The sequence below is a fragment of the Vitis vinifera genome, chromosome 6 (genome assembly GCF_030704535.1).
Source record: "Vitis vinifera cultivar Pinot Noir 40024 chromosome 6, ASM3070453v1".
In the NCBI taxonomy this organism is placed as follows: domain Eukaryota; kingdom Viridiplantae; phylum Streptophyta; class Magnoliopsida; order Vitales; family Vitaceae; genus Vitis; species Vitis vinifera.
The window spans coordinates 16,320,805-16,392,893 of NC_081810.1; the positions used below are offsets into that span (position 1 = coordinate 16,320,805).

Sequence of the window (72,089 nt, forward strand, 5' to 3'; positions counted from 1 at the left end):
GAACCGATGTCTAGAGACTCTCTCCAGCACTTGGTCAATAAATGGCAATGGAAAATGATCTTTCCTGGTTACAACATTCAACTTTCTATAATCAATACACACCCTCCAACCTGAAGTGAGACGTGTAGTAATTTCTTCTCCTTTTTCATTCTGAACCACTGTGATCCCTGACTTCTTTGGTACCACTTGAGTAGGACTCACCCAAGGGCTATCAGATATAGGGTAAATGATTCCTGCTTGAAGTAGCTTCAGCACCTCAGCTCACACCACCTCTTGTAGATGAGGATTCAATCTTCTTTGAAGTTGACGAATTGGCTTTGCTTCCTCCTCCATATATATATGATGAGTACAAACTAAAAGACTAATGCCTTTCAAGTCGGATATTTGCCGTCCTATTGCCTTCTTACACCTCTTGAGAACTTCCATTAAACAATTCTCTTGATGATTGGTCAGAGATGAAGATGTCACAACAGGACATTGATTATTTTCTTCAAGATATGTATATTTCAGCTCCACAGGTAAAGGCTTCAAATTGAGTTTTGGAGTTTCTTTTTCAACAACTGCCTCTTCTTCTTTATTGAACAAAGGTAGAATTTCTTCTATCTTTCTCCAACTTTGTAGAGTAGCAAGCACAGTAGGAGATTTAGACAAACCTTTCTCAAAATCCACAAGACTTTCATTCAACTTGTCTTGCATATTTTGATTACAATGCTCTTCCACCAAAGTATCAATAATGCACAGCTCTTTTGGACCTTCTTCTTCTTTCGGAGTGATTTGCTTTTTAGACATATAGAAAATATTGAGATCCAGTGTCATGTTGCCAAAAGTGAGTTGCATCAGCCCATTCTTGCAATTGATGATTGCATTTGAGGTAGCAAGAAATGGCCTTCCAAGGATGATAGGAACTAAATTAGCTTCCTTTACAGTAGGATCTGTATCAAGAACAATAAAATCTACTGGATAGTAGAAATTATCCACTTGAACCAAGACATCCTCAATTACCCCCCTTGGGATTTTACTGATCTATCTGCTAGAGATAGAGTGATTGCTGTTGGCTTCAATTCCCCAAGTCCCAATTGCTTATAGGCGGAATATGGAAGCAAATTCACACTTGCTCCCAAATCTAACAAGGCTTTTTCCACTATCTTTCCTCCAATCATAACTGAAATGGTAGGACTTCCCGGATCTTTGTACTTCAAAGGAGACTTACATTGTAAGATTGCACTTACTTGCTCAGTCAAGAAGGCTTTCTTGTTTACAGTCAACCCTCTTTTGATAGTACATAAGTCCTTAAGGAATTTTGCATACGTTGGAACTTGTTTAATCATATCCAGCAGTGGAATATTGACTTTCACTTGTCTCAATATTTCAAGGATTTTAGCTGCATTTCTAATCCCTTTTTTCCCATGTAATGCTTGAGGAAAAGGTGGAGAAGTTGATTTCTTCAGCATTTCTTCCTTCATAAGTTCCTTCTCTGGAATTGCATTCATTGTTGAATCAGAGTCCTTCGTTTCTTCACTGATCTCACTCTCTTTATCTTCCATTTCCTTCCCTTTCTTTATCTCTTCTTCTTTCTCCACATATGGCTCGGGTGTTGGCTTCTCAATTTTTTTACCACTCCTTAGAGTGATCAAGGCTTTGACATCTTTCGTCTGCGATAATTCTCCCTCTTGGCTTTCCACTTCATGGACACCTTTGGGGTTCTGGTGGGGTTGAGAAGGAAATCTTCCCTTTTCTTGCAGTGTATTCAAATTTGTAAGCCTTGAAATTGAATATTGGATGTTATCAAACTTTTGGTTCATATCATTTTGCATTCCATCCATCATTTTATTCAACATACTCTTCACTCTGTCAATTCTTTGATTGATTTGAGCATTGGTGGCTTCTTGGTTTCCAACAAAATCTCCCACTACTTTGCTGAGATTAGCCATTGCTTGTTCAAGACTTGAAGATTGTTGAGATGGTGGATTCGGCTGTTGGTATTGAGTTGCTCTGGCCTTCCATGAGAAATTTGGATGATTCCTCCAACTTGAGTTGTAGGTATTTCCATAAGGCGCATTGTTATTGGGCTTAAATTGTCCAACAACATTTGCTTGATCTCTAAACATTTCCCTTTCAGCTGAAATTGTAGGGCATTCCTCCACCAAATGTTCATATGATTGACAATTAGGACACAACTTCACTTGCACTGGTGCTTCAGCAACAGCTTGCACTTCATGTATTCTTTTTAGCTCCAACTCCTCCAATCTTCTTGTCATAGCTGCCAACTTTGCTTTCATATCATCATCTTCTTTCAAGGTATACATCCCAGCCTTTGCATTGAAAGCATTCAGTTGAGACTTCATCTTACCCACTTCTCCTTTGGTTGGTTCATCCCATCCCCTTGAAACTTCAGCTACATAGCTCAAGAAATCCATAGCTTCCTCTGGATTTTTACTCATGAAATCTCCTCCACACATTGTCTCGAGGAGTTGCTTCATTGAGGAGGACATACCATCATAAAAATAACTCACCAATAGCCAAGTATCAAAGCCATGGTGAGGGCAAGCATTTATAGCTTCCATATATCTTTCCCAACACTCATAGAATTTTTCATTCTCTTTAGCTGAGAAGTTTGAAATTTGCCTTTTCAAGCCATTTGTTCTATGAGTGGGAAAAAATTTCTTGAGGAATTCAGCTTGTAAGTCAGTCCAAGAACGGATACTCCTTGGCCTTAAAGAATTAAGCCAAATTTTGGCCTTATCCTTTAAAGTAAAAGGAAATAATTTAAGCCTCATCAAATCAATTGAAGCTCCTCCCTCTTGGAATGTATTACAAACATCTTCAAATTCCTTGATGTGTGCATACGGATTCTCACTTTCCATCCCATGGAAAGTTGGTAGAAGTGGAACAAGATACGGTTTGATCACTAGCTGCTCTGTAGGGGCACTATACATGATGGTGCACTCATACGAGGTGGATGCATGTGGTCCCTCATTGATCTGAATTCATTAAGGTTGTCTTGACGACCATGGTGACTATGCTGATCTTCAGGTGTAGCTTCCATGATATTCAAGCTGAATTCGAATTCTTTGTTCTGAGGTGTATCACACTTAACAAGCCTTCCTCCTCTGTCTAGTATCCACTTTGGCATACACAACTAGTATCTATTTGCAACTTAAATGAAAATAAAGGACAACAACAAAAACATGGCTACAACAACAAAATTAAACTAGGCTAAATTTTAAAAGATAAACTTGGATTATAAATAAATAAAGAAAGAATGAGAATTAGTAAAGTGAAATAAACGTTACCAACTTGTGATGAAAATCACAAGTGCTCAAAAATGGTATCACTATAAAATTGACACCTTCCCCAGCAACGACGCCATTTGATTCATGCCTAATTGGTGTGCCAGTTGATTCGTGTCCAGCTAGTGCTCCTTGTTTGAGGGAGTAATCAACAAAATTTATAACCTATAACACCATATACTAGGGTAGCAAAGAAAAAGCTACTATAGTATAGTGGCTCTAGGATCGTTCACTGGGAAGGATTAACAAGCTATCAATGATACCAATTCAAAGTGAATTGGTCTTGTTTCATTTCAAGGTTAGCTTAAGAAATAAAACACAAACTTTGATTGGTAAAGATTTAGACTTAAACTAACTAACACAACAAGTAATGGGAATAACTTAGGAAGAAAAACATTCCTTGGAGAGTTAGGTTCACTGGGGTGGTTCCTCATACAAAAGACATAGCTCCGGTCAGATGGTTCATTTCCTTGCGTTAGAGATTCAACATATAGTCAATTCTCTAACCAGTTTTGTACAGATACATCCTTTAATTAGATTTCAACTTTAATTCTCTCACTGATGCAACTTGCAATGGTTCAAGCCTCTCACTAAGCCTTAACCATTCAAGGTGATCTTTAACCTTGGACTTTCCTTCGCAAACTCGCAAGAGATAACTAATGGATGTCTCCTTGGAGTCCAAAAGCTTACCAAGTGTTGGAAATTCCAGAAAATCCTACCTTAAAGTCACCTCCCAGAGGCTCGCAAGGGGTAAACTAGTGCATTTCCATGGTTGGAAATCACTTGCCTTACCAAGTGTTGGCCCAGGTGACTCTAAGGTGTTTTAAGTTAACTAAAAACATAGAAATCACTAAAGGATTTCACTTCCTCTTCATTACTGGCTGAAACCACAAAGCTTTGCATTCTTGAACTTGGAACCTTCCCCGACAACCTTAGCTCCAAGGAATTAGCGGTTTAGTTACTCATTCTCTGGGAAAAACTCCTCAGAGAGTTCATAACTTAGTAAGAAAATAAAAATACAAAGTGAGAAGGTAAGGCAATACAAAGAACTGAACTTTACTTGCTTATCCAAAACTTTACAAAAAGGATCTCCTCTCTGAGAACAGGCTCACGATAGGTACTTATATGAACATAATATAAAACTAATTATTACATAGATATTTTCTCTTTTTACTAACTTAAAAGCTAAGGAATCTTGTAATTGGTGGCTTACAAGGAGTATTTTGGGATTTAGACAACAAAAATCTAATAGAAAATATCTCCAAATGTCGATAGCAAATATCGGGATGCTCCAGGAACTATTTCGCAAGAGAAAATGGTGTCTGCGAGATTTCGCAGACACTCAAGAAGGGCTGCGAAATCACTTTGCAACAAAAAGCTATTCTTGCAGGGCTGCGAAGTTGGCTCCCAGCTTGCGGCATATATCGGGCAACTTCAGAAGGAAATACACCCTACTGTACAAAAAGGCTGCGAAATCACTTCGCAACAAAAGGGTGATTTCGCAGCACTTTGCAAAATGCTTCCTTCAGCTTGGAGTGATTGGCTTGCACTGGCTGCAACTTCTTCGTTTCAACTCCGAATTGCACACCGTTTAAAGCATTGGATTGTTGACTTCTTGATCTTTGAAATGGTATATAGCATGCATCAATTGGACTCCAGAAAGTGCTCCAAAAGTGGCTTCTACTACTGTCATCAAGAATATGCTTCATGGCCGATTCTCTTTACTTTTTCTCCTTGCATTCCAGATTTACTCTTGGCAAATGACTTCCAAGCTTTGCCCAAGATTCCTCAAAATTATCCTCAAACTTGAATTGCTTTGGTGATCAAAATACTAACAAAAACACGAAAACTTACACAAAGTGATTAAAATTGCTTTCAAGGGTCCTTAACATGCCAATTGAGTTAAAAGGCCAAAACTACTACTCAAAAGTGTTTAAAAGGATTAATTATAAGCTATCAAATAGCACTTTTTGAGTAGTAATCAGTTTGTTTGAATCTCCTACTGGGCTTGCTACTCTACAAAGTTGGAGAAAGATAGAAGAGATTCTACCTTTGTTCAATAAAGAAGAAGAGGTAGCTGTTGAAAAAGAAATTCCAAAACTCAATCTGAAACCTCTACCTGTGGAGCTAAAATATACATATCTTGAAGAAAATAATCAATGTCCTGTTGTGATATCTTCATCTCTGACCAGTCATCAAGAGAATTGTTTAATAGAAGTTCTCAAGAGGTGTAAGAAGGCAATAGGATGGCAAATATCCGACTTGAAAGGAATTAGTCCTTTAGTTTGTACTTATCATATATATATGGAGGAGGAAGCAAAGCCAATTCGTCAACTTCAAAGAAGATTGAATCCTCATTTACAAGAGGTGGTGCGAGCTGAGGTGTTGAAGCTACTTCAAGTAGGAATCATTTACCCTATATCTGATAGCCCTTGGGTGAGTCCTACTCAAGTGGTACCAAAGAAGTCAAGGATCACAGTGGTTCAGAATGAAAAAGGAGAAGAAATTACTACACGTCTCACTTCAGGTTGGAGGGTGTGTATTGATTATAGAAAGTTGAATGCTTTAACCAGGAAAGATCATTTTCCATTGCCATTTATTAACCAAGTGTTGGAGAGAGTCTCTGGACATCCGTTCTATTACTTCTTGGATGGGTATTCAGGGTATTTTCAGATTGAAATTGATGTGGCAGATCAGGAAAATACCACTTTTACATGTCCATTTGGAACATATGCTTACAGGAGAATGCCTTTTGGTTTATGCAATGCACCTGCTACATTTCAAAGATGTATGTTAAGTATTTTCAATGATATGGTGGAGCGAATTATGGAGGTTTTCATGGATGACATCACCGTATATGGAGGTACATTTGAGGAATGCTTAGTTAATTTGGAAGCAGTTCTTCACAGATGCATTGAAAAAGACCTGGTGCTCAACTGGGAGAAATGCCATTTTGTGGTACGTCAAGGAATTGTCCTTGGCCATATCATCTCTGAAAAAGGCATTGAAGTTGATAAAGCAAAGGTGGAGCTTATTGTCAAATTGCCATCCCCAACAACTGTAAAAGGAGTAAGGCAGTTCCTTGGCCATGCAGGGTTCTATAGGAGGTTTATAAAAGGTTTTTCAAGTCTTTCAAAACCTCTTTGTGAGCTGTTAGCTAAGGATGCTAAGTTTATATGGGATGAAAGATGTCAAAATAGCTTTGATCAACTGAAAAAAATTTTAACAACAACTCCAATAGTGGGAGCCCCTAACTGGCAACTACTTTTTGAACTGATGTGTGATGCCAGTGACTTTGCTATAGGAGCTGTGCTTGGCCAAAGAGAATATGGGAAGCCCTATGTGATTTACTATGCAAGCAAAACACTGAATGAAGCTCAAATGAACTACACAACTACAGAGAAAGAATTGTTAGCTCTGGTATTTGCTTTGGACAAATTTTGTGCTTATTTAGTGGGGTCTTTCATCATTGTCTTCACTGACCATTCAGCCTTGAAGTATTTATTGACAAAGCAAGATGCAAAAGCAAGGTTGATTAGATGGATTCTTCTGTTACAAGAATTCGATTTCCAAATTAAAGATAAGAAAGGAGTGGAAAATGTGGTAGCTGACCACCTTTCAAGGTTAGTTATAGCACATAATTCCCATCCCTTGCCTATTAATGATGATTTTCCTGAAGAATCACTCATGTTCCTAGTGAAAACTCCTTGGTATGCTCATATTGCTAATTATTTAGTAACTGGTGAAATTCCAAGTGAGTGGAATGCACAGGACAGGAAGCACTTCTTTGCCAAAATTCATGCTTATTATTGGGAAGAGCCCTTTCTTTTTAAGTATTGTGCATATCAGATCATAAGGAAATGTGTCCCTGAAGATAAGCAGCAAGGGATTCTATCTCATTGTCATGAGAATGCATGTGGAGGCCACTTTGCCTCTCAGAAAACAGCTATGAAGGTGTTGCAATCAGGGTTTACCTGACCATCTCTTTTCAAAGATGCCCACATCATGTGTAGGAGTTGTGATAGATGCCAAAGGCTTGGAAAGTTAACAAAAAGAAATCAAATGCCTATGAACCCCATTCTAATAGTTGAGTTATTTGATGTATGGGGCATTGACTTCATGGGACCTTTCCCAATGTCTTTTGGTAATTCTTACATCTTGGTGAGGGTGGATTATGTTTCTAAATGGGTTGAGGCAATCCCCTGTAAACAAAATGATCATAGGGTGGTTCTCAAGTTTCTTAAAGAGAACATTTTCTCGAGATTTGGGGTACCCAAAGCCATAATTAGTGATGGAGGTGCTCATTTTTGCAACAAACCTTTTGAAGCTCTGTTATCCAAGTATGGAGTGAAGCATAAGGTGGCTACACCTTATCATCCTCAAACTTCCGGGCAAGTTGAGCTAGCTAACAGGGAAATAAAGAATATATTGATGAAAGTAGTGAATTCCAGCAGAAAGGATTGGTCTATTAAGCTTCATGATTCATTGTGGGCATATAGAACAACTTATAAGACTATTCTTGGCATGTCTCCCTATCGTCTTGTCTATGGCAAAGCATGCCATCTCCCTGTGGAAGTTGAATACAAAGCTTGGTGGGCAATAAAAAAGCTGAACGTGGACTTGATCAGAGCCGGAGAAAAGAGATATCTAGACCTTAATGAGATGGAGGAATTAAGAAATAATGCTTATATCAATTCCAAAGTTGCAAAACAGAGGATGAAGAAGTGGCATGATCAACTAATCTCCAACAAGGAATTTCAGGAAGGGCAAAGAGTTTTACTGTATGACACAAGACTCCATATCTTTCCTGGGAAGCTCAAGTCAAGGTGGATAGGCCCGTTTATTATTCACCGAGTATATTCCAATGGAGTGGTGGAATTATTGAATTCCAATGGCAAGGACAGTTTTAGAGTCAATGGATATCGTCTCAAGCCATTCATGGAGCCATTCAAACCAGAAAAGGAGGAAATCAACCTCCTTGAGCCTCAAAAAGCTTAAGCAAAGAAAGGTTTGCTGGACGTGGTTTTACCACAGTCCAAAATTTTTTGTAAATTTTGTAAATTTTCAAGTTTTTTCCATACTTTTAATCTTAGTTTTTGATCGTAAATCATGTTTTTATGTGTGTTTTAATCTTTTTGAATGATCCCAGGTGGAAGAAATTGCAAAGAAATGGAAAGAAAAAAAATCGGATCGAAAACAAAGTGAAAACAGAGCAAAAACAGAGCTCTGCGAGATTTCGTAGCCTAAAGAAAAACTTCTACGAAATGAGCATTTTGTTGCCAAACCATTCCGCAAGACTTTGGACTTCTCTGCGAGAATTTTCGCAGCTACGAAGGCGAGTTTGGCACACGAGTACCACTTCGCAACATAGGAGCCCCCATTTCGCAGCTGCGAAACGTCTGCGAAGCGGTAAAGCCCTGATTTCGCAATAAAAGTCCCATTCCGCAAGGTATTTCGCAATTGCGAAAGCGATTTTGGCACACGTGTGCCACTTCGCAGCACAGTGACACTCAATTCGCAGCTGCGAAACGCATTGCGAAGTGGCTGCGAAAATGGCGTTTTGCTGCGAAATTGGCATTTTTCTACAAAACTCAATTTGACTCTTAGTCTTCTGTTATTTTGATATATACTGGTCATTTGAGCTGCGAAAAGGGTTTCAAAATAGAGCGCGTCATTCTCGCAGACTGTTCATCTCATTCCTTGAGCCTCACCGCGCAAGTCTCCGGTCATCCTCTCCGATCATCCGTTCCGGCCAAATTTCGGCAACCCGAAATGGCGCGAACCAGAGGGGCTAAGTCTTCCTCTCCTTCAAGCCACAAGAAAAGCCTGCGAAATGAGCCAGTTCCAGATCCCATCTCTGAGCCTCCGCAGTCGAAAGCAATTTCTCCTCCGGTGAAGACTGCGCCACAAAAGCCTCCGACGAGGCGTTACCTTACCAGGTCAGGGGGTCGACCACTGCAAAAGAGACCCAGGGTTGAAAGCTCAGAACCCATTGACTTGACTGAACAATCTCCAGAGCCTTCGCTGGTTTCATCTCCGGTATTCTCTCCAGTATTCTCGCCAGTTCCATCTCTGGTGCCATCTCCGGCGCCGCCAGCAGAGCCTAAAGAGCCTCAGCCACCGCTTCCCGAGCCCCAAATTCCATCTGAAATAGCTCCGGAAGAAATAATCAGGCGGCCGATGCTAACTCAACCCCCAATTGAGGGAAATTTGGACTGTAGAGTACGACCATTCCACTTCGAGCTATGCTTTGACATAGCCGCATTCCGATTGTAGCCGGAGCTGGCACAGTCATTCAACCTGTTGAGAAGATACCACATGGAGCACCTGCTGACTCCGAGAGATTTTTTCTACCCCAGGATAGCCATGGATTTCTATCAATCCATGACTACCAAACAGGTCAGGAATCCAATTTTAATTCATTTCACTATTGATGGGAGGCATGACATATTGGGAGCACGCCATATAGCTGAAGCCTTGCAAATTCCCTATGAGCCAAGCCATTTCGATGATTTTAGAGCTTGGACCAGTCATACTGAGCTGGAGATGGTGTACACCCTATCCAGAGGAGCTGCCACGCGATCACATTTGTTGAGGGGGGAGCTTCCTCCAATCATGTTTCTGATTGATGCATTTTTGTGTCATAACCTCTACCCATTGTAGCATTAGACTCAAAGGAGAGGAGTTCTGTTAGAAGCCCTGTACAAGATGTGTGAGGGATTTTTCTTCGGCCCTCATCATCTAATTTTGGCAGCCCTTTTTTATTTCGAAGAGAAAGTACACAAAAAGAAGCTTCAGAGAGCTGATACCATTCCTCTTCTCTTTCCAAGGCTGTTATGCCAAATTCTGGAGCACTTGGGGTATCCTTCTGAGCCTCAGCTGGAACGCAAACGCATTTGCCGTGAGCTATTTACTCTCGACAAATGGAACAACATGACAACTTATAAAGTTGACCAGTCTGAGCGCCCACAGCTAGCTACTAGGAGAGCATCCCCACGACACATACCTGAGGGTATAACAGTTGCTGCTCCTGCCATTCCTAGAGCTCCATAAGTTGCTCCAGCTTCATCTCAGCCATCCACTTCAGCTGAGCCGAGGATGGCCATTCCCATTTCTGAATACAGAGAGTTGTGTCGTTGTAGACCCCCATTCTGGGCTTACTTTTATGTAGCCATTTTTGACAGGTGTGGCCATCTAGGGTGGCCACGTGTCAATCTCTAATTGGCTGTTGGGGCACCAGAGTGGTGTTTTTTATGGCCAACTAGAGGTCGACACGTGTCCAAAGAATCTGCAAAAAGCTGCAGACGGTTAGAGGAGCGGGTGGCCAACTGCTTGGTCTGGCTCTTTCCTGGACGTTGGAAGATATTTTTTTGAAAAAAAAAAAAGAGAAAAAAGGGGTTGCAGGTGAGAGTGAGGGGGAGGCTGGCAGCTGCAGAGGGAGGTGGTGTCGTCTGGCCGTTGAGGATACTTTTAGCTGGCAATTGTAGCAAAGGAGGAGGGATCCCATTGACGACTGTGAGAGATTTTGGAGAGCTTGGGCAGGGAGCTTCCTAGAAGGGGCTTTTCATCTTTCTGAGACTGAGTTTTTGAGGAAGAGAGGAGGCAGTTGCATTGAGGAGAGGAACATCTGTCTCAGGCGAGGAAGAAAAGAGCGGTGAGAGAGAGATATTTGGAGAAAGGCTTTTCATGCTGGTCTAAGAGATATTTTGGAGGGTGCGTTTGGAGGCCACAGGAGGAGGATGGAGTTTTCTGGAGAAAGGTGAAAGGATTCTAGGAAGCTAGAAAGGAGTTTTCTGAGGGCGGGAGGAGAGTTCAGAGAAAAAGCCAGGGGGAGCTTGCTGGTAAGAATAGGAGGAAAAATCTTTTGGCTGAGAGAGCAAGCTGCAGAGGGAGGTTTTTCATGGCTTTTTAACAGAGATTTTGAGGCATTTGAAGCTGAACAGAACCTTACCAGAGAAGGGCACTCTCAGGTATGAATGCAGCAGGTATATTGTTTGATTTTGGATCCTTGCTATCCTTTTGCATTTCTTGTTGATATCTGGATATTCATTGATTTGCTTGGGGTGGATATTGGAGGCCACCGGTTTGTTTGTTGAGAGATAATCCTGCCTTTATGTTTGTCATTATTGATTTTAACTTGCTTTGCCTCCATTTGTGATGATGAGATGCTCAAGATTCATGTCTGTGTCTACATTTGATGTGGCTTACTCACCTGCTCGGAAGATCCATGGATGATTCATGAAGTGGATTTTATGAGATTTTCTTTATTTACTTGTTTTCTTTTATGTTCTATTTCCCCATCTTCCTCTGTTTTCTGGTACTCATCCTTCACATGCACCTGGTTTCTCATCCCGACCTGAAGAAGCTATGTGAGGGCTTTCAGTGAGTTTTTCTTAGTTCATTCAGACTCAAGATGATCTGGTTGTTGAGAATCTCCAACTTTTGGTTCGTTTGATGGCATTTGAACAATCAGCAGGGTTGACGTGACCGTTGTGGTATGGAAGAGCAGTTTGATGATAAGAGATGTAAGTTTTGTGGAAGAGATATCACTCGTCTGAGACAGAAAAATATATGCCAAGCAGGGAAGGTATCTAATGGATGCAACAAAGAGAGAGTAAACTATGGGGATTAATTTGATAAGGACGGTAGATGATTGCTCAGAAATCATGAGGGAAGACAATGCCTGCAGGCCGCATGTGTTACTCAGTGACACATCCCAGGCGGGTGACTCCTCATGAACTCCTTGCTGGGCATGTAATTCTGATCATCATGGTTTTATTTTTCATCAAGCTGATTTTACTGCCAGCTCACTAATCTCATACCTACTTCCAACATCCCGTTTCATCACATTGTTACCCACATTTTTAAAGCCCACCATGCACCTACATCCCCATCTGTTATTTCATCACCTTATTCATTGTCATCTTTCCTAAGCCTCATCATAATAATACCATCTCATCACCTTCATCTCATTACTTTCCCAGTTTTTGTACTTCATCACCCATACCATTAACCCTATGCCTGCATCCTTCAACACCTCCTATCCTTCATGCCCCTTTCCTAACCTTCATACCCCCAATACCCTCATCACCATGCCAACTTGCTTACTTCCTACCAACTCACCATTACACCCATCCTTCTCACCTTTAACCACATACTGAATATATGGAAACAAGTAGACAGAGTTGACAAAATTCTTGCCGGGAAGGATGGACAATGCCATAAAGAACCACTGGAGTAGTTCTGTGAAGAAGAAGTTAGGCTCTCATATAGCATCAGTGACCTAAAAAAAGCTCGATGTTACTACTGTTTTGGGGTTGCATCTCCTGTTCCAACTAGGGTCGCTGATGTATGCTGAGAGTAGTTCTTTGCTGAGAATCCTGGTTCATCAGCAGAGGAAGTTCAGTTAGAAAGAAAGGATGTTGAAAGTAGGGAGATCAAAGGGAAATGGGCTCTATAGAAAATTACTGTCTGTCGTGCTATGAATCCATGCAGTCACGTGAATTTGGTGTGCTGCCGGTTTGCGCCCATCTCGGTGCATTTGATCTGGAGAAGTGAATCAATTGACTTGTCAGTCAGAGAAGGAACCAGTCAATAAAGGGAAGAGGAAGCTGAGTGCACGCAAAGAATGAATGATTGTCATGCAAATGTTGCGCCATCTCACTACCTGCAAAACCACAGTGGTGGAAAAGCTGACATCTACAAACTTGGGGATTATGATGCAGGTTTGAGATGCTTGAAAAACTCCAAGGGCATTGAATTTGAAGGGATATCTTGAGAAACTTTCAATGTTGTTGAGATACTTTCACGTTCCTTTGAATTAGAACAGTGGATGCCATGCATGCCGGGACATTTTTCTGATGATAAGGTTGGCGAATTGATGGAGAAGCTGTTAGGCGTCAGATTGATCCCACTGCTGCTTGTTTTGAAAGAGGCGGAGCACCCCGAGCCATCCCAAGAGAAATGGATGAGTTAGATAGTAAAATTGAGCCACTGCTTGCACTACAATGCCCTCAGCCAAAGAAAATGAAGAGGAGTCCTCTATAGATCCTAAATTGGACTTCACCCTGCGTCTTGGCAACGAGAAATCTCGGTGCTGAATCCCTTTGCAGATGTGACATCCCCTTCGGGTCCTTGTGGTTCTTCACCTACGTCGGGATCTGTCGTTTCCTTGTCCCCTTCATCAGTATTATGACTGGTCACACCTAGGTTTCATGTCTCCCGGCTGCTTCGATTTTGAGTTTCTTCAGCACAGTGGCATTTTGACAAGAAGAAGCAAGTGGCTGCTATCTCTCTAGTTGTTCAAAAGCAACATCCGATCCTTATGACTCAGTTTCTTTGCAATGTTGCATCCCATAGAGGCCCTCCCATTATACCTGAATGAGCTTTTCAATCCATTTGCTGCTATTGTACCTTCTGTTACTTTCATCTTAGCTTTTGGAGAGGTTATTCCATAAGCAATGTGCAGCAGATTTGGACTTTTTGAAGGCGCAAATTTTATATTGCTAGCCCGTATTTTAATGATGACTTGCCATCCAATTGGGAAGATCCTAGACTTGGTACTTAGTCATAATGAATCAGTATTCAAACGGGCTCAATTGAAAGCACTTGTCTCCATCCTTGGCCAAGAGGCTAGCAAAGATGTCAATTCAAAATGAATATGGGAATATGGGTACAAAAGAAACTAGCAGATTAATGGGTGGCGTTCTTTCACTAGGTGACATTTATATCCAGAAATTCTTATTCTTCTGTGGGAGGGCTACGATCTCAAAGTCAGGTCCAAGCAGTGAATAATCATTCAAATTCCATGGCATCATTAAAGGATTTGAGTGTCCATGAGAATGTTCCTTTTGACACAGATGATTTTCCCCAACTGACCGCTCACCTTAATTCTGCTGGTAGCTTTCAAGGATAGTTGGGTTCTCTGTGGAAGCGAAGCATTGGAGTTGTCCATCAAAACTGAGAATTCAGTATCCAGAATGAAGATTTTCTTGTATTACCAGGATTTAAGGGTAGAAATACTGATTTTCCTATGGACCCTCACCGGAAAGAATAACTTTGTGATAGTGCTGTGTCTATGATGCAATTTCAGCATTTTCCTATGGGACGACTTGATGGATTTAACTTAGGGGCCCTTCACTCATCTCATCTTCGGCAGCAACTACATCAAGCCATCCATAACCAGTTTAGCATGGGCTCCAGTGGCAGTACAGGACTTCACATGCTGTAAAGCGAGGCGAGTGATGCAAGAAGCAATGGATTCACAGGAAGCAACAAATAATACTAAGGCAAACATTTTAAACCCATATGATGAGGGAATGGGATAAAACATGAACCCGAGACTGAAAAGGTTGTTTGTGGCAGTCCAGGTGAATCGACTATTGAATCAGATGATGTAAAGAAGGAGATGACTGAAGGGAAACGGGTTCCTTTGAATATTACTAAATTTGATCATGAATGTTTGAGAAAGACCGCTGACAATCAAGCATATTAAGGGGATCCATATAAAGAATTGTGGGTTTCCTTTGTTGACCGAGTTGGTCTTAGTCACAGATATTCTCATCCATGGCTGCTGATATATCTCCAAATTCTTCTTGATGCTGCGGAAGATATTGTTGAAATAGGAAAAACTGGTTGGAGAGATCAATTGTTACTCTGATTTGATTTTGATTGAAAAGGAATGGGTTCATTCATGGAGCATGTTCTGCCAGGAACGCTGTTTCCAGCAGTGAGTTTGTGGCACATATGCAGCGCAATAGTGAGATTTGTGATGAACCCAAAGGGGTTTCAAGTTCGGGTTTTGAACCCAGTGTCTGGTTTTGATGGAAGACTTAGATACTTGGAGCTTTATGTGGTGGCAATCAGAGCTTTTATTGATATGTGCATAGAGTTTTTGTATTCAACTCATCTCAAGTTCTTTGTGAATGGGGTCTTGAACCCATCTCACACAAATGACTTTGAGCACTCTGGGATGCTTCTCATGTTCTTTATTTTCGGGGTCGTCGCCTTGTTCTCTCAGCAAACCGGGCTTGTTCAAAACTAAATAACCAATGCTCAATAGCCTTCACATAGCTTCGTTCTGCCCTCACATACTTCCGACGCATGACTTGTTTGAATGAGAGCGACTTTCATTGCCAAACAGTTACTTGGGGAACCGGTGACGTTACTCCTATTGCAGGATTGCTTGGCAAATCTCAATTCCAGATTCACTTAGGAGGGATCCTTGGCTGCTAATTAGAAGGCTTCAAGACAGAAGGAAGCGAAGAGTGATGACACCAGGGAAGTGACTCAATTATCTACTCTACACTTGCCTGCTCATGGCCCCAAAATTTCAGAAGTGGTCAAGAAGCTGGAAGACTGCAAGTTCTGAAATTGACCTAGCCTTTCAAATTGGGTTCCCCACATTGAAATAAGAGGCAGTAGCATGAGTTATCCTCCAGAATGGCTCTATTCTCTGCATGGTGCATGGCCACCTTTGGGCCATAGTGCCATTTCCCATTTCACCTTCTCTAATTTTGAAAATATTCTTTTAAATCCCTTTCTTCAAATAATTTTCTAGATCTTAGTTTGTTTTAAAATAATCTCAAACTCATCCATTTTTCATCCTTAGTTTTTTTCTTAGATTCCAAAAATCCATTCTTCAAAAAAAAAAAATTTTGCTGCCACTCTTCTTCTTAGCAAGCCATTTTCACATCTCTTTTGTTTTTTTTTTAAATGTTTTAAAATAAGCAAGAATCAAATTTTGTAATTCCTAATGATGGAATTTACGGATTTGGTTCATGCAAAATAAACAAGCTTTGGTGGGGGCCCTACATCAAATAAATTTGCTTTAAAATAAAAATGAATTTTGAATGAAATATCATGCGTGCTATTGGTGCTTCTTTATCTGTTTTGGTGACATGAGTGACATACTTTATGTTCATTACTATGCACTAATCTCATTTTGTGATAGCGCGTTGCCGTTTGCTGATCAGGTACGCATCCACTTCCACTTCAGTTATCCTCTATTGCATATCCTGATACTCATATGTGCATGATTTGATTTGAGTATTCATTGATTTTCTCTTTGATTGCCATGTCAGCTTCATTTTAGTAGTAGAGACCCGACTTTAGGGACTTAGAGGGGTGCTACGGTCTTTACCGTACCTTCTCGATAAGTAACCTAACCCCCGAACCCGATCCGATTTTCACAGACCGCCTTTTCCAAAATAAGGAGTCACACTTAGGGTTTTTCTTTCTTATTTTGTTTACCCTTTAAAAATAAAACAAAAATAAGTGGCGACTCCATGTCATTTTCAAATAATCAATAAAAACCAAATTTTCAAATAAAAATCGAGCTCGCCATCGAGTGGGAAACGCATTGAGCTGAAATGCGGGGTCCACAGCCGTTCATTGGAGACCATCACAGCATCTTAGAGCAGCCTTGCTCAAGAGATGACAGCCATTAGAGCATGCCAAGAGCAGATGTTGGCCACTCAGACTCAACACACTGCCATCTTAAGGCAACTCCAGCTTCATTTCGACCTGCCACCAGCTGTTGAACCCTCCACATCTACCACAGTAGTGCCACATTCTCATCCAATAGAGCCTCAGGCCCCAGCTGAAGCACCAGCTGAAGAAGCAGACCCATCTGCCTAGCCCCAGCACCACCCACTCATCAGATCAATATATTTATATCTACTGCTTTTGTTTTATGTATTTCATTTTTTTTTAGTTTGAAAGAAATCCCATTATTTTGGTACAATATTTGGGATTGCTTGTATTGCTTTTCTTTTGCATTGTACTCAAATGGATTCAAAGTAATACAAGTCTAATATTTCTTGTTAACAGTTAGCATTAATTTATCCTTATTTCCTTTTCTCACATATTCTATTCTTTTTTAAACATGTGGTTTCTCCAATCAGTATGCGAAATTGATATCACTCAGGAGGTACCACTTCCTCCCTTTAATTACAATCACTCATATCACATTGAGGACAATGCTTAGTTCAGTTGGGGGGGAATGAGGAAGGAAGTATGCTAAGTTAAAGGAAGTATGTTAAGTCATTTTGGTAATGCAATTATGTTGATAAATTAGTTGTAGTTTTTGCTTTTTATTTTTTTTACTCTATTCTCCATGAATTTTGAGGAAAAATTTTCAAATTAAAACAAGAGAAATTGAACTGTTGTTTTTCACTTAACTTAGACTATGGATTATGCTCACTAAAGTGGTTCAATTGTTGAAACTTCTATTGAAATTGAATTGAGTTCTTCCACTTTAAGCTATTCACACACTGTGCACATTAGATTCCGATTATAACATGAAAAGCTATTTCCCTCTTGACTTAGGATAATTTTGGGACTTGGTACATTTGACCTCATTTGATAAAATTGAAACACCCTGCAAAAGGCCAATGAGCCTTTGAAATAAAGAAAGTTGTTTGCTTGCCTTAAAACCCGAGCAAGGTCTGAGGGGTATATGGTGAAAATCTTTGAAGTCTGGTGCCCTAAGCCTTAATTGGTTGGGAGTCACCGACCTTAATGCTTGTTACAAGGGTGGATAGGTGGAGTTAGCATATGGTAGGTGTTTGGGTATTAGAAATTCATTCACAAAAGTCCGGGGAAAAATCCGAGTTAGTGGTTGAAAGATCCTTAAAACTTGATGCCCTAAACCTTAATTGGTTGGGAGTCATCGATGGACCCCCATTACATGGACAATTCAGAAAGAGTACCCCATAAAGTCTCTCTAAAAAAAAAAAAAAAGAGAAAGTGTGTTCTTTCTTTATTGATTTTGGTTAGTTTGCTAAGTGTTGAAAAGAGATAGGTTAGGGGGAGAGATTAGTTTACCATATTATTCTCGGAAGCTAAGGAACCAATACACATAGATTTTTGAGGAATAATAAAGTTTGGTTCTTTGAAAGTGGAAATGATTTTAAAACTTCAGTTTGCATAATGCATTCCCTTGATTGACAGTGTTTAGCATAGTTTGTTATAACTCTTGTTGAAATTTGGGTTTGTATTTCTTTAATGTTTCATGAGAGAATTAGATCATCATGCCACTTGAGAATTGTTTTTTATCAGCATGATGTTGTAAATTTTAGTATAAGTTACTTTTTATTTTCATTTTTCTCTCCTTTATTGCTAAGAGACTAGCAATATGTCGGTTGGGGGGAGTGATTACTACTCAAAAAGTGCTATTTGATAGCTTATAATTAATCCTTTTAAACACTTTTGAGTAGTAGTTTTGGCCTTTTAACTCAATTGGCATGTTAAGGACCCTTGAAAGCAATTTTAATCACTTTGTGTAAGTTTTGGTGTTTTTGTTAGTAATTTGATCACCAAAGCAATTCAAGATTGAGGAGAAGTATGAGGAATCTTGGGCAAAGCTTGGAATTCATTTGCCAAGAGTGAATCCGGAATGCAAGGAGAAAAAGTAAAGAGAATCTGCCATGAAGCATATTCTTGATGATAGTCGTAGCAACCACTTTTGGAGCACTTTCTGGAGTCCAATTGATGTATGTTATATACCATTTCAGAGCTCAGGAAGTCAACAATCCAATGCTTCAAACGGTGCGCAATTCGGAGTTGAAACGAAGAAGTTGCAGCCATTGCAAGCCAATCACTCCAAGCTGAAGGAAGCATTTTACAAAGTGTTGCGAAATCACCCTTTTGTTGCGAAGTGATTTCGCAGCCTTTTTGTACAGTAGGGTGTATTTCCTTCTGAAGTTGCCCGATATATGCCGCAAGCTGGAAGCTGAGAACATCAAGGTGGAAGCCAACTTCGCAGTCCTGCGAAAATAGCTTTTTGCTGCGAAGTGATTTCGCAGCCCTTCTTGAGTGTCTGCGAAATCTCGCAGACACCATTTTCTCTTGCGAAATGGTTCCTGGAGCATCCCGATATTTGCTACCGACATTGGGAGATATTTTGCATCAGATTTTTGTTGTCTAAATCCCAAAATACTCCTTGTAAGCCACCAATTACAAGATTCCTTAGCTTTTAAGTTAGTAAAAAGAGAAAATATCCATATAATAATTAGTTTTATATTATGTTCATATAAATCCCTCTCGGGAGCCTGTTCTCGAGAGGGAATCCTTTTGAAAAGTTTTGGGAAAGCAAGTAAAGTTCAGGCCCTTTGTTTTGCCTTACCTTCTCACTTTGTATTTTTATTTTCTTACTAAGTTATGAACTCTCTGAGGAGTTTTCCCCAGAGAATGAGTAACTAAACCTCTAATTCCTTGGAGCTAAGGTTGTCGGGGAAGGTTCCAAGTGCAAGAATGCAAAGCTTTGTGGTTTTAGCAAGTAATGAAGAGGAAGTGAAATCCTTAGTGATTTCTATGTTTTTAGTTAACTTAAAACACCTTAGAGTCACCTGGGCCAACACTTGGTAAGACAAGTGATTTCCAACCATGGAGATGCACTAGTTTACCCCTTGCGAGCCTCTGGGAGGTGACTTTAAGGTAGGATTTTCTGGAATTGCCAACACTTGGTAAGCTTTTGGACTCCAAGGAGACATCCATTAGTTATCTCTTGCGAGCTTGAGAAGGGAAGTCCAAGGTTAAAGATCACCTTGAATGGTTAAGGCTTAGTGAGAGGCTTAAACCATTGCAAGTTGCATCAGTGAGAGAATTAAAGTTGAAATCTAATTAAAGGATGTATCTGTACAACGCCGGTTAGAGAATTGACTATATGTTGAATCTCTAATGCGAGGAAATGAACCATCTGATCGAAGCTATGTCTTTTGCATGAGGAACCACCCCAGTGAACCTGACTCTCCAAGGAATGCTTTTCTTCCTAAGTTATTCCCATTACTTGTTTTGTTAGTTAGTTTAAATCTAAATCTTTGCTAATCAAAGTTTGTATTTTATTTCTTGAGCTAACCTTGAAATGAAACACTAGCAATTCACTTTGAATTGATATCATTGATAATTTGGAAACCCTTCCCAGTGAACGATCCTAAAGCCGTTATACTATAGTGGCTTTTTCTTTGCTACCCTAGTATATGGTGTAATAGGTTATAAATTTTGTTGATTACTCCCTCAATCAAGGAGCACCAGTTGGACACGAATCAGCTGAGACACCAAGTGGGCACGAATCAATAACATATACCTATTGTGATAATAATCTAATGTTTATTATTAAAACATCTTATTTTCATACAAAGATTTAATAAAACCCATATTAATTATCGTTAATAATATAACTAAAAATAAAAAAATTATATTAATGAGGGTAAGAGATAAAAAGAAATGAAATAAGAAAATAAAATTTAAATTACAAATAAATTGAAATTTCATAAAATGCTAGATTTGGGTTGGACTTAAAAAATATAAAATTATAACTATTCTATTTTTTTTTCATTTTTCTAGAAAGATAGATAAAAATATTTTTACTTTTTTGTTATTTAAAATTTGAAATATATATATATATATATTGTGGATGGATTTTGAATCATATAACTCAATTAAGTTAACCAATCTAAGTCTAAATTGATCGACCTAAACTCAACCTGTGCATAGAAAAATAAGATTAGGTTGAGTTAAGTTAAATATTTTTGGTTAGAGGATGACATGGGTTTGAGTTGGGTTGATTGTTTCTTAATTCAAGTTAGGCTCGGGTTGGCTATCAACCTGACCCAATCTGTCCAAGGTCCTAGATTTTACGAAAAACTTGTCTTCTTGTAAATTGATAACAAAATATGAAAATAAAGTCATAATTGAAAAAAAAATCAAAAAAGGAAGAAAATATTGGTTTCCATTCAAAATTCATTGTTATGTAAATAGTTTCATATGGAAATAAAATGACATAGAGAAATAATGAAAGAAGAGAGAATAAGTTAGTTGTTTGGCCCCTTTTATTTGCTCATAAATCCTTATTTGTAAATTAAGAGCAATATAAATATGGTAATAGTGTAAACATGGTAATAGGATTATCATCCATAAAGTACCATAAATGTTTATAACATTTTTTGGATGATAACAATTTTTTAGAATATATCTCAATAAAATCTTACAAGGAAAAATTGTTGTGAAGGGAAAAGTGTATGATATCCTTTTAATGCTTTTGGACTATTAAGATTGTCTCGTCAAAAACATTGCAAATAAAGCCAATAGGACAAAACTTAGATGAAGAGAAAAAATAGTACAATGTGGTAAAATTTGCGAAAACTAGCTCCAGAGCTTGAACCACAAGTCTTCAATTAGTTAAATTTGGATTCTAAGGTTCCAATAGATCTTTACAAACACTTCAAGTAATCAAGGGTAGCTCAAAAACTTTTTCTCATGAGAATAAATGAGGATGAATTTTTGAACTCTAATCTTAGTTGCAAGTGAGCCTCTCAATACAAATGAAAACTAAGGACTTGAAGGTGCATAAAAGATATAATAGCAAGTTTAGAATTGAAAGCATTTGAAAAAGAGCTTTAAATGAGAGAAAATTGTTTTTCAATTGAATGTTGTAAGTCTCATATCCATAAATACTCTTAAACACTTCAATTTATAGTTTTCTAACTCAGGATTCCCAAAAACCAATAAAAATGGCTTGATTAGTTGAGCAAATGGTTTGACTGGTTCACTAGCTGTTGTACATTTAATGCACAAATAGGTGATTGTTGGGATTCAAACCCTTAATTGGTTTGACCGATCCTTGATTGGTTGAGGTTTTGCCTCAATTGTTGAACACATTTATTGGAAAAAAAAAAAGAGAGACTACAAAATGCACCTTGAGTGATTGAGCCCAACTAGTTTAATTGATTCCTCCTTACCTCAATCAATTGCATTGTAAAGTGCATAAAGAGACCAGTTTGAGGCTTGGAACCTCAGCAACTTGTGTTCAACACCACAAAACCCTTTAAAACAAGTTTGAGAAGAATTGGACTTAAAATTTTATTAAAAACATGAAATCATCATTTTTTTAAAAAAAAAATTGATCATTTTAAGTTCAAATATGGATGATTTTAAAACTTTAAGTGCATGAAAATTTATACTCAATTGTACTAGCAAGTGAGAACCTTGCAATAAGTCGTACATCACTTTGAGTCATTAAAGTAGCCAAAATCTTCATTGCATTTATCTTCTTTCATAATTGTTTAAACTTTCTTTAAATTTTCAAAGGTACACCCAAAATAATTAGCTTGATTTGAATTCTTAGTAACCTTAACTTTATATTATAATCATCAAAACTTAATTAGGAGAACTCTTAGACTAAAAACATCCTTATTTATCTGTACCCACCACCAATCTTAACTTTGTTTTGTAATCATCGAAACTCAGTTGGGAAAGCTCATGGGTTAACAACATTGTTATTAACCTATACCCACCCCCATGTTGATATATATAATTGTACTTTCAATATATACAAGATGTATAGTACACAAACTAAGAGCTATGGAAGACTAAAAGTGCTCCAAATAGGACTGATTTCAATAAACATCTATCAGCACAAAAAAGGATGGCATTCTAGTACTCAAAAGACTAATTTATTTGACATAATTAAAGATGAGATAAAAATCAGGGCAAAAACCTATAACATATGCAAGATGTCTAAAACACATTTCCAAAAGAAACACAACTCAAAAATAAAAAAATAAAAAATAAAATAAAATAAAAAAATAATAAACAACATGCAAAGATTGATTTATTTGACAAGGTTAGAGATGAGACAAAAATCAAGAAAAAAAAATCTCTAGCATGTATAAAATGTCTATAACACATTTCAAAAGCCAAAGGAGCCAAAACATACACCATATTGTACAAGTTTCACTAAAACATCTTATAGCTCAAAAACAAGGGTAGCAAACAAGCATGCAAAAGATTGATTTACTTAACAAGATTAAAGGTGGGATCAAAATTAGGGCAAAAATTCTCTAGCATATATGAGATATCTAATAAGATTAAAGATGAGATAAAAATTAGAACAAAAATTCTCTAGCATATACAAGATGTTTAGAGCACATTTCAAAAGCCAAAGGAGCCCAAACATACACCATATGATACATATTTCATAAAACATCTCACAACTAAAAAACATGACAACACAACAAGCATGGAAAGATTAACTTATTCTATAAGCATAGTAACAAATTTTGCAAGAAGTACAAAGCTCCCAAGTTTATGTAGAATATCTAGACCAAAGTCCAAGCCTTAAAAATAAATTTTAAAAGGAAGAAATAAGATTGATTTATAAAAAAATTTCAGTATGAAAAAATAGAGCAACAAACAAGCATTTAGGAAAACCAGATTATTCAACAAGCTTGGGAAAGAGCTTTTCAACATGCCAAAAATTCTTTGACACATTCAAGATGTCCAAAATAAATTTCAAGTCTAAAAAATAATTTAGAATAATGAAAATAGTTTAGATTTATAAAAACATTTTGACACCCAAAAATAGGACAATAAGTAGTCAATATTCTACAATCAAGAGATGTGGGCTTTAACACGCCCAAATTATTTTTCATCGACAACCAAACATTCTAGCCCTTTAATGAGCATATGGAAAGAGATTCACAAAGGCAAAGAAGAACCCCATTAATTTCATATTTGTAAAGATAATCCATGTCTTTGAAATAAAAAAAAAGTTGAAAATCAAATATTTAGAAAATGAGTGATGTTGGCTATAATATGGACTATAGATCAACTACAAGGCTCTCACTCCTTCCCAACCCTTGAATGAACATGGAATTAAGTTCACAAGAGGTATAGAATGTCTAATTTAGTAAAAAGGGAACTTGAATACAAGATTCTACAATCAATTTTAAAGAGAAAGCCAAAAAAGACAAAAAGAGATCCAAAGAGCATTTTATAGAAAAAGATTTCACCAAACAACAAGCACATGTGGCTCTAAACTTGCAATTTCAAAATTAGTCAAAAACACCTCTAAAAATCATCAAAGATTCTAAACCAAAATAAGCTCAATATCATGTTACAAGTCAATGGGCATCTAAAAGAAAAGAAAAAACTAAGAAATAAGCAAAATCCAACCAAGCAAGAATTGAAAAACAATTGGAAAAATGATTTAGTCATATGAACAAACATCTAGCAAACTCTCAAATTGACAAAAATGAAACATAGTAGTTTAGAATTTGAAAATGAAGATAAATACCCAAAATAAAGGATGTGGCCTTTCAGTATCCACAACCCTTATAATCACCATCTTAAGAATCAATAAATGAACGAAAAGAAACCAAGATTAAAAAAAAAAGACGAAATAAAGGAGAACTCACCAAAAAAAACTCCTCTCAAGTAGGTTACTTAGTTTCTAGTATGCTCAAACTTCTTCTCCAAGCCAAGTTCACCTCCAAATCTTTCAATCTTCTCTTCTCTTCTCTTTCTTCTCTCTCTCAAAATGAGTGGGTTTTTATCCTTATAAAATCAAGAGAGAACTACTAAAAATGACATTAAAAAGGCAAAAAACAAAAAATAAAATAAAAATAAAAAAACAAAAACAAAACAAAGGTTAAAAGACTTATTTCATGCAGATGAAGCCATATTTGAGCTTCAAATGCACTAAAACTTTAGGGACTCCTAGGGTGCCATTAAATTCACATTGTGGATCTAAAACTCTGTCCAAAAAATCTCCAAAAGTGGCTTAAAAAATCAATGCCAAGGTAAAGTAAGGACATAAAGTGGAAGGGAGAAGACACCAAGTAAGATAAAAAAAAAAAAAAAAGCATGTGCTATGAGAAGAAAATGCAGGGTCTATAGTTAAGTACCAAAAAACATGACTATAGTGACTTACCTAAACCCTACCCTTATACATTGAAAAACTTTCCTTAATTTTGTTTGTATATCAATGTCCAACAAAGGGATGTGAATGAATTAGAAGGATGACTTGTCTTGGTTATTAAGATGAGTTTTCCATAGTAAGTGCACTAGTGTTTATGGTTACACATTGGACAAGACTTATGATAAATCATGACATTAGCTATTAGGTAGTCATGACCTCACTATTCTATTATACTATATGTGTTCTTAACCTTGAGAGGATACTAAGCTAGTGTTAAGGTCTTCAATAACTTTAACCTACAGGTGAGACTTTAAGGTGGTCATATAGTCCCTATAGATTAGGTCACTATTGACCTAGGCAAGTAATACAAGTATACTCAAGACAGATATCATGATATCTCATGGGTTTAAGACAACATGTTGATTGGAGCCAAAATGTGTGCTTTAATAGCACATATTCAATATGATTTGTGCACCAAAGGACGCTCAAATAAGCCAACTTGAATTTAATCGATGCTAAGGCCCTAGTCATGAGTTTAACTTATATTTTGGAGGTTTATCTCAAGTTCAAGGGAAGAAAAGGGTGCAAGTTGAATCACTTTAGATTTTGAAATATCAAGAAATGGTTTAATGAGGAAATAAGCGAGTCAAGACTCATGGACCATAAGGAAAGGTAAGAAAAGGATATCATGAGTTTGGGAGATGATAAATGACCATTATGAAGTAAGAAAGAAGGCCATAAAACATGGGAAATGAGGCATGAATCAAGATTCAGCTGCATGGAAATTTAGAACTCAAAATCTGGTGGCAACATGTACTCCGAATTTGAGAACAAATTTGGAGTACTTCCCGAAGTCCATTTTAGGCATACTATATATCATTTCGAAGTTTGGTAAGTCAGAAGTCCAACGCTTCAAACAATGTACAAATCGAAGCTAAAATGAAGAGCTTATATCCATTTAAAGACAACTATACAAAGTTGAAGGGTCGTTTCAAAATTCAACTTATGAATTCAAAGTCCAATTTGAAATGACCCCAATTTCAAATTCACCCACTTCCACTTTGATGTTTTGCCTCCTTTACCTCGGGAATTGCATCTTGGGCACTCCATCTGCTTAAGTGGGCCCCACATGACTAGATATTATTATTTTATTATTTTTTTAGTCATTTTTAGGTAATTATTTTCTAGTAAGTGGCCAATGAGAGTGTGCCACATGTTAGGTAATTGATGATATTATATAAACTCTCTTAGTTCTACGTTTTAGAGATCTTGGATATTTTTCTGAAGAATTGGGCATTGAAGGTGGAAGAAGACGAGAACTTTGATTTATTTTCTTTTTCATCTTTATTAAATATATTGTTTTAAGTTTCTTTTGATTCAAATTATGGATTTTTTACCCAATTGTGAATTGTGAATGTGACATCACCTCCAAGAGAGGCTAAGAAGCCAACTTGGGGCTTGAAACATGAAAACCTAAAGGTTAGGGAACCTATAGGGTCAATGGGTAAATTATTATAACAATGAGATTAATTATTGGTTGGATGACAATTTATCAGTTTTTTTTTTTATCCTATCCTTGTGAGTTAGTTTAGGGAATGATACAGTAGGTTATTACCCGATACTAGTGATTCTTGATGATTCTTGATCATTAGTTATCCTCATCTTTCTATCGTTATTTGCCCTAAAACAAAGCTATAAGGAGTAGGAAAGATTAAAAATCCAAATCTTAAATTGGTAATAAATTTCATTCATTTGATGGTTTTAGGAATCTGTTTTAAAAAAGAAAAACTAGGTTTCAAATGCAATTTTGAGTTATAGAACTCAAGTTGATTGCAAACGGCCAAGAATCCCAAAACCCTAAGATCACCTTACTTAAGAAACCTTTGTTCTCTTTATTTCTATACCTTAAGTTGGATTGTGAAAAACCCCCAACTTGAATTGATTGAATTAAAAATCAATATTCATTTTGTTATTAATTTAGTTTCATTCACTTAATCCCATTTCATAAAAGATAATTCCCAATTTTTTTTTTCACTTTAAGATTTAAACAAAAATAATTCATTTATTATAGTATTAACAATTTCCATAAGCCAGTCCTTGAGGACGATACCAGGAGTACTACAAAACCCATAGTGACTATTTCTCTAGTTTTTCTTGACTACAGTTGTCATGTAAAAAGGCTAAGTGTTTTGGTATAACAGAGAATTTCGATCACTTATCCCTTTAGATTATCCTAAGGACATGTGATTAGAAAATCTATGGTCATAGTAATTTCTTAATTAGAATTTGACATATGTTTTTGCAGAGATGAGGCTTATCAATTGGTCATATAATAGGAGGACCTGAGATTCAAGGATGATCGAGATAATCTTGAGAGATTGATATCATTCACCTTGTTAAATTATTGGTAATAATTTATACGGACCTACATATAGTGGATAATAGGTCATAGACCTAAGATTAATTTTTTATTTTAATATTGTAGGATACTGGATTACGATTGACTCTTTATAGTAGGATGTTGAGTCAACTTCATAATTAAATTTTAAAGGAATCAATATTTTCCTATGGTCCCAATGGTCCCTACTTGAACTCATATTATTTTTTAGCACATTTATAAAGGGATATTTGGATTTTTAATTCATATATGTGTATAAGAGCATTCAAGTAAATACACAAAGTTGCATAACAGCTTACGAATGATCTTTCTAGATTGGGTTAATTAATTAAGTGGAGCCCACTAAATCTAATTAATTAATGAAAACTCAGGTAGACTAGATTAAGTGACTCAAACTCAAGATGAGGTCAGGTCACTTAAGCTTATAAGGAAGCCTTTATACACTCCCATAGGAGTTAAGGCTTTTAACACTTCTACCATTTATATTTCCAAAGAGAGGAACAACCCTAGCCTCTATCTCTCTAGAGAGGATTCCACCTCCTCACATGCTAAGATCTAGGAAAGAGAGTCATTGGATAAAAGACTTTCTGGTCTTTGAGATCTATATCAACTCTTCATTGAATGATTTTGATTTAAGAACATCCATATCACAAGTATATATAACACTCATTATTTAGATCTAAAGTTTTTATATTTATATTACTTCATTTATTTAGATCAAGAGAGCTCCTAAGATAGTTTCACATGCTACCTAACAATATAAGGCAAGGAATGGAAAAATCCAAACATTGGCTGAAGCCACTTAAGCTCACAAAGTCTATATAGACCCCCTTAGGGGTTTAGAGTTAGACATTATTCTTTTGCATCCCTACACAAAAAGAAGACCACCCATTTCTAGTGCCATGGAGCAAGTAGGTGGAGGATTCATGGGTTTTAGTTCCTCTTCATTAACTAAATTTGATCTTAAAACATCTAGATCAAAGGTCTATTTTTCAAATGTGTTTTTGTTGCTATTAAACTTAGTATTCCTAGTATGATATATGCATCCATCCTATGATCTAAACCAAAATACAAAGACTTGGCTTAGGGTACAAGCAAATGAGACTTTAAATATGACCCTTTTGACATAATATTTTATTTTAAGTAATTAAAAATATATTCTTACTTAAGAATAAATTTGTAAAATTTTAAAGATTCAATTATTTTTCCTATCCAATATTAGCTATCATATGCATCAAATTAACTAAATAGTTAATCATCATAATAAAATAATTATTTATTATTTATTGTTTGTACTAAGTAATTTTTAGTAATTGATCATGAGACAAATACTCTTTAATATTTGTTTTTTAAGATAATATTACATTTTATTTCACCAATTTGTTTTATCAAAACTCTACACTCTTCGAATGCCAAAATCTATTTCGGTGATTGAACACATCAACACCCTGAAAACTCTATTCCCTCAACTATTAGCTATGGAACATAATATAGAAGATAAGGAATGTGTTGAACTTTTACTCCAAAGTCTACTTGATTCATATGATCATCTCATCATAAATATGGCCAATGGTGCTTGGAAGACAATGTTAGTCTTTAATGATGTTACAGTTGTTATCCTTGGGGAAGAAAGTAGGCGTAAAAACAAAGAAAAAAAAATATCTTCTCAACAAACTGAGGCTCTAATTATCTCTAGAGGAATATCAATATAACATGTTTCTAATAAGAGTAAACAGAACAAATCAAAGTCTTAAGGTAAGAAGAAAGTTAAATATTGTCACTGTGGAAATCAAAGGCATATAAAAAGGGAGTGTTGGCACTACAAAGGAGGGGTAGAGAAAAACGTGAAAGGGAAAGAATCTAAGTCATCAAATACTCATAGTTATATAGCAAGTACTTCAGATGAAAGAGAAATCTTATGCAATAATGCAACAACATTTACGGAAGACAAAAAGGGATTTGTTAAAGTTTGGTTAGTTGACTCAACAACAACATGACATATCACTTCTCTTAGAGAATGGTTTCACCAATGTGAATCTATCTCAGGAGGATCATTGTACTTAGATAAATGATCATGCCTTGGAGATTGTTGGTATTGGATCCATCAAAGTAAAGATAGATGATGGTATGATTCACGCTATTCTAGATATACAACATGTGAAGGGCTTAAAGAAGAATTTGCTATCAATGGGATAATTGGATGACCTTAGGTATGAATTCCATGCTAAAAGGGGAATCATGAAGGTTATCAGAGAAACACTTGTGGTGATGAAGGCAGAGAAGATTGATGCAAATTTGCATATGTTACATGAGAGGACATATCAGGAGGCAAAGACTTATATTACAAAATTTAGAGAAGAATTGAAAATAAGGTGGCATCACAAACTTAGTCACATGTCAAAAAATGGATTGAAAATCCTTTCTAAACAAGAGTTATTTTTTGGACTCAAATTTGTAAGTCTACCATTTTGTGAGCATTGTGTTATCAACAACTAGCATAGATTAAGATTTAATATATCTACTAAAAGAACTAAGGGCATTCTAGACTTAGTTCATTCTAATGTTTGGGAATCATTAGTCACATCTCTTGGAGGCACAAACTATTTGGTATTGTTTGTAAATGATTACTCCAAAAGATGTTAGGTGTGCCTATCAAGAGAATGTCAAATGTTTTTCCAGTATTCAAAACCTTTACAGCGTAGAAAGAACATGAAATGGGAAAGAAGATTAAATGTTTGAGGATAGACAATGGAGGAAAATTTTATAGCTAGGAGTTTGATGCATTTTGTTGTCAAGAAGACATACAATGACCAAAAAAAAACTATTGCTTATATTCCATAACAAAATGACGTAACAAAGCAGACAAATAGAACTCTCATAGAAATAATGAGAGTTATGTTGAAGACAGTAGAACTACCCAAAACATATTAAGTCGAAGCAACCAAAACTGTCTCCTATATAATTAATAGGTTCCCATCAACAACAATTGAGATTAAGACACTTGTGGAGATGTGGATTGGTAAGCCCGTGAACTATTCTTCCTTACACATATTTAGGTGTCCTACTTATGTGATGTATAATGACCAAGAAAGAACAAATCAAGATTCAAAATCTAGAAAATGCATATTCTTGGGGTACGTTGATGGAGTAAAGGGGTATTACCTGTGGGATCCCATTGCTCACAAGGTTGTCATCAACAAAAATGTCATCTTTATAGAAGACATGCTACAAAGTGAAGAAGTAGATATCACACTGATGAAAAATGTAGATATTATAAGTTTTATTGGAAACAAATAGTCAAAACAAAAATAGTTAGAATCTTTTAAAGTAGTTCTAAAGCATGATGAAGAAGTATTAATTGAGTTTGAGATACCTGAAGTGTGGTGGTCAATCCGAGAAATAGGAAAACCTTCCTAGCACTCAAAGTTTGTTATGACAATCGATGTTGCATATTATCTTCTTACAAAAGATAGAAAGCCTTCAAATTATTAGGAGGTCATAAATAGTTCAGATTCATCTTTATAGACGACAACAATGCAAGAGGAGGTTAAAGCCTTGCATAACAACCAGGTATGGAAACTTGTGCCACTACCACCTAGAAGAAAATTTATTAGAAACAAATAGGTTTATATGATCAAACGTGATAGTAATGATCAAGTGGAGCGATATCGTGTAAGATCGGTGGTTAAAAGATATGCTAAAAAAAAGGTGTTGAATTCAACAAGATTTTTTCTCAAGTTGTTTGACTTACATCAATTCGAGTAGTACTGGATATGTGTGCTAGATTTGATTTACACCTTGAGCAGTTATATGTGAAAACTATGTTTCTTTATGAAGAGTTTGAAGAAGAAATTTACATGCTCAAATCAGAAGGTTTTGAAGAAAATAAGAAAGAAAACTTGGTTTGCAAGTTAATCAAATCTCTGTAAGGTGTAAAACGGGCATCAAGATGTTGGAATAAGAGATTTGATTCCTTCATATTGAGCCTTGGGTACAATAGACTCAATTTAGATCATTGTATATATTATTTTCAAATTATATTAATTCATATTTGAAATTATAATATATTACATTGAGCACCATTTATTATATTATATAATAATATATAGATTATTATTTATTATAGATTATATAATAAATGTATTATATTATTTTTAATAAAGATAAAAAAATTAAGCATAGTTAATTTATTACATAGTAATATAATAATAAAAGTAATGGATAAAAAATGATTACTTAAATCACAATATGCAAAAATTATATTTTAAAAAGAAGATATGATTAAAAAAATTATTTTTTTGTATTCATTTATTTTGAATATATTATATTCTATAAAATTTAAAATAAATATTAATAATACTATTGTAAGAGGTACTGATAATTAAAAAATAAATTGAAATAAATAATGATTAAAAATATAAATAATTTGTTAGGTTATGAACATATTACATTTTAAAATAAATATTGAAAATAATAACTATATCTAGTTATTATGATTTATCATGACAGGAAAGCGAGAAATGGAGGTAGAATTCCAAGTTTCATAACCCACATTTTGCAGATGATAATCTCCAGAAAGATAAATCCTCAAGTTCAAAATATTGCATCAGACAAGAAAGCATGGAAGGGAATACAACACTTTATTCTCCAACATCACGTTAGGGTGAAAAAATATCCACTCCCCCTAATATTTGATATGCCTCATTCAAGGGCATAGTTCCCATTCCTTGTCAAGGAAAATTCATGTTGCATCATTTTTTTTTTATTCAAGTTGTGTATTGGGGCTTATTTGGTAACCGTTTTCAAAAACAATTCTGAAAAATAGAGTATATTTGGTCATATGATTTAAAAACAATTTTCTAATTTTAAAATAAAAAAATTAATTTTAAAAATTTCTAACATTGTTTGAGCAATGTTCTCTAGAAACAATTTTTAAAAACAAACTTGTGGACCCGTGTTTTTTCATGTGCATTCCCACTTGAATGGTGAGACCCACTTTTCATTTATGTGTGAAAAATTGATTTTTTTTTTTAAAAAAAAACTTGGAGTCATAATTAATTTTTATTTTATTTTTAAAAGGAAAAAACAAAATAAGAAAGAAAAACCCTAAGTGTGACTCCTAAAGGAAAAACAAGTCTGGGTCCGAGGGTCAGTTTACCTATTGAGAAGGTACGGTGATGAGCCATAACACCCCTCTAAGCTCGTATACATATGATTTCTACTAAACAAATTAAGGGAATTGCGGCATTCAATTAATTAATTATGGATATCAAGAAAAATAATCACGCAAATGAGTATGTACAAGTCATGGTAAAAATCAATGTACACAGAAATAACGATAAAATATGATTACAAGAATACACAAAATAAATGACAAGAAAATTATGCAAAATGATTTATTGAACTAAATAAAAAAAAAGATATTAAAAAAAATTAGTTTTCAAGAAATTTCAAAGGCTTTTATTAAAAACAATTTTGAATTAATGATTTCAATTTATTTATTTACGAAAAAAAAGTTTCAATTTATTTTCAATTAATGATTTGATTCAATTTCATTTGTATTTAATTTTCAAAAAAAGTTATTTACACTTAATACTATTAAAAGAATTTATTAAAAATAATGTATATAAAAAGAAAAAAAATGATTTTATTTACAAAGAAATGATTGTTATGAAAATATGAATTTTTACAATTTTATTTACAAAGTATTTCAAATTTAATCCTTATTTAAGAAAAAATGTTTTTTTTTATAAATTATTAAAAAAAAAATTATAACTTTATCAATGAAAAATGTTTCAATTAAAAAAAGACCAAGAATTTTACTGTTTTATTAAAATAAAAAAAAATAACATTCAATCCAATTTTATCAATACAAAAAAAAATTTAATAGAAACACATATTTTTTCAAAATTAATTACAGAAATGTTTCAATCCTTTTTTTTTCTTCCAGAAGTTATTTATTGTTTGATTTTATTAAAAAAAATTAAAATTATTGAAAAAAATGGTTTATTCAATTTTATTAGGACTAAAAGTAATAAAAAAAACTAAAAGAAAGTTTGTCTAGTTTTATTTAAAAATGAATTTTCAAGTTTTATTCATAAGAGTAATACAATTTGATTATTGATTAAAAAAAAGGAACTTCAAAATTTTATATTTTGTTTAATAAGAGAATTTATATTTTCACAATTTATTTAAAAATAGATGAATTTTATTTGACTTTCACCATAACAAAAAAGATTTTTAAGATTTTGTGTTAAAAAAATTTCAATTCAATTTTATTTAAAAGAAACTGCTTATTATTTTATTTATGAAAAAAAAAAGGAATTTTTTTTTATAAATTTATCTAAGAATAAATTTTAATTTGTCTTTTATTTCAAAAAAAAAAACATTTTCATAACTTTATTTACAAAGACATCATCTTGGCTTCCAAAAGAGATTTATTTTATTAGTTTATCCAAAAGAATTTTTGTTTAATACTTGTTTAAAGAAAATCTTTTACAAATTTAATTGGAAAGAAAGAAAAAAAAAAGAATTTTAATTTTCCTTAAATAAATAAATAAATGAATAAAATATAAGTTTATCAAAAAGGAATTTGGCTTATCTCATATCTATTAAAAATGGTTTTGACAATTTCAAATTTGTTAAAAACGTAATAACAAATTATAAAAAAAAGATTTATTATCATTATTTTTAAATAATTTATTAAAAGAAGATTTATGTTAAAAAGAGAAATTTCATTTTATTAAAAGGGTTTTTTTTCTTTAGTTTTATTCTAAAAAAACTTCTTTTTCCTTACTTTTATTAAAAATCAGATTTTCAATTTTTTTGTTTTGAAGAGTTTTATTTATACAAGAAAAAGTTTGTGATATAATTTTAGCAAATGGTTTTTATTTATTATTAATAATAAAAAACCTTATCAAACAAAGATTTTAGATTAGTAAACAAATATTTATTTAAAAGAATTAAATTTTTACTCCAAATTAATTTTGGTGCAAAGAAAAAAAATAAATATTTTTCAAACAAAAAAAAAAACATTATCTCATGATAGGATTATTCTACCATATAAAACACAAATAAATTACACTTTTCATACATTCTTCATTAACAATAAATAAATGAACAAAGGCTAATCGAGCATATCAAATACAAATAACAAATAAAACAAATCCATGAATAACAAATTAAATGGATATTCACAATAAAAATCTAAACAAGTCCATTATATAGGGAAAAAATTAAAACAAATATATACAACAAAAATTAGGACAAGGATTATTAAATAACCTTAGAAGTGCAGTCCCAATAATAGTAATGGCCCTCAAAAGCTTTCAAAATGAAGCTAAAAAAAATCCCAACTCTCAAACACTCACAGAAAAATACACATAGAGGGATATCTCGTCCTTCCAAAGGCGTCACCCCCCCTCTCTCTGCCTTTTCTGCTCATTTTTTTTCCTTTTTAATCCAAAAGTTCTAGTCCTCAGCTAGCTCAACTCATGCCTTATCTTCACTTGCCCCAACTGCTTCCATGTTTCTCCAATTCTCAGCACAGTGCCAAAACACCTGTTGAAACACCAAGAAAAACCCAAGCATAAAAAATCAAATAACAATATCCAATAATATGTAAGCCCAAATCACACAAATCTGTAACCTAAATCAATAACCATGTAAGCCCAATATCCTTAAAGCCTGTAAACACAATCCAAATCTCAAACAAACAAAACCTAAGTCTCCAAAAAAAGTACTGTAGAAATCAAAAGGAAGGAAGAAAGAAATGGTTACTTACCATTTTTTTAAAGCCTCCAAAATGAAAGTGGAAATAATGAGTGTCGGGGTGGAGTGAAAAAAGAGAGGGAGAGAAATATAGAGAGATGGAAGATATGGTCGGAGATGAAGGGTAGCCGCCGGCGGTGGAGGAGACTATTGATCGACAGTGGCATCGCCAACAATGGTGCCACTGTAGTGGAGTCACCGGTAGTGTCTGTCGGCAATGGTGAGATGGGCAGCCATCATGGGGATGAGGGAGAGAGGGGGAGGGAAAGAAAGAGAGAAAGAGAGAAAAATAGAGAGAGAGAAAAAAAGAAAGAAAGAAAGAAAGAAAAATGAAAAAGAAACAAGGGAGTGATCGGAGCAAAATGGTTGTCACTAGCATCGTGGGGCCACCGACAATGATATGAGAGGACGACCACGTTGTGGGTATGAAGGGTACAAGAGATGAGTGGGAGAGAAATAAGGAGAAAATAAAGGATATGGGTGTGGGGAAAAAGAAAAGAAGAAAGACAAAATGGAAAATGGGGAAAGAAATGGGAAAAAAGAGAAAAAATGAGGGGGGAAAAAAAGGTAAGTGGGGGTTGTCGTGGGGATAAGAGAGAGAGAATGGGAAGAAAAAGAGAAAATAAATAAATACATAAATAAAAATAAATAATAATAATAATAATAACAATAAAATTAAAATTGAAAATTAAAAATTAAAATAAAATAGGTTTAAAATATTGTGTTTAAAAATATAATAATAAATAAATAAATAAATTAACTGTGACAAATTTTGGGGTTTACAAATATGCCCATTTTCGGTAGAGTCTACAAGTAAAGTGAGTGTATATACGAATGAAACAAAGTGGACTTTGTCGAAGAAAAAGAAAGACCATCAAATTTGTCCTAGTATGACACAGGCTCTCTTAAACTAAAACAAGAATAAAAAGACTCTAAAACCTTACAAAAATGACAAGAACGAAAACTCCTAAGATGCCCCTAAAGTTACACTATCGATCTATAACTCCCTCTAAAAAGGCCTTTAAAAGTGGCTCAAAATCGATGTCAAAATTGAGTAGCAGTCAAACCACTAAAGAGCATAAGAACGAAAGTGTACTAAAGAAAAAAAACCATACGTGTACCATACGATGACACAAGGCATAAGGTATCCAATAATACAATCAAGACACAAGCTACAATCTCACAGAGCTATATCCTGCACAAAATATGAGAAGAAACTCTATAATATCATGATGAAGTGAGAAGCACATATGCAACGAAAAGAGAAGTAAGATGGAATGTGAAACTACGAGAATAAAGCATGTAATGCTAGTGATCATGAATATCAGGAGCTATGGCTTTGAATGACAAGATTGACTCTAAACGCTAAAACTGAGAAAATAATGGCTTTAGAAGCCAAACCAAAAAGCTAACTCTAAACACTAAATCAGAAAGCCTACAGGTGAAGTTCTACGGTGGTGATACAACTAAAATGCCCATAGATGCCAATCTATGGTGGTGAAATTCTCAAATGCCCACAAATAAAAATCTATGGTGGCGATAATCTCAAAGGCCCAAGGATGAAAACTGTGGTGGTGAATTAATTGAAATGCCCATAGATGTCCAATCTATGGTGGTGAGATAATTGAAACAAATGTTCATAGATGAAAATCCATAATGGTGAGATAACTGTAACAAATGCCCATAGATACACAATCTATGGTGGTGAATTTGAAATGCTCATAGATACACAATCTATGGTGGTGAATCTGAAATGCTCATAGATACACAATCTATGGTGGTGAATCTGAAATGCCTATAGATGTTCGATCCATGGTGGTAATAAACTGATCAAATACCATAGATGAAAATCTATGGTGGTGAATCTGAAAGACTCATAGATATCCAATCTATGGTGATGAAAACTAATCAAGGTCCATAGATTTTCATCTATGGTGGTGAATCTGAAATGCCCATAGATGTTTGATCTATGGTGGTGAGATAACTGAAACAAATGCTCATAGACAAAAATCTATGGTGGTGAATCTGAAATTCCCATAGATGTCTGATCTATGGTGGTGAAAACTGATCAAGGCCCATAGATGATAATCTATGGTGGTGAAACTAAAATGCCCATAGATGTCTGATTTATGGTGGTAAGATAACTAAAACAAATGCTCATAGATGAAAATCTATGATGGTGATATAACTGTAACAAAAGCCTATATATACACAATCTATGGTAGTGAATACTGATCAAGGCCCATAGATGTCTGATTTATGATGGTGAAAACTAATCGAGACCCATAGATGAAAATCTAGGGTGGTGAATCTAAAATGCCCATAGATGTTTGATTTGTGGTGGTGAAAACTGATCAAGGCCCATAAATAAAAATCCATGATGGTGAATCTAAAATTCCCATAGATGTCTAATCTATGGTGGTGAATCTAAAATGGCCATAGATGTCTGATCTATGGTGGTAAAAATGATCGAGACCCATAGATGTCTGATCTATGGTGGTGAGAATCACTGGAAAAAAAATGACACCCTAAACAAATTGACGGAAAGAGGATGTCCTAAACAAATTGAATGTAGGGGGATGCACTAGGTGATAACTCATAAAGATTGACAAATGGGTCTAACAACCATGAAATCAGCATGAGATGTGATAAACCCAAAGAAGGGGTAATGCCCCTAAGAAGGGGTAATGCCCCTATAGAAGAGTGCTAAAGTGGGTATGCCCCAGTATGATGGCTTGCAAAGATCAAGAAATAGATCAAGTAGTGAGAAAATTTGCAAAAGATTTAATGAACTCAAGGATGGGGGTATGCCCCAGTGTAAGATAGTAACCAATATAAGACACAGAATGTCACCATACAAGACACTCTAGGATATGCTCAACGATGATGCAATGAAAAAGTCTAACATCAATTAATAAATGCTTAAATAAGGCCACATATCACAGAAACTATGCTAACAAAGCAAAACTAAAATAATGGACCAGACAAATGCTGACTAAGACTCCAAGTCTAAAATGTAAGCAAAGCAAGACACAACATATCAACAATCAATATGAAAACATCATCACAAATACATCAACAATCTAATATACCATGCCATCATGGAAGATGTTGAACCTAATGCCCAAAGGCATGTGAAAACTCAAGACTAATCAGCATCCTCCCCTAATCAAGAGAATGGAATGAGGTCATGCTCAATAGTGAGATAAGTAGACTCAATATCTGTTAGGCTCTTAAATGATGGATGTGGGTGTAACAATGTCAAACTTGAAATGTCGGGTGTGTAACAAAGGTAAGTGGATATTCAAATCAAACTAAGTATGCTGAGAAGACTAAACCCAGGATGTCAACAACTCTATAATCCATAAAAATAGCAATCATAAACAAAAGGTCGAGTCTCAATGTCAAAATTAGTAAGATGGCTATGCCCTAGTATGAATGCATCCTCTCAAAATTAGTAAGCCCTAAGTGCAAGATAATCTCTGGGGAGTATGTGTCTGGCATAAAATGTCTCACAAAATCCATCACCGATGAATAGGCTATGCTCCAGTGTAAGCGTCTCCAAATCCAACATCAATGAGAGGAGTACAATCAATCAAACATCATCTGATCAAAATGAATCTCCACTCCTTAAAGTCATTGTGGTAACGTGAAGAAAGTATATGGCATGGTCTAAAGAAAGATCATGTTCCAATGTGAAAAAGATCAAACAAATTGGTATGCCTAAAAAAATGCACTTTGACATGATTATGACCCGATGTAAACTAGTATCTCTAAGATCAATCGCTAATAAGAGGGTTATGCCCCAGTGTAAGGCGATCTCTGAAATACTTAAGAACCAATATAGCTCTCACAAGTGTGCGCCATGATCCAATCACTCAAAAATCCATCAATACCAATGAGAGGGTTATGCTCTCATATAAACACATCCAATCAAATCACCCAGTCATATCTCATACTTCAATGTAAAGAAGAAACCGATCACCTCCTAGGAATGGTTATGCCACAAAAACCATCATCAACTGAGAGGGGTATGCCCCTATGTAAAGTATACCAGATGAAATATACCAATCATGTCTCATGCTCCAATGTGAAAAAGGATGTTTGGTCTCCTCCAAGGGATGACCATGACTCAAAATATCCTTAAAAAAATTTAAAAAATAAAATACTAAAAAATTGGAGAGGGTACAAAGAATATAAGGATTCCCTCACATTATTCAAACATTTCCCCATATTTTTCATACCCTTGATATTTTACACTTTTTTCCATTTTAAGATTTTTTTTTCTACTTAAAAATACAATAATATTATTTATTGGCTAATTAATGATTAAAAATATCATAATTTTTTAAAAAAAATAATATTAATAATATTCTTCATATCCTTCACTATTCTAATCGATTCGTCAGCTTAATATTAATAATTTACATATCACTATTCTAATTTTTAACAATAAGCACTTATTTTAATTTATTTATAAGTGATTTTTTCACAATATCCTAGTGTTATAACTTTATATCATAAAATAAATTACAATTTTTATTTTATAAAATTTTTATTTTTTAGAAAATTTGAAATATTTTATAGTTTTTGTAAAGATAATTTAAACGTGAGGCACATGAGATTGCTTTAATTGTAGGATTGGTTTTTTTCAATTTTTTATTCACGTAACTTTAACTGTGTCATATTTTTATTGGTCAGAAAGTGGAGACACCTTACGCTACCATAGAATGATACTTTTTTATATATCCACAGTGGTCAGCAATATTTTTGGCTTTAATGAACGTCGCTTTTCCTGGAAGGCGTCAGCCCTTGACAGAAAAGGCAGGCGAATGAAATATAAAAACGGAGTGGCACCGGCACATTCGCCGTAGCAAGAATAGGGAAGAATGGCGGGGTTGTTCGACAAGCAGGCGGAGATCTACTTGGATGCTCGCCCTAATTATCCCTCGCACTGGTATTCTAAGTTGGCCGCTCTCACTCCGCACCACTCTTTGGCTTGGGATGTCGGCACCGGCAACGGTCAAGCCGCTCTCGGTGTCAGTCCTTTCTCCTGCCTCTCTCCCTCTATCTCTAATTTTATTTGATTAAACTCATCTTTATTTGCTCATGTTGTGATTTATTTACCCTAAATCACCTGATGCGGTTCCTTTTAATTTTTCTCTACACCTATGAAATAGGAAATTTTAGATCGATTAATTCCTTTTCCTGCATTTTCTTTCAGCATATTAGATTTATTTTCTTGGGCATATTGATGTTAAAAGGGTTCTGATGTTCAACATTAAGGGGTTGTGATGAAGTAATTCAAATCATAAACAGATGTTATGTTGGCAGGTAGCTGAGCATTATGAGCAGGTGATTGCGACTGATGTGAGCGAAGCCCAACTGAAATGTGCCATTCCACATCCCCGGGTCAAATACCTTCACACCCCCTTATCTCTCCCCGATGATGAAATAGTGAGGTTGATAGGGGGCGAGGGCTCGGTTGATTTGGTGACTGTGGCTCAAGCTGTCCACTGGTTCGACCTCCCAACCTTCTACCCTCTAGTAGCTCGCCTGCTAAGAAAGCCAGGGGGTGTATTTGCTGTTTGGGGCTACAATGACATTGCAGTTAGTCCTACGTTTGACCCAGTGATGAAGCGCTTCCACGACACCACTCTTCCCTTCTGGAATGAAAAGATCCAATACATATTTGATGGGTACAAGACTCTGCCGTTCCCTTTTGAGAGTGTGGGCTTGGGGTGTGAGGGCCAGCCAGTGTCACTGGACATACCCAAGAAGTTGTCATTTGATGGGTTTTTGAGGATGTTGAGGTCATGGTCTGCAGTAACCACGGCTAAGGACCGAGGCATAGACCTGTTATCGGAACGGGTGGTGAAAGAGTTTGAAACTGCCTGGGGTGGCTCCCGGGTGGTTCCATCAGTCACCTACAACGCTTTTATGCTTGCAGGGAAAGTCAAGCTGTAACCGTCAGTCTCTAATAACCCACCTTCTTGTTGTACTGCTTCAAATAAACTCTCTAAACAGCAGTTTTCTTTCTTGTTGAGGAATTGTTTTACCAGAACAGAATGAGGTGAGGTTAAAAATCTAGTCCAATTTCATCTGAAAGTGCAATTTCTGGCCATAAATTAAGGAACGTTGTGAACTACTTGTGTGATTATTGCAATTACCTACCATAAGCTTTCATTTTGGCAGGGGGTTAAAAACAGTTTTTATTCTTCAAAAAGAAAAAAAAAAGTTCTTCAATTTTTAAAATCACATTTGAAGAATTTTGTGCTGAAAATAGTGTTTTTTTAACCCCAGAATCAACATATTATAATATATATATATATATATATATATATATATATATATATATATCTAAAACAAAATAAAATTTTAAAAATAAATTTAAAGTGTCTGAAATATTTTCTTATAGTATTTTAAGAAATAATTAAAAATACAATGAATAGATGGAGAATATTGAGAATAGGGTTGCCAATGAGACAGGGATTTTTTGGATACCTACCTTCAATATTCCACTTTTCTATTATGATAAATCATAGTAACTAAGATATTTTTCATATTGAAAATAATAATTATATAATATAATTTATATTTTCAATATGTATCTTAAAATGTGATAGGTTTGTAATATAACAAGTTCTTTATTTTTTAATCTTTATTTGTTTATTTTTTTAAAAACTTATCAATACCTCTTATTATTATTACTATTTATCTTAATTTTGTAAAAGACAATTATTTAAAATAAAGCCAATATTTTTTTTTATCCTAATCTCCTTTTTCAAATATAATATTGCATATATTGTGATTTAATTAATCATTGACATTGTTTTAGCCATTATTTTTATTTTTAAGAGATAATGTCGAATTTAGAGAATTCATTTTGAATCCGTTGATTTCTATGTTTATTTGTGAGTTTGATGTTGGGTTGTCTATTTCTCATTTATTTGATTTGGTATGAGAATAATTTGATTTCCTTTCAACTATATCGTGTCTTTGAAGGTTATTTTTTTTTTTCTCGTCTTTATGTCTAATCTCGGTTTCTTTTCCTACCATTTATAAGCATATAGGGGGATTTTTCTGGTTTCTCGGGAGCAAGAGAAGTGTATTGGGAAATACTTCTGAGGTAAGTTCACTCCATATTCCTTGTTATCTTCGATTTTACACTGTTCATAATTTTTTTCTGTTATGTTTGAGAGTTATTTGTTGACTCTATGTATGTACTAGAAAATTCATTTTAAATTCTTTAATTTCTATGTTTCCTTGTGAGCTTGATGTTGGGTTGTCTATTTTGCATTACCATTTCTCATATTCTTCGTACCCTCAAAACTTTATATTTTTTTTAAATTTTTTTTTTTCACTTGTAAATGGAATAATATTGTTTATTCATACTAACTAGGCTTAGAAATTATTTAAAAAAAAATCAAATATGAAAAAATTTAAGACGGTACAAAGAATGTGACAAAGGTTTCTCACATTCTTTGTACCCAATGATGAAAATATCGGTAATCACGGATATATCGGTAACTTGATTTTACGGATATATCGGATATATCGGTGAAATATCGACGGATATTTTGAAAAAAAATTTTGATAAGTAAAAAATTGATCAAAACTTATGGAAATGTAAAAAAACCTCGTGTTAATGTAATTAAAAATATAATAAATAATTTAAAGTTGTTTTTGTGAAGAATTTGATATATATATATATATATATATAATATGATTTGTGATATTAAGCATAATTATATTATATTAGTTGTACTTATACACTCATTATGAAGTTTCATGACAAACTTATTTTAGTAAATATCAATAATTTATACATATTATCACATAGCTTGAGGTTCAATTTTGACTATTGGATCACATCCAGTTTCAATTTGGACCATCCAATGCACTGGGGTCCAAATTGAAATATCAATAAAATATTTTATTTAAGATCTAATTTCTAAAATTTTATTAAAAATACGTGGTAACAACTTTCTTTTATTAACATTAATTTATTTAAATAATTAAAATTATTAATAATTTATCTTATTAAATTAATTTTAATCCATAGTAGTGATTTAATCATAAATAATTAATAATTATTTATATAGAGAGAGGAAAATTGTTCTCATGATATGTTTCCTTTTTTTTTTTTAATCTCTACTAAATCTAAAAATAAAAAGGCCACCCACTTCTCTCACTCGGGCATCAAGAAGCCCGAAGCCCTTTTCTGAAGTTGCCCTCCAGACGAGAGAATCCCTAAAAAGGCCCTATTTTCCTCTGCCACTCTCAATCCTCCCCGGTACTAATCTAATCTTGTTATTTATTTTCATTTTTCTGCAACCCCGTTTGATTCCCATGAAAATCCATCCGCCATTCGATTTCTGGGAAAATTCATCCTCGTTTGATTTCCGAGAAAATCCATGCAAAACCCCCCAGGAAAACCAGAAAGATTGCTTTTTATTTTTTGCTTCCTGTGTTTTCTGGATCTGTTCTAGGGGTCGCTTTGCTTTTGTGCCATTGGATTTAAATTTCACGAACCCTAAATCCACGATTTTTGAGCCAGGCTAAAAAACACAACCTTTGCCTGCAAATCATGATCAGATTTTGTCACCTGTGCGCGGGCTGGACTGGTAGGAAATATCGGGAAATTTTCAGAAAAATCGGTAAAAAATCGGCTATACAAACCGAAAATTCGCCGATAAATTGCAGTGTCCGGCTATTTTTTGAAGATTTCGCCGATTTTCGTCTGCATCCATTTTTCGGCAATTTTTTCGCCGATTTTAACCGAAATTTGGCGAAATTTCTCCCATCGACATTTCGCCCCCCTCTTTCGTATCGCCGACCACCGAAACCCGAAATTTCGGCGAAAAAAATGGAAACTTTCATCCTTGTTTGTACCTCAAATTTTTACATTTTTTTCAATTTAATTATTTTTTATACATCCACAGTGGTCAACAATATTTTTTACCTTAATGAACGTCGCTTTTCGTAAAAGGCATCAGCCCCGAGAGCAAAGGCAAGCAAATGAAATATAAAAACGGAGTGGCACCGGCACATTCCCCATAACAAGAATAGGGAAGAATGGCAGGGCTGTTCAACAAGCAGGCGGAGATCTACTTGGATGCTCGCCCTAATTATCCCCCACACTGGTATTCTATGTTGGCCGCTCTCACTCCACAACACTCTTTGGCTTGGGATGTCGGCATGGGCAACGGTCAAGCAGCTCTCGGTGTCAGTCCTTTCTCCTGCCTCTCTCCCTGTCTCTAATTTTATTTGATTAAACTCATCTTTATTTGCTCATGTTGTGATTTATTTACCCTAAATCACCTGATGCGGTTCCTTTTAATTTTTCTCTACACCTATGAAATAGAAAATTTTAGATTGATTAATTCCTTTTCCTGCATTTTCCTTCAGCATATTAGATTTATTTTCTTGGGCATATTGATGTTAAAAGTGCCAATTAAATTTACTCATGGAGAAAAGGGGTTGTGATGAAGCAATTCAAATCATAAACACATGTTATGTTGGCAGGTAGCTGAGCATTATGAGCAGGTGATTGCGACTGATGTGAGCGAAGCCCAACTGAAATGTGCCATTCCACATCCCCGGGTCAAATACCTTCACACCCCCTTATCTCTCCCCGATGATGAAATAGTGAGGTTGATAGGGGGCGAGGGTTCGGTTGATTTGGTGACTGTGGCTCAAGCTGTCCACTGGTTCGACCTCCCAACCTTCTACCCTCTAGTAGCTCGCCTGCTAAGAAAGCCAGGGGGTGTATTTGCTGTTTGGGGCTACAATGACATTGCAGTTAGTCCTACATTTGACCCAGTGATGAAGCGCTTCCACGACACCACTCTTACCTTCTGGAATGAAAAGATCCAATGCATATTTGTTGATGGTTACAAGACTCTGCCGTTCCCTTTTGAGAGTGTGGGGTTGGGGCGTGAGGGCCAGCCAGTGTCATTGGATATACACAAGAAGTTGTCATTTGATGGGTTTTTGAGGATGTTGAGGTCATGGGCTGCAGTAACCACGGCTAAGGACCAAGGCGTAGACCTGTTATCGGAACGGGTGGTGAAAGAGTTTGAAACTGCCTGGGGTGGTTCCCAGGTGGTTCCATCAGTCACCTACAAGGCTTTTATGCTTGAAGGGAAAGTCAAAAGAGTCTCTACTAACCCACCTTCTTCTTGTACTGCTTCAAATAAACTCTCTAACCAGTAGTTTTGTTTCTTGTTGAGGAATTGTTTTACCAGAACAGAATGAGGTTAAAAATCTAGTCCAATTTTCATCTAGAAGTGCAATTTCTGGCCATAAATTAAGGAACGTTGTGAACTAGTGATGTGCTGGTGTTTGTGAGATTATTGCAATTACCTACCATAAGCTTTCATTTTGGAAAGGGGTTAAAAACAGTTTTTACTTTTTAAAGTCACATGTGATGAATTTTGTGCTGAAATAGTGTTTTTTTTAACTCAAGAATCAACATATATATTTTTTTAAACAAAATAAAATTTTAAAATAAATTTAAAGTGTCTAAAATATTTTCTTATAGTATTTTAAGAAATAATTTAAAATACAACGAATAGATGGAGAATATGGGGAATATGGATGACAATGATGCGGGTTTTTTCATGTATTTACCTTCAATATTTCACTTTAATAATAATAACTAAGATATTTTTCATTTTGAAAATAATAATTATATGATATAATTTATATTTTCAATATGTATCTTAAAATGTGATAGGTTTTTAATCCTTATTTGTTTATTCTTTTAAAACTTATCAATATCTCTTATTATTGTTACTATTTATCTCAATTTTGTAAAAGAACAATTATTCAAAATAAAACTCGAATTAGCCATCAACCCAACCAATCCCTTAAGTTTCAACTTACTATTAGGATTTTATTTCTTCTTCTTCTAATTTCTTCTCCTTCTAATTCCTTTATTCTATAACACACTTTCTACAACATGATATCTTCTTTTTCAAATACACTATTGCATATATTGTGATTTAATTAATCATTTCTTTTGCTTTAGCCATTATTTTTATTCTTTAAGAGATAATGTCTTATTATATTTTAATGTAATAAATTGTGTTAAATCCTTATTTGTCTTCTAGTAAAAATAATATTGTTATTATAAAATATGAAAATTTGTTATATTACAACTTGTGAATGAGTGTGAACCCACATTTCATGTACATTCCAATTTGATAATTTTGATTTTTGAAAATTTGTACTCGTCACTTATTTTAATTTATTTTTAAAAGGGAAAACAAAATAAGAAAGAAAATCTTATTTAACTCCTTATTTAGAAAGAGGACAAGTCTGCAAACCAAAAACGGATTCGAGGTCAAGTTGCCTATTGAGAAGGTATGATAATAAGCCGTACGTAGCATCCCTCTAAGCCTATCTACTTACGGTCTCTACTTAACCAATAAAGAGAATTATGACAATTAATTAATTAATCATGGAATACCACAAAATAACAATAATACAAGTGTACATGCAATAATGCAATAGCAAATCACAAGAATACACAAAGTTCATGTATGATAAATAGATAAATGATTTATTAGAAGAAATTCTTATTATTTCTAATATCACAATGTAATTTCAAAGAATTTCCAAAAAAATTTATGCACGAGAAAACAAAGTAAAGATATCAATGATTTATAGAGAATGTATTTCTTACTCACATATAATTTTAAACCTCATGCCTATAATAAATGAAGTCAACATTGTTCATTTCTCCTCCTCTTTCATCTTCTAAGAAAACCCTGTGTTGAAGATTGCAAAATTTTTGTCTTACTTTCTTCGCATAAGAAAAATTTTCTTTTGAAAAACAAGTATGAAAAAAAATACCGTAGACGCCTAGCTTTTTTCCCTTCAAATACCTTAAACGGCCTCTTGCCATAAGTGAGTAAAACAACATGTACTATTTAGCATCATTCTTTGAAATATTATTTTCAAAATATGTTTTTCAAAAATTTCTCTTTCTCATGAGTACTTGTAGTGGTTAAAGTTTTGTTTTATTTTCTCAAGAAATCTCATAAAGATCTTGAAAGATAGAAGAGAAAAAGGAACACACCGAAGATTTCATATATTATAAACTTTGGTTTACATTACATGCTTTCAGAAATACAAAGAGAGAGGCTTAGAAAGTCATACCTAAGAAGGCAAAGTTCTTCTCATTTGAACACAATTGTTCTCTATTTAGAATGCTCATGCCTCAAACATACAAAAGGGGCCTTGTTTATATTTGTGAAACCAAGGTTTGGTTAATATCGGTTTTGATGATAACAAAACAAGGTTTAGAACTAATGATTATATTTCAAGTGTGATTAGGCAAGATGATTTCCAAAGTGACAATCACAAAAACAAATCAAGCCAAAGAGAAATCATGAAGAAGAAGAAGACCTTAAGGAGAAGTGATTTTCAAGACCCAAGCTTCATAAGATCTCTTTGCAAGGTTGTTGGTGCACTAGGATTTTCATGCATTACATTCTTTACTTATGCACCAAAATCATCCAAGAGTTTTTTGTATTTTAAATCCTTTAAATTGGATGATTTCATGTTTTCAACTAAAACCTTGTGTCAAATTTTTTCCAAATTTGTTTAAACGGTTTCAAGTTGAAAAGGTTGGTTATTGAGCAAAAAACGGTTCAACCGGTTGAACCAGAAGAGGAACCGGTTGACCCCCAACTCAACCGATCAAGGAGTGCAAAAAACCTTCTCTCTCTTCTAGAATGGTTGTTCAACCGGTTGAGGTCCAGTCAAGGGGCGATCGAGGTCCAACGGTCACCTACCAAGCATTAAATGCTAACAGCTAGTCAACCGGTTGACCCCCAGCTCAACCGATCGAACCCCCAATGGTTAGTTTGACCTTTTTCCTCTATAAAAAGGCTTCAATATTCATTGTTTCTTGAGCGTAACCTTCCTAAATCTTTCTTGAATATATTTAAGCCTTGAGAGAGTATTTTTAAGTTCACCATTGTTCTAAAACTTGCAATATCATTAGTGCACCATTCAATCCTAGTTTTCTTGTATCATTTGAGCTTTAAATTTTTGTACTAGGATTTTGTAAGATTCTTTATTATCTTCATTTGTAAATCTTTGAGAGGAAGAATCTAAGTGTGGGGTATCACTTGAGGGGTTATTCAAGAGTGAGGTATCTCTTGAGGTTTGTAAAGGGTGCTTGGAGCCAAAAGTCCAAGAGGGTGAATTGGAACCATAATCCAATTGTATTGTTTGAAGACTTGGTTTGGAAGCCTTAAATTAGAAGAACCTCAAGCTTGGGATGGAAGCTAGAGGAGAGTGAATGTAGGCCCGGTTGTGCCGAACCAATATAAAAATATTGTGTTTGCATTCTCTCTTCCCTACTCTTTTACTTTATATGCATTTTTTTATATTGTTTTATTATATATTTGCATATAATTGTCTCTTGCATTCATACAATTTAAATTTTCAAAAAGAGACCATCACCCTATTCACCCCCCCTTTAGGGTGATTACCTTATACTGGATTAACCTAATTTTTCTAACAATATTGATAGGGGAATGGACAGATCCCATCCTCACCTTACAAGTGTATGGCCTAGATCTATTAACAAAAGATAGCTCTGACACATAATGGAGATGTGTGTTGGAGGGTTGTAGTCAATCAATCCATTTTCATTAGAGAATGTATTCCTTTTACTTGGATAAACGAATACAAGATAGGACTCCTACACATGTTCGATAGGCTTTGGATGGTTCTGGACCACGGTCCTTAAAGACGAAAACTTAAGTTGTTGAGGGTGTCAGCAACGTCGCTACAGTTAGCCTCCGATTCTTGAGGTGATACACTACAAGGTCGGCTACAGTTGACAATCACATCCTTGTAACATTGGACAAGTCTTCTAAAATAAGTGCCCTGATAGTAGGGGACCTCAATGATAGGAATCCATGAGTGGATTTTGAGTGCTTTGTCAGAATAGATAACATGCTCACCAATGGTAGAAGAAAACTTTAGATTGGTGGCAATCTCAAAGCTTCTCCAATGTTTGATATGTTTTTAAGCAGAGTTTATGCATGACCACGTGGTTTCACAAGAGATTAGGCCAGGATTTAAAGAGTGATTATTGATAAGAATCCTATGTTGAGTATGGCAGGCGTGTCCTTCATAGCCCAAATCACTTCTAAATTCTAGTGCTTTGCTCTTGATAAGGACTTCAATGAATGGCTTTGATGGCATTACTTCCCAAGCAAACAAGATACACCATGAAAGCGCATAGTCAAATTTATAGTCTGATTTGCTGACAAAAAAATGGTTTGATAGAGGTGTCCATAGTCCATTAAAATTGATGTTGTTAGTTGAACCTCCATATCTTCATGAGTCACCATAGGAGGGTTTTTATATTCATTGAGCAAAATAGAAGCACGAGACACTGAATACTAAAGTTGACATTGGTAACCATTTCTTTCTAAGGGAATAAGCTCACATTTTGAAATTTTTTTCTTACAAGATAGATTAAAACAATAATTGCATTCCGAAACAATGCTTAGTCCAATAATTTTGATCCTTTCACAAGCAATACTAGAAAGTTTTTGAAAAATCTTTTATTGGATTTGAGATTCGAACTTTGATCAAACCTTAGGGTCATCTTGTTTAGAAGAAATTTCATTAAAGGACCTTTTGGATCCTAGTGATGGAAAATCTAACTTTGATAAAAAAGATTTATCTTTCTCTTCAGTGTCCTTTTTGAAGTTTACAAAAGATAAAAGATAATTTTTCTCATCAAAGTGTTTTATGATTTCATAATAATCTCGTTTTTCAAGAATTAAGGGTGAAAAGAAAGTTTTTTTTTTTTGGTTTTTGTCTTTAGGGAATATTTTGAATCCCCTAAAGCAACTTCAAGGCTATAATATCCTCGAAAAACAGGATTTTTAAATCCTCGAATTTGTTCAAGGACTTTTATCCACATAAGATAAATGACAGGATTATACCCTTTAAAAACCACATAAAAAGAAAAATTCTTTGAGAGAGGTTTTTCTTTTATTTTCAAGAAATAAACACATAGGACATTTAGAGAAATGATTAAAGAATTTTTGTCATGAAGAGAACAAAAAAGATTATCTACCAAACATTGCTGGTTATCACCAAGTGTATATCCAGCAGGCTTTTTAAACCTCCTATCTCCTTTGGGATATAGGGGTAATAGGTAGTCGTCAAACATCATTTTTCCGTGTTGTTGGTCCATCTTCTTCCTAAAGAATACACTTCACGAGATAAGTAGTTAGCAAACATGTTATTAGTTCCCTTAACATTTTCGAATTTTACTTTATAACCATTTTCTTCTATAATGTCTACAAACTTTATCCACTTCTTTGTGCTATGTTTTTTCTCATTCATCTTACCATAGAATTTTACAATAGCTTCATAATTTGTTCTTAAAGTGAATGATTTATCTAGAAATAGCCTAAAACTATTTATAGAATTTATAACGCCTAATATCTCAAAGTCAAAAGAAGAGAGTTGTTATTTTTCTTTATATTTACCAGATGCATATCTACAAATTATTTCAGAGGATTTTTTCTAAATGCTCAAAAGGTTTACAGTAAAGAATTATGCCTCATCTTTCTTCAGACGAATCAATCTTGACTATTTTGTTGTCAGTTTCCAATGGCAAAACCAAAGTTGGGAGATTTGCACATATTGATTTAATATTTTGGATTAACATGATATCTGCATGGTTAAAAACTTCTAGCTTATGGGCTTGAGCTTATTATACAAGGGTCCTATAAGTTTTCCAAGATCTTTAATATACATCATTGCATAGTTTAGGAGCCCTAAAAAGGATTGAAGAGTCTTTTTGTCTTAGATTTAGTTACGATTAGAAATCCACTTTTCTATCTTCATCCATGGATCCTTTACTCACTCTCATTCAATTGGAAGTATTGATCCAATTCATAAAAATTATGTTTCGTAATTTCATAATCCAATTTCCAAATTTCATACAAGTCACGAGAATGTGTATTCTTCCTCGAATCCATCATTGAGAAGTAAAAGATTAAATCCTTTTAAGATAAGAAATAAACTTTTTCGTTGGAATTTGAATCAAGTCAAACCGAAGGAACCCTTAACTATTAGGGGGGTTAATAGAAAGAATCACACTTTTACCACTAAACTATACCCGCTACAATGTGATTATTGTATATAAACTGACTTTTTGTCGAACAAAGGAATCAGACACGATCAAGATAGAATCAGAAAAGAATCATGAAAATTAGAGTTTTGTTGGGGACTTAATGAGATTAGGAAAAGATGTCTCATTTAAATAACTAAATAACAGGTTCTATTTTTTGCTGAAGGATTTTTATTTTAGTTTTTATAGATGTGTCTCGACAAAACCACTTAAGTCATAACATAAAAACGCATTGTGCAAGAATCCATAGTTTTTTTTTTTTTTTTGGATCTTCCCCATTCTTTTCTTTCAAGCAAAGAAAAGAAAGGATTTTCTAAAAAAAAAGAGAGTTTTAATTGTTTTTTTAAGGTATTCTCTTATGTCTATGTCGATTTTTTTTATTTTTTATTTTATAAAATTCGGGAAAACTGAATTGAATAAAAAATAAAATCATAGTCTTTTTTGTGGACTCAAGCGTCAAATAAAGTTTTTTTCTTGAATAAAAAAATTCATTATAATTATAAAAAAGAATTTAATAAATAATAATAATAAATAATTTATTAAATTATTAAATAATAGATATTTTTCTTGTTTTTAGTCCAGCAAAGTAAATGTATAGTAAAGGAAAAAAAATTAGAAAAAAAGAATTATAAAATAATAAGAAGAACTCACATTTTGATTCTATTTTGACTCTATATCATAAGAATGGAAATAGTTCTTCTTATTATTGTTGTTGCTTTAATAACAAACATTTTTGTTTTCAAATCAAATAAATTTTTTTATATCTATGATTCATTAGAACAAAAAAGGGCCTGGATAGGTCAGTACCTATCCGAGTCGTGGGAATAAAATAAAAAGGCCCTTTTGAACAAACTAAAAAAAACATTCTTTTTTTTTTCTTTCTATATTTCTATTGGAAATATATATTTCGAGTCTTTACTTTATGGAATTGGAATTGTTGATAAAAGTTGTAGATATCTATATAATAAAAAGAGATAAAAAAATAATAATGAAAGATAAAGATATAATTTTTCAATCTTTACTTTATGTATGGGAGAAATGGTTGAGTGGACTAAAGCGGCGGATTGCCAATCCGTTGTACGAGTTATTCGTATCGAGGGTTCGAATCCCTCTCTTTCCATTTCCATTGATGAATTGATATTTTATTTATCTTTCGAATTTCTCGAACCCTTTTTCTTTTTTCATAGTTAAAAGTGTGGAATAGATAATATCCGAAGAAAATTTGAAAATCCAGTAAGGAAAATGCCTTTATTTTTTATTCTTCATTCTTCACGCCCAAGATTACGTCTCGGATCATTAGATAGGAATCCGAAGATGAAGAGAGAAACAAAGAATATCACTACTGTGTAAACGAAGAGTTTGAGAGTAAGCATTACACAATCTCCAAGATCATTTTTGGGGAAAAAGAGAATAGATTCTCCATTTTTATACCACATATCCTATTTTGACTCCTATTTTGACACCAAGACATGAGAAGTGGTTTCTAGAAATGGAAAAGCATTTTCAAAAAATCATTTGTAATTAGGAGTCTTTCATTGCCAAAATTTTCTTTCATACCCACAATTAGATATTGTGGAGGACCCTAATTAATAGTGCCTTTCACTAGAAAAAGGAAAGGGTTAGAATGAGGTGATATAGGTTTATTGTGACTATTCGATACTTTGACTTTCAATGTTTTAATTGAGGGTTCATAATCTAAGATTTTTCTAATCTTATCAATTGTTAGAATTTTTTTTCCTCGAAAAAATCATGAATTTTTCTAGGGCAATATTAAATATTTCATCGAAAACTTATAGCTTGCCAAAAAAAGGCTAAGAGAAAAAATAGCATAGGCATGATTGGCATAACATCTATGATTGGATTTAAAAAAGCATAGGCTTCGGGCAATTTGGCGAAGAAAAAATTACTCGAATAAAGGGCAGAATTAAGACAAATATAGATCAAACTAAAGATATTAAGCATAACAAAAAAAATTTTCTTAGAGATAATTGAATTTTAATTGAGTTATTGACATGGTATTGATATAAGGGAAAAAAAGAATAAAGTAGGGTAGACCAAAAAATCCTTTTTTTTCTTTTAACTCACCCAATCAAGAGTACTTCAAGTCTCAAAAGAGAATAGAAGAAATCATACTTTCATAAATATTTTAATTGAATTATATATAATGATCAATAAATTCAGTTTAATTCTATGTCTACACGTGTCAAAATCCTAGCAACAATCTAATATATTCCATAAATATTTGGACTAGAATTGACGAACGACTAATAACAATATTAGTGTTTATTAGTGTCAACTAGAAATCTAAATGGGGAGTGGCCAAGTGGTAAGGCAACGGGTTTTGGTCCCGCTATTTGGAGGTTTGAATCCTTCCGTCCTAGAGCATACCAATTATATCAGAATAAAGATAACTTTAAAAGTCGGAGGGGCCTTTGATTCTATGCCCATCCCCTTCATATTGAAGGTTAGTTACTTAGAAAAACCTTATGTCTCATATACATTTGAATTCTCAATGATGCATTCTAGATCGAAATCCGAAAAAAAAGCCTCTATATTCCCTTGTGAACCCACATTTTTCACGTGCATACCCACTCAATGGCAAGACTTGTTTTTATTGGCGAAAAATTAGTTTTGGAAAAGTTGGAGTCACCACTTATTTTATTTTATTTTATTTTAAAAGGAAAAATAAAACAAGAAAGAAAACCCTAAAGAAGTGACTCCATAGTTTTGGAAAAGCAAGTCTTGAAAAATCCGAGTCTTGGTTCGGGGATCAGGTTACCTATTGGAAAGGTATCTTTAAGAGTTAGCACCCCTCTAAGCCCTAAAGAGGTCTCTAATGACTAAGTTGAGGGGAATGTAGTAATTAATTAATTGATTGAGGGTACCTAGGCAGACTAAGGTGATTTTAGAATTAACATACCAAGCCAGAAAGTCCAATCATGATCATAAAAGAGAGTCAAATTGTGTACTTGAACTGCTTCTCAAACACTATCATAAAAAATCAAGGTTAGTATAGAAATATAGCACACAACATTTGTTTTATCCAAACAAATCAAGCATAGATCTAAGCACCCAAGAATCACATCAAGTATGGATATAGTCATTAATAGCATATGTGTCCATAGAACTCTCGAAAGTAAGTGTGGAGGAGCATACCTGGATAGCAAGTTAAAGTGCCTCTATGGGAAACAAAGTTGCTTAATAACAGGTGCAAAATAATCTCATGTACCACAAAGAGGAAGCATAATCAATCATATATCAAACAAACAATATAGAAGAGAATATCATGGATGTTGGGTCCCCACCAAAGCCTTGATTGATTTTGCATGAGTTGATTCTATGAATTCCATTGTTTAGAATCATGAAGTTTGCTCATGCTTGTAGAAAATCGAGAAAATCAAGAAAATGGTTGAAAGTCAAAGAAAATAATGAAAATGTCTGCTTAAAGAAAGGTGGCAACAAAAGATTTGTTGAAATCTAGATTTTAATGTCTATGAACTCCTAAGGATGGGATTTTAAAGAAAACTGGAGTTACTTAGTGGAAAAGATTTTGAAATCCAGATTAAAAATGTGAAAATTCACAAGAAAGAAAAGAAGTAATAAGAGAAGGATGATGTGCACCAAGGTGGCAACTGTATGGGTCGAGCCTAGAGATGTGATTGAAACTGCCTTGTTAGTGTTGAATCTCTAACTACATTAATATTTTGCTCTCTTTTGGCACTTTTCGAGGATGCTTGTTTTTCAAAGTTTTGGTGATTTTAGGTGAGGGATGAAGAGTTCCAGCAAACTTGAGTTATTCTTGAGAAATACGAACCCTGGCGTAATTAGCTTTCCATATATGTGTCTCCCTTGGATCCATGAGCTCAAACTAATACATAATAGATCACAAGAGTGAGACTGATATGGTATGGGAAATGGTTCACTACCCTGATGAGGAGAGTTCACGAAGCAAATCTAGTCACAACTCTTCACTTTACTACTGACTTTAGGCAGTTACAGAGTGGGGATTTTTTCCCAACGACATGTGGACTGGCTATATGTGGACACTGGGTGGACTGTTTTTTCTTATATGTTGTCTCTTTGTGGGATCACTTATGAGAGTGCAAGGAGGGATGATCTTTGGCAAAGTGCAATTGACTATCACCTTCTTGGAATTAGTGGTTATGTGTGCTTTCTATCTTTTTCTTGATGTGGTAGGCTGTTTCTCAACGATGTAGCCAGCACAGAGATCCTAAAATTATGGGTTGTGCGACTATCCTTTCACCCTTAGTGTGTGTGTGGAGAGCTTTTCCAAGTGGCAACCTATGTATGTGGTATTCTTTCCAAGATGGACTTTTTCCCTTTTCAAGCTGCTGCGTGTCGGTGCTTCTCCTTAGAGAATGACATCTATATGAGGACTTATGCAATCCCTTCAATAGTGGACTGTGCATAGGCTTTTTTTTTCTGAGTCGCCTTTGGCTATTGTTCTTAAAGAGGATACATACTTCTCTCCTAAAGCCTAATGGAAAAGTTGTCCTTAAGATTTCTGGTGTGTTGCCCCTTCTGATGCTAATGGACTGATGCTAATGGACTGCTCTTTCAATGTGGCTTTGTGCAGACCACTTTGGAGAATAATTGGATTACAGCCCGTATCCTTCCCAGTGGTTAGTGTGCTCTTTCTTCCTTAAAATTCATTTTTTTCTTTCTCTCTAATCATTTGAGCGTGGTGCTCTATATGGTCTTATGGTGGCCTACCCTCTCTCAAAGCAGCGTGATATTCCAATCCATGTCAAAATGGTGGTTGTTGCTAGTGTATCTATGGAACGCCAATGGTGATGACGCACGCCATCTTTTGAACAAGAATCTAGTGTGTGTTGATGCTTTTCCCTAAGGCCCATGGATGGTATTCTCCATATGTTGGCAAAGTGTTGGAGACGTCCATGGTGTGCACTCTCCATGGTGCGTGATCAATCCCAAATTGGACTGTACATTCATCGAATTGTAGCTCGTGGAGGTTATAGACTGACCGCAGAATGTTGTCTTGTCTCTCCTTACCTTTGGAAGATGCATCCTACTCGCTTTGAATTAGTGGCGTGCATGGTTCTCTTAAAGATACCATGGAGGTATTTATGGAAATTGGGATATAGACCCCTCAAAAGTTGCAGTCGTGGGGATGCTTATGCCTGGACTGGTTGTCTTTAACCCATAGTGCAGTTCCATTCTTAGGGAACTGCCCCAAAAATTAATCCCATTTAGCATGTAAGTTTGTGCAAGGTGATGTCTGGAGTCTTGATGGATGCAGCCTCGGCCAAAAATTTGGTGATAATATGCTTCCAAAATCTATCCTAAGCGTGATTCCTTTTTAAAAGAATGTTGGCCAGTCATATTTTATTTGAGATGGTGTTATGTGGGTGATTTTTCCTAAAAACCATTACTATGTGTGTTGTGTAGAATGGAGAATCATGGTCTTCCTCGTCCTCCCTTTATGGTAGCCTCCTTTTTACTCTCTCATAGCCTGGAATTTCCTTCTACCCCAAATAGAACTATCCACCATTCTTCATTCAACATACAACCTTGTCATTTTGTTTCTATCCAAATATGACATCTATCTAATGATGCAGATTTTCTGAAACAAAATCATATTCTAATGCTTCTCTATGCTTCTTGATAAACTCTCAGGCACTGTTTTTGGCCCAAGGAGGTAACACAACATCACCAACCTTTTCTCTTGATCGTTTTTCTCCCAGACCAAGATTGAAACAATTTTCCTACAACTCTAGCATGTAGAAGAATTCTAGAATTAGCTCATTCACATCTGATGTGTTGCCCTTCCCGACTGCACTTAACCATGTATCTCTTGCACTATTGAAAAAATGATCAACATGGTCAAATTGACCACCTTGTAACTTTTGGTTCTCTACACTGAATGGTGGCAGACGCAACAGATCGAATAGGACCATTCCCGTACTAGAATAATGAGAACCATCATGAAACTTGGGGACCTCCTGTTTTTCCTTCTTTTTCTCCATCTTTCCCACACTTTCTGAAGTCAATATAGTAATGTCATCTAGATTGCAACTCTTCTGCTTCCCACCCTTTGCAACGGCTTGAAAAGCATACCAAATCTACTTTACTAGCACAACATCAAACCTTAGAGAGGCAGTTTGAGACTATATGCACACCTCCAGGCATGTAAAAGAAGAAGGACAGAGCTAAAAGTGCATAGTAATATGTGTAGAATTAAGTCATCAAATATTGGTGTACAAAGTATGAATCAAATGTGGTCCAGTGTGTAAAAATAGTGAAAGTATGCCCAAACGGTGCCCAAATCACAAACAAGAATGTAAGAATGAAATAATAAAAGGTCTCAAAGCTCCATATCATGTCTTCTCAATGAGCTTAATGGAACTGGTGGGGAAACCAAATAATGAGATTATAACAAAAATGGGAAAACAGAAATAGGATCAGATAACTAGAGTGAATCTAGAGTTATGCATATTTTTTGAACAAAATCACATAAGCAACAGAGGAAACCAAACCACAAATAACATATACGCAATATATGAACAAAAGACTGTTATAATCCATGCACAAATCAAATAACATTATCCAAAATAAATGGCCAGAAAATATGAGCAGAGTGAAATATGAAGATGAACAGGGAGTCAAAAATATCCATACTCGGAAAAACTCCCATTCGTTTATCTTTTTTGGTTGTTTCGGCTTATTTTTCTGTTTTGCTTTCCTTTGCCTTGCTTGTCGCCTTCACTTAGTTTTTTCCTCTCGCTTTCCTTTTGCTCAAGCCTTCTTCTCACAAAAAACCAAAAAAAAAATAACTCTCTGATCTCCTCTCGTATCCTTCTTCCCCCCAACCCCCTCAAAACCACCAGCCTGTGATTTTTTATAGAAATTGACAGTCGTCCCATCTAAGGAGTCTCTCTCTCTCTCTCCGAATTCTACGTCTCATCCACTAGAAAAAATCATTTTTAAATTTCAAAAATCAATCCATGCATATCATGTAAGAAGTCCCATATTTTCCAAAAAACTTCTTCATCCCTATTTTCACTCTCCAGTGATCTTCACTAATGCCTAAAAGAGTTCATTTCCTTTTGAAAGTCTTATCAATTTCAAAATTCTTTTTTCTTTCGTTGGTAGATTTTCCTATAAAAACTTCAAATTATTAAATTAAATAAATGAATAATAAATACATAAATTAGAGAATGATAAAATAATAATAATAAATAAATGGATAAATATCAAGATAATAAACTAATAAATACAAAATAATAAATAACTAAATAAATAAAAGTGATTAATAACAATAAATATAAATTAAAATAAATAAATAAATTAATAAAAATATAATAAATGATTAAATAAAAGTGATTAATAATAATAATAAAAATAAAAAGAAATAAATAAGTAAATGAGGTAAATGAGTCATGCAACCGTACAAGTCACGCTAAGAATGTCTAATAGGCCAAGTGTGCCTAAGTGAGCCTACATGGGCCTAAAGTGGTGCCTAATGGCCGAGTATACCTATATGGGCCTAAGGTGAGACTAGGTGGGCCTAACTAAGTCTAACCTAAAGTGCACCTAAGTGAAGCCTAATCTAAACTTGAAGGGCAGCCAGGGTCATAATGGGAAGTCGGATAACTCCTTAACCAAAGTTTCCAAGGTGGCTTAGAAAAGATAAGCTACATGAGTAGTAATGCGCTATCAGGGAACTAATGTGGAGTACTAGAAGTGAACTTAAAGATATGCACTAAATGGACAAAATGAAGGGTCTACAAATATGTCTTTCTTCGGTAGAGATCACGAGTGTAGAGAATATGAGTTGAAATACGAATAATGAGTGGAACGAAGTGAACTATGTCGAAGAATTAAAAGGAAAAGTCCAAAATTTTTGTCTTAGCACATGAAGAGGTAAGGTCAAAAAATGGGGTCGCAATGACATGGATGGGATGACTCTATGTGGAGGGATGACAATGAAGGGAGAAAAGTGTATGATAAGTAGCACAAAGATGGAAAATGATAAAAGAAGGACTCAAGGTCATAGATGAGATGAATGACTCTTGGTCATGGACAAGATGAACGACTCTGGGTCAGGAATAGGATAAATGACTTTGAGTCAAGAGCACGAGACCCTAAATATAAATGAGGACTCTAGGTCATAGATGAAATAAAGGACTTTAGGTCATAAACTCTGGGTCAGAAGGTCAATGCTTTAAATGATATGGATGACTCTAAGTCAGAAGCTAATGGCTTCAAATACTATAAATGACTCAAGGTCGGAAGCTCAAGGCTTTAGATGATATGGATGACTCTGGGTCAAAAGCTTAAGGCTTTAAATGCTGTGGATGACTCTGGGTCAGGGACAAGAAGAACAACTCTGGGTCGTGAGCTCAAGGCTCTAAATGCAATAGATGACTCTAGGTCATAAATAAGAAGAACTAGTCAGGGTCGTGAGCTTAAGGCTCTAAATGCTATGGATGACTTTAGGTCAGGGACAAGAAGAACAACTTTAGGTCGTGAGCTCAGGGCTCTAAATGGATAGCCGATCAGGATGCTTTTTGGCTCATGATGTTGGGTCGAGGCCACTCAAAGGTGGCTAGAATGATGAAAACAAAACATCTCAAGGATGTGAAGGATACGAACGACTCTGGGTCGTGAGCTCAGGGCTTGGGATGCCATGAATGACTTTGGGTCAAGATGCAATGAGTAACTCAGGGTTATGATGAATAGCTTAGGGCTATGTGAACAACTTAGGGCTATGTGAACAGCTTAGAGCTATGAGCTCCAAGCTCTATGACTGATCGACTAGAAGGAGAATGCAATATGCAAACTCCAGGTCAAACCACTCACGGGCGACCAAATGATGAAGGCTCAGCTCAGGGCTGGAAAGACTTCAAGTCTTGAGGAAATGATAGCTCGAGGTTACCAGGCTCAAGGACTAGAGAGAAATGATAGCTCAAGGCTATAAAACTTAGGGTGTAGAAGGAATGGATAGCTCAGGGCTATGAGGTTCAGTGCTTATAAGGAATGGATAGCTGAAGGCTATAAAACTCAAGGTCTAGAAGGAATGGATAGCTGAAGGCTATAAGACTCAGGGTCTAGAAGGAATAGATAAAGAAGACCAACTCGAAAATGGATAGGAAGTAAATGGGCTCAAAGTCGTATACTCAAAATGCCAAGAGTCGGACTACTGAACTTAAGAAAGGAAATATGCCCCAGTATCCAGGTTGCTTGCACTGCTGAAACAACTAGTAAATCAATCATCCGTTGAAATCAATGGGTCAGAAACCGATGCATCATGACAAACCTCTGAAAATTCTAAACTGAAAGAACTCTTTGTGTCTAAAAAGTTGCTATGTCGACGAATATCAAAAGATAAATCTCAAAGTGTGTATATCGTGGCTCATCTAAAAACAAATCTCAAAGTGCACAAAATACTACTCAGCTGGATGATTCCGTGCCCAGCTGGTGTACCTTGATTTTGGTCCTTAGACAGGAGTAATCAACAAAATTTATAACCTATATCACCATGTACTAGGATAGCCTCAGCTAGTATAGCATAGTGGCTCTGGGATCGTTCACTGGGAAGGGTTTTCAACTTACAACTGATAATAATTCAAAGTTGAATTGATGCTTTTTCATTTCAAGGTTAGCTTCAAAAGAAAACATAAACTTTGGTTTAAAAAGGATTGGTTTAAGCTAACTAAAATAAAGTAATGGGAATTACTTATAAAGAAAAGCGTTTCTTGGAGTTTATGATCACTAGGGTCAGGCTCCTCATACAAAAACAGAGTTCCGGTCACTTGAATCTTTTCCTTGCATTAGAGAATTAACATATAATTATTTCTCTAACCGGTGTGGTACAGATGCTTCCTTTTTATGGATTCCAACACTAAATTCCTCTCACTGATTCATCTTGCAATGGCTCGTGCCTCTCACCTAGCATTTACCATTCAAGGTGATCATTAACCTTGGATTTCCCTTCTCAAGCTCGCAAGAGATAACTAATGGATGTCTCCTTAGAGTCCAAAAGCTTACCAAGTGTTGGCAATTCTAGAAAATCCTACCTTCAAATCACCTCCCAAAGGCTCGCAAGAGATAAACTAGTGCATCTCAATGAACGAAGATCACTTGCCTTACCAAGTGTTGGCCAAGGTGATTTAAAGGCGTTTTAAGTTAACTAAAAACATAGAAACCATTAACGGGTCACACTTTCTCTTCATTAAAGGCTAAAACAACAAAACTTCTAATTCTTACATTCGACACCTTACCCAACTACCTTAGCTCCAAGAGACAAAAAGTCTAGCCACTCATTCTCTGAGGAAACATCCTCAGAGCTTGTTTGGCTAGTAAGAAAAATACAATCAAAGTGAGTAGGTAAGATAGAGCAAAGCTCTATATATTACTTCCTTCAAAACTATACAAAAAGTTGTCTCTGAGAACAAGCTCCTGAGATATGTCTGTAAAGAAAATTACAAACTATATATATGAGGTTATTCACCCTTTTTTCTTACTTATTAACTAAGGAATCCTATGATTGGTGGATTATAAGGAGAAAATGGGGATTTAAACAAAAAATATCTGAAGAAAAATCTAAAAGAGTCGGTTGAAAATATTTGGAAGCACTCAGGAGGATTTCGCAGGCATGCAAGATGGGCTGCGAAATTTCGCAAGCTGAAGGTCTCTATTTCGCAGCCAAAGGCTGATTTTGCAGCTGCGAAATTGGCCTTCAACTTGGTGTGATTGGCTTCCAATGGCTATAACTTCTTCATTTCAACTCCGATTCACACACCATTTGAAGCGTTGGATTCCTGACTTCCTGAGCTTCAAAACGACATATAGTATGCATGAAAAGGGCTCCAAGAAGTGCTCTAAATGTGTCCAATAGTTTCTGTCCTCTTGAATTCTTCATGTTAGATTTCTCTCTTTGCTTTCCCTCCTTGCATTCATGATTTGCTTTTGGAAAAGGACTATAAAGCTTCAAAGCTTGGGTTCTTCATGTAAATGAGCTTCAAATTTCTTTGCCATGGATTCTATAGAACTCTCCTCAATCTTGGATTGCTTTGGTGATCAAAATACTATCAAAAACACCAAAACTTAACACAATTTGATTAGAAACGATTGCAAAGGTACTTAATATGCTAATTGAGTTAAAAGGTAATAACTACTACTCAAAAGTGTTCAAAAGAGTTAATTACAAGCTATAAAATAGCACTTTCTGAGTAGTAATCACTGGATAATCCAATCTGCAAGATAACAATGGCGAAAACAATTTATTTCATAAGCATCTAGCTAAAGGACCCATGCATGCTCCTTGGGTGAAACTTGATGTGAACAATCTCTATTTGAACGAATCTAAGTAAGGAGGTCCTGATATAGTCAATCGTCGGAGGCCCCAAACTAATACTCAATCTAAAACTAAGCTGGTTGTTGTCTCAATCTCAAGGATACTCAAAGAAAATGGGAAAATATGCCCTAATATAAGATCTGATGTCAAAGTCATGAGGTAAATAACCAACATCTATTATCCATGTTCATACTATTGCGCAAACAAAATCTCATCAAGGGGAAGAGAATATGCCCCAATATAATGTTTGATGTCGAAGTCATGAGGTAAACAACCAACAATGATCATCTATCTATGTATAGCCGCCTGAACACAATCTCATCATGGAGAGGGGAATATGCCCCAGTATTGATATCTAATGTACAATAAAGAATCTATCAAAATCAACCAAACATCTCTATAACCATAAATACGGATAGCCATACTGTCCAACAACTAGAAACCTCAGAGAAAATGGAAAATATGCCCTAGTGTGGATATTTGACACACAACAAAAAGATGAATCGAATATCATCAAAGAACTGTCTCCAAACTCAAAAATCCATCAAACATCAATATTCCAAGCAAGAGAGAGAAACCAAATGCTTCCAAAAGAAAACTAGGCACAAATACCCAATGATCAAACCCAAACCTTCGTGTATAGTGTACAACGCATAGGAAAATCTCATGAGCATGTGAACTTAAGAGGAGTCGATGAGAATGTCGATGGTGAAATGAGAAATGATGAGAAGTGGTCAAGCCATCAGCAAATCATGTAAATGGTGTGAAGAAAGGTGTCGAATTGAGAAAGTGTATAGGTGTCGGAATGGGACAAAAAATGGAATAAATAGTAAAAAAGAAATGATGGGAAACCAAATGAAGGTAGTGAGAAAGTAAAAAGGAATGATGAGCCATGCATATCAGCACAACAAAGATAATTCATATCGCCCATGATGGAGTAGTAGAGAAGACACTGATTCAGAGACCTTAGTGAAAGGTTACTCAACTCTCATACCTATAAAGTACAACAACTCTTATCCAAGAAACAAAGGATCTCACAAAAAACTCTCGTCCCTCCAATTGTATAACGAAAGTGACTCAAGGAGCAAAAAAGTCCTCATGGGAAACTCGCACAAACTCTCAATAATAAACCTAATAAACCCTCAAATAACAACACATGCTCAATGGAGTAGGATATCAAGTACAAATATATCACTACATTTTTTTTTTTGGAATGCGCATACCCTGGTCATCAGTAAATCATACTCCAATGAGAAACTACAAGGAATGAATAAACTCTCTCAAATCACTGATGAACACATGAAACCCCATCCCATGAGACAACCTCTCAAGCTAAAATCTTTAAATCAGTGCCAAATGATGGATTAAAATGAGTGGTACGACTACCCTCTATTCATCAATATGTGAAGAATCATCATTCCAAGTGACGAAAATATGAAATGTAGCGACCAATGATAAAAACCAAGATTGAGATGAAAATGTGAAAATAATGGAATATAGCAAATAGGGTGATGAGGTGAAAATAGCAAGGATGAGGAAGATAAGCCTATAAGTCCAAAGCTCATGAGACTTTCCTAGAAAAGCACAACTATACATCAAAGGGCTCCAACCCGGGTGTAGAAATGATAAGCAGGGATATAGAAAATAAAAGGCTATAGCATATCATATGAGGCTCAATGGGCTAGCAACGGTCTAATATATCAATAAAGGTGATAAGGTGTAAGGCTAATCTAAATGATGGCCACCTATCCTACTACCATAATTTTAAACGTAATACTTCTTAAGTTGATCCACATTGGTAGACTTTGAAAACTGGTTTCCATCTAAGTCGATCAACCATGCAGCCCCTTCTAGAGTCAACTCTTGAATAACATAAGGCCCACTCCAACTAAGTCTAAACTTTCCTCTGGGATCTCCAACCAAACCTTTGAGAATCCTCAAAACCAAATCCTCTTTCTATAACGATCTAGGCTTAACCCATTTCTTGAAGGCACGAGCCATCTTTCTTTGATAGGCCTGAACATGATCCACTGCTCTCAATTTCCTCTCATCTAAAATGTTAAGCGAATCAAATCGAGCCTAGGCTCATTCTATCTCAGAAATATGTTGCTTAAGGACTACTCTCAATGAACCTATCTCTGTCTCAACTAACAAAATAACCTCCATATCATACACCAGAGAGTAAGGTGTAGCTCCTATAGAGGTGCAAAAAGAGGTATGGTATGCCCACAATGCAAAAGGGAGTTTCTCTGACCAATCTCGGGAAGTCTCAACCATTTTTCTCAAAATCCTCTTAATGTTCTTATTTGCTGCCTCTACTGCCCCATTAGTCTGTGGCCTGTATGCAAATGATTTGTGATGTTGGATGTTATACTTATATAGCAAACTATTTACCTCAGCTCAAAAGTGCACCCCTGTATCTGGTCTATAAATTTTGACATTTAGCTATCTAATAAATAAGAATTTCTTGTATTTCCACTTGATCTGTTCATTTTTATCTTCAAAATCGATTAGAAAATGTGTGTTTTATTTTATTTTATTTATTTTATTGCTAGTTCAATGTTTTGATTGCGTCATGTAACCCAATCTCTTTACTTTATTTGTTTTGATTCCAGTTGTATCTACATACCCTAATTATTTTAATTGAATTTTATCTTATTCGGGTTGCTAACTCAATGGTAGAGTACTCGAATTTTAAGTGCGGCTAGAATCTTTTACACATTTGAATGAAGGAATAGATTCGTCCATACCATTGGTATAGTTTGTAAGACCGCGATTGATTCCTAAAAGAAAATGAATGGAAAAAACAGCCTGTCGTATCAATTATCAATGGAGAATTCTGAGAATATATCATTATTACTAGATCAACACAAAACCTTGTTTGAATTGTTAGAGCATAACAAAATGAATTCAAAGTTGGGTTGAGTGAATAAATGGATAGAGCCTTAATGGCTCCAATTAAATTATAGGGAAACAGATTCGTCAATGGTATGGATGGGTTGCTAACTCAATGGTAGAGTACTCAAATTTTAAGCGCGGCTAGAATCTTTTACACATTTGAATGAAGGAACAAATTCGTCCATACCATTGGTATAGTTTGTAAGACCGCGATTGATTCCTAAAAGGGAATTAATGGAAAAAACAGCATGTCGTATCAATTATCAATGGAGAATTCTGAGAATATATCATTATTACTAGATCGGCACAAAACCTTGTTTGAATTGTTAGAGCATAACAAAATGAATTCAAAGTTGGGTTAAGTGAATAAATGGATAGAGCCTTAATGGCTCCAATTAAATTATAGGAAAACAAATTCGTCAATGGTATGGACGGGTTGCTAACTCAATGGTAGAGTACTCAACTTTTAAGTGCGGCTAGAATCTTTTACACATTTGAATGAAGGAACAGATTCATCCATACCATTGGTATAGTTTGTAAGACCGCAATTAATTCCTAAAAGGGAATGAATGGAAAAAAACAGCATGTCATATCAATTATCAATGGAGAATTATGAGAATATATCATTATTACTAGATCGGCACAGAACCTTGTTTGAATTGTTAGAGCAGAACAAAATGAATTCAAAGTTGGGTTGAGTGAATAAATGGATAGAGCCTTAATGGCTCCAATTAAATTATAGGGAAACAAAAAAAGCAATGAGCTTCTATTCTTAATGTGAATGATTACCCGATCTAATTAGACATTAAAAAATATTAGTGTCTGATGTGGGAAAGGCTTCTCTTATGAGTCATTATAGATTTTATTTATTTATTTATGAATCCTAACTTTTAGCTATAGCTATTCTCCATTATGGAGTGGAGATGAATATGTAGAAGAAGCAATATATTGATAAAGATAATTTTTTCCAAAATCAAAAGAGCGATTGCATTTTAAAAATAAAGGATTTCTAACCATCTTGTTATCCTATAACAAATATAAAAAAAATTAGATGGACAAATAGAGGATAGAGGGTCCGTTGATGAGTCTACCTGTCTCCGAGGTATCTATTCATTTTTATTATAATTAGAATACCTTGTTTTGACTGTATCGCACTATGTATCATTTGATAACCCAAGAAATACCCTCAATTTATTCTAATCAAATCTCAAATGGAAGGAGTTCAAAGATACTTAAAACTAGATAGATCTCGTCAAGATGACTTTCTATATCCACTTATCTTTTAGGAGTATATTTATGCACTTTCTTATGATCATGGTTTAAACAGATTGATTTTGTTGGAAAATGTGGGTTATGACAATAAATCCAGTTTACTAACTGTGAAACATTTAATTACGCGAATGTATCAATAGAATCATCTGATTTTTTTTTATTCTAATCAAAATCCATTTTTTGGACACAATAAGAATTTTTATTCTCAAATGATATTAGAGGGATTTGGAGTCATTGTGGAAATTCCATTTTCCCTATGATTAGTCTTTTCTCTAGAAGGTAAAAAAATAGCAAAATCTCATAATTTACGATCAATTCATTTAATATTTCCTTTTTTAGAGGACAAATTCCCACATTTAAAATATGTGTCAGATATACTAATACCCCACCCCATCCATATGGAAATCTTGGTTCAAGCCCTTCGTTATTGGGTGAAAGATGCATCTTCTTTGCATTTATTATGATTCTTTCTACACAAGTATCATAATTGGAATAGTATGATTACTCCAAAGAAATCAATTTCCATTTTTTCAAAAAGGAATCAAAGATTTTTCTTATTCCTCTATAATTTTCATATATGTGAATACAACTCTATCTTCATTTTTATTTGCAATCAATCTTATCATTTACGATCAACATCTTATGGAGCCCTTCTTGGGCGAATATTTTTCTATGGAAAAATTGTGCATTTTGTCTAAGTCTTTGCTAATGATTTTCAGACAATCTTATGGTTGTTCAAGAATCTTTTCATCCATTATATTAGGAATCAAGGAAAATCCATTCTGGTTTCAAAAGGGCGCCTTTTTTGATGAATAAATGGAAATATTACCTTGTCAATTTCTGGCAATGTCATTTTTATGTGTGGTCTCAACCAGAAAGGATCCACATAAACCAATTATCCAAGCATTCCGTCAATTTTTTGGGCTATTTTTCAAGTGTGTGACTAAATCCTTCAATGGTACAAAGTCAAATGCTAGAAAATGCATTTATAATAGATAATGCTATTAAAAAGTTCGATACTATAGTTCCAATTATTCCTATGATTGAATCGTTGGCTAAAACGAGATTTTGTAATGCCTTAAGGCATCCCATTAGTAAGTCCTCCTGAGCAGATTCATCATATTATGATATTATCGACCAATTTGTGCGTATATGCAGAAATATTTCTCATTATCATAGTGGATCCTAAAAAAAAAAAAGAATTTGTATTGAATCAAATATATACTTCGACTTTCTTATGCCCAAATTTTAGCTCGTAAACACAAAAGTATTGCATGTGCTTTTTTGAAAAGATTAAGATCGGAACTTTTGGAAGAATTCCTTATAGAGGAAAAACAAGCTCTTTCTTTAATCTCACCAAGAGTTTCTTTTACTTCGCGAAGCTTATATAGGGGACATTTTTGGTAGTTTGATATTATATGTATCAATGATCTAGCCAATCATGAATAATTGGTTATGAAACCATGTAAATATAAATTATCCCTAAATGATAAATAAATAAAAAAAAAGCATTCATTTCTATTCTAAAATGTTCATGCATGAAATGTTCATGCAATAAGGGTTGAATTAACTGAGTAATCAACTTTCTTAGAGTCACGTCTAGGGGAGGAACTGGGTTTTAAATGTATACATAGGGAAATCAGTGTGCAATGAAAAAAGCAAGCATGACTTGGGGATGGATTTTTTACTTTTTTTTAACAAGGAAATTATCTACTCTATCCAACAAGTTCCGGGTAACCCATTATCATATCAAAATCATGTGTATATAAATCTGTATTATCTTTTTGTAACTTACTTTATTCATCCATCAATAAATTATGATGGATCTAGATAGATAATAGATATATCAATGGATGTTGATATTGGTTGACACAGGCATATAAGTCATGTTACACTGTTGAATAACAAGCCTTTAATTATCTATTTCTATTTTTAGATAATTCGTGTGCTTGGGAGTCCTTGATGATTAAATAAACTAAGATTTTACCATGACTGTAATTTTAGAGAGACACGAAAGCAAAAGCCTATGGGATCGCTTTTGTAACTAGATAACTAGCACTGAAAACTGTTTTTACATTGGATGGTTTGGTGTTTTGATGATCCCAACCTTATTGACCGCAACTTCTATATTTATTATCGTCTTCATTACTGCCCCTCCAGTAGATATTGATGGTATTCGTGAACCTATATTTGGATCTCTACTTTATGGAAACAATATTATCTCTGGTGCCATTATTCCTACTTCTATAGCTATAGGTTTACACTTTTACCCAATATGGGAAGCAACATCCGTTGATGAATGGTTATACAATGGTGGCCCTTATGAGCTAATTGTTCTACACTACTTACTTGGTGTAACTTTTTACATGGGTCGTGAGTGGGAACTTAGTTTCCATCTAGGTATGCACCATTGGATTGTTGTTGCATATTTAGCTCCTATTGCAGCTACTACTGTTGTTTTCTTAATCTACCCAATTGGTTAAGGAAGCTTTTCTGATGGTATGCCTCTAGGAATCTCTGGTACTTTCAACTTCATGATTGTATTCTAGGCTGAGCACAACATCTTTATGCACTCATTCCACATGTTGGCATAGTTGGTGTATTTGGTGGTTCCCTATTCAGTGTTATGCATGGTTCATTGGTACCCTCTAGTTTGATTAGGGAAACCATAGAAAATGAATCTGCGAATGTAGGTTACACATTTGGTCAAGATGAAGAAACTTATAATATTGCGACTGCTCATGGTTATTTTGGTTGATTGATTTTCCAATATGCTATATTCAATAATTCTCGTTCTTTACATTTCTTCCTAGCTGCTTGGCCTATAGTAGGTATCTGGTTCATTGCTTTAGGTATCAACACTCTGACTTTCTACCTAAATGGTTTCAATTTCAACCAATCTATAGTTGATAGCCAAGGTTGTGTAATTAATACTTAGGCTAATATCATAAATTGTGCTAACCTTGGTACGGAAGTTATGCATGAACGTAATGCTCATAATTTCCCTTTAGATCTAGCTGCTATTGAAGCTCCATCTATAAATGGATAAGATTTTCGTCTTAGTGTATACGAGTTTTTTAATGTAAAGGAGCAATTACCAATTTCCTCTTTTATCGAGAGGGATGATATTGCTCCTTTATTTAGTAGTCTTTTATTTATCTTAGTAGTCTTTTACTTTTACTTTTCTAAGTTTTTTTTTATTTTTTTTATTTCAACTAAAACTAAAATAGTAATAAAAAGTATTCTTATAGGTTCGTTTATGATTGAGTATCATACTTTGGTTTTGTTGTTTAATACCTTAATCTAAAAGTAAGATAATAAAAAAAACATGATGAATGGTGGAAATTAAATCTTTTTCAATTTTTTATTTCTTTTAATGTGAAGAGTAAAAGGGCAGATGTAGCCAAGTGGATCAAGGCAGTGGATTGTGAATCCACCATGCGCGGGTTCAATTCCCGTTGTTCACCTATAACTAAACTAAAATGCTTTGCTATAAAAGGATTTTTTATTTTTTATTTTAGTGAATGTGTCACATTTAATTACTCTTTTTTTTTTTTGTAAAGACGAAGAAACAAATTCCATTTTGTCTACTATTTACTACTTACTACGGTGGTGAATAATCAAATTATCGCTATATTTATTCCTTTTTCTACTTCTTCTTCAAAGTGCAGGATAACCCCAAGGGGTTGTGGGTTTTTTTTTCTACCAATTGTGACCATGAAATAAGGATTAAGTGGAAAAAAATTGACTATGTGGTAGAGCCATGGAAACATTTATTACTTCCATATTTTGGACTAATGGGGAAATCAATAATTTTTTTAAGAATGTGTTTTTGGAGTTTAATCTTACCATTCCCAATTTTCATTCCTAAGAAATCAATGTAATCTTTCGAGAGTTCCATTTTTTTTCTTAAAAATAAAGATTATGTTCTTTATAAATTCTTAGAACATTATAGACAGATGATCATAATGGTTTTCATGAGTACGACTGAAAACCAGTATGTCTTCTATATATACACGCACAAATTTTTTGTATTTTTTTAATATCAAATCCATTTTTCTTTGAAAAATAGCAAGAGCATTTTTTAAACCAAAAGGCATTATGAGCCATTCAAAATGCCCTTCAAGACAAAAAAAAAAAAAACAAAAAAAGTCACCCATTCAATGCTAGTTGAGTCCATCTTAACTTACCAAAATCCTAATTTATAATCAAATTTGTTAAAGATTTTACATCCTTAATACAATTTATCAACATATCTTTATCAAGAATTTTGTACTGATCATCATAAGTATTATCATTCAATCTCTTATAGTTGATAACCATCCTAGTTTTTCCTTTCTTGATTTCACTATGGTTTCTAACCATAAAAACAATTCTCCTATGTCTAGAGCTGCTAGGCCTAATCACTTTAAGTTCTAGGAGTTCAAAGATTTGTGTTTGAAATTCTTCTTTGTCTTATGGGCTATAGTCACCTTTGGATATTTTTATTTGGATTTCTAGGTTAATAATATCTAGTTTTGCTAGATAATTATTTTCTTCCCAAAAATTTTTAAGATTGTCTCCTAAAATCTGTCCTATCATTGAGGTCCCCTACTATTAGGTCACTCACTTTAGAAGACTTGTCCAATACTACAAGGATGTGATTACCAGTTGTAGCCTACTTTGTAGCGTATCACCTCAAGAATCGAAGGCTAGCTATAGCATCGTTGTTAACACCCTCAGCAACTTAAGTCTTCGTTTTTAAGGATTGTGGTCCAACACCACCCAAAGCCTGTCGAACATGTGCAAGAGTCCTATCTTGTATTCCTTTATCAAAGTAAAAGGAATATATTCTTTGAAAAAAATGGACTGATCTACTACAACCCTCTAGCACACGTCTCCATTATGTGTCGAAACTATTTTTTGTTAATAGATCTAGGTTATACACTTGTAAGGTAGGAATGGATCTTTGGTGTGTTCCTTTTTCTCTTCTATCTTTCAAGATCTTTATGAGATTTCTTGAGATGATAAAACAAAACTTTGACTACTACGAGTACTCATTAGAAAGAGAAATTTTTGAAAAATAGATTTTGAAAATAATACTTTGAAAAATGATGCTAAATAGTACTTGTTGTTTTACATGCTTATGGCAAGAGGCCACTTAGGGTATTTTAAGGGGAAAAACTAGACGTCTAGTATTTTTTTTCATCCTTGTTTTTCAAAAGAAAATTTTTCTTATGTGAAAAAAGTAAGACAAA

The 72,089-nt window shown here is 34.7% G+C and overlaps 3 protein-coding genes, 1 long non-coding RNA gene and 1 pseudogene across 5 annotated transcripts; 4 read left to right on the forward strand and 1 right to left on the reverse strand.

Moving 5' to 3' along the window:
• The first annotated feature begins 14,970 nt into the window (after window positions 1-14,970).
• LOC100251257 (uncharacterized) lies at window positions 14,971-15,333 on the forward strand. The gene has a single exon (XM_002270565.1). It carries the CDS (start codon window positions 14,971-14,973, stop codon window positions 15,331-15,333), a length of 363 nt encoding a protein of 120 aa, XP_002270601.1.
• Window positions 15,334-34,545: 19,212 nt separating this feature from the next.
• On the reverse strand, window positions 34,546-35,487 carry LOC109122774 (uncharacterized). Its single transcript, XR_002030269.2, has 2 exons — window positions 35,172-35,487; window positions 34,546-34,948 (listed from the first exon to the last, which is right to left on the reverse strand). It is a non-coding gene; the product is annotated as an uncharacterized LOC109122774 (long non-coding RNA).
• Window positions 35,488-39,930: 4,443 nt separating this feature from the next.
• On the forward strand, window positions 39,931-41,306 carry LOC100249557 (uncharacterized). Of its 2 annotated transcripts, none has more exons than XM_019220372.2 (2): window positions 39,931-40,197; window positions 40,478-41,306. In XM_019220372.2, exons 1-2 carry the CDS (start codon window positions 40,048-40,050, stop codon window positions 41,123-41,125), a joined length of 798 nt encoding a protein of 265 aa, XP_019075917.1. In that variant the 5' UTR covers window positions 39,931-40,047; the 3' UTR covers window positions 41,126-41,306. The 2 variants fall into 2 exon arrangements, with proteins under 2 accessions (XP_019075917.1, XP_002274567.1); XM_002274531.5 differs by having other exon boundaries at window positions 40,493-41,306.
• A 2,807-nt stretch (window positions 41,307-44,113) lies between these two features.
• LOC100256413 (uncharacterized) lies at window positions 44,114-45,446 on the forward strand. The gene is made up of 2 exons (XM_002270529.4): window positions 44,114-44,386; window positions 44,687-45,446. Exons 1-2 carry the CDS (start codon window positions 44,237-44,239, stop codon window positions 45,374-45,376), a joined length of 840 nt encoding a protein of 279 aa, XP_002270565.1. The 5' UTR covers window positions 44,114-44,236; the 3' UTR covers window positions 45,377-45,446.
• A 23,332-nt stretch (window positions 45,447-68,778) lies between these two features.
• LOC132253948 (photosystem II protein D1-like) lies at window positions 68,779-69,924 on the forward strand (annotated as a pseudogene).
• The last annotated feature ends 2,165 nt before the right edge of the window (window positions 69,925-72,089 follow it).

Coding starts and splice junctions, on each gene's coding strand:
- LOC100251257 (XM_002270565.1), top strand. CDS start 14,971: ATGGGTTCATTCATGGAGCATGTTCTGCCAGGAACGCTGTTTCCAGCA.
- LOC100249557 (XM_019220372.2), top strand. CDS start 40,048: ATGGCGGGGTTGTTCGACAAGCAGGCGGAGATCTACTTGGATGCTCGC. Junction 40,198..40,477: donor ACGGTCAAGCCGCTCTCGGT/GTCAGTCCTTTC, acceptor AATCATAAACAG/ATGTTATGTTGGCAGGTAGC.
- LOC100256413 (XM_002270529.4), top strand. CDS start 44,237: ATGGCAGGGCTGTTCAACAAGCAGGCGGAGATCTACTTGGATGCTCGC. Junction 44,387..44,686: donor ACGGTCAAGCAGCTCTCGGT/GTCAGTCCTTTC, acceptor TTATGTTGGCAG/GTAGCTGAGCATTATGAGCA.